The sequence below is a fragment of the Convolutriloba macropyga genome, unplaced genomic scaffold, assembly GCF_964194025.1.
Source record: "Convolutriloba macropyga unplaced genomic scaffold, txConMacr16.3 SCAFFOLD_1188, whole genome shotgun sequence".
Taxonomy (NCBI): Eukaryota; Metazoa; Xenacoelomorpha; order Acoela; family Convolutidae; genus Convolutriloba; species Convolutriloba macropyga.
The window spans coordinates 1-61717 of NW_027453303.1; the positions used below are offsets into that span (position 1 = coordinate 1).

The following is a 61717-nucleotide window of genomic DNA, read 5'->3' on the forward strand; positions in this document are numbered from 1 at the left end:
AATAACTATGAATTCAGCTCAATGTGATTGAAATGACCTTGGTGAAATTTTCCACAATTTGAACTTAAAAATCTTTTTTCAAACTTTGAAAATTGTAAAATTTTATATGATTTTGCTCAGAAATGTGATACTTCGTTACATTGTGATCATGTTATCATTTTGAGTTTCTCCATTTTAAAAATTCTCTAATGAATCTGCCAAAATAAAGGCTGGATTCTTGTCAAAGTTAAAACATGAAAGAAATATCGATTTTTGTTTTACTTTTCATGCTTTAATTTTACTAAAGGTTCAGAAGTTTGTCTGAAAAATGTTTGCCATTCAGTTTGCAATGATTTTATCTGCGGATTAATTTGTTGCCATAAGTACAATGAATTTGCGTGCTCTGGTGTAGCCAAAACTGGAATGTTTTCTAACCAAAAATGAAACTGTAGCCAAAATGGAAACTCAAACTGTAGCGACTATTTCAATCAAAATTTTGATCTATATGGCTCGGAGATAATCCGACAAAAACTTTACTTTTCGTTAAAGCCATTTATGGTTCTAATTGGAACTGATTAAAATTAGAGCGTTGATTTTGTTTTATAAACCCAGAAAAATTGGAGTTTACAGACGTTATCTGTACGCGAGTTGTCAAAGTCATTTTTAAAGGAACAAGGCGGCTCGGTAATGTGCAATGGCACATAAGGTTCCGACCCCGCCCATCCACAATTTTGTGGATGGGCGACCAAATGAGGAACAGATAGAAAAACCCAAAAATTATTTTTTGCGAATCCCAAAAAAAGCCCAAGTCTTTTTCAAAAAATTCTGTATGAACGATAAGATAACCTCCAAAACAAATAACTCAGTGGAGTAAAAATTGATGCATTAGATTGCTGTAATATGTTAATATTAAGAAAGCGAGTCAAAACGAACAGCAAAATCAAACAACAACAACAACAAACATTAATTATATCAAAAAATTTATGTCCCTCTTAAAAACTAAATTTAATAACAAAGTCAACATACCGTCAGATAAACCTGAAACTAAACAAAAATAACTTAAAAGTCACCAGAAAACATATGCGACCAGTCCATAGAAAGGTTGGGTAACAATTATACAAAAAAGAACAAAAACAGAAAAGTAAAAAAAATTAACTTATTTTTTTGAAACAATTAACTTCAAAGTAATAAATACCATTAGGAATAAATTAATATTACCACAAATTTGCGATTACCACTGCTTCTATAGAAGGGCATTAGGACCTGACCTTATTCATTTTTTAGAGCGGCTAAAAAGAACAACAAAGAACAAACAAAATTTAAATTGAAACTTGCCAGAAAACGCTGTCAAAACCGTCAAGCCAAATTTTGGCACTCAAAATATATTTGATTGCGCCTTCTTCAAACAGCTATAATGTAGTACGTGGCCATTCATTAGTAAGACTAGGTAACAGGTAGACAAAAAAGCGGAGTGCTAAAGTATGTAATACTTTTAATTTTTTTTTCGAAACAAAATTACATTCAATGTCATGAAAGGCATTAATTACAAAAAGAGCTATTTAAATATCGTCGTTTTTTCATGAAAAAGAAACCCTCGAGACCTGTAATTATCCAGAATATTTCTTGCATCTACAAAAAGAACGCCAAATATGACAAAAATCAAATTAATTTAATTTTTTTTTGTGAAAAAGTGGTGTCGAAGCCAGTAAGGCCATAACAAAATCTTTTAAAAAAAGATTTTTGGACACTAATCCCTTTTATTCCCTTGACACCCATAATGTCATATTTGACCTGTAATCAACTAACGAGATTAGGTAACAAAAAGAAACATAAAAAGAACAAAATTGCGAAGTTAAAAAAGTTATTTTTTAATTTTGAAAACGATGGGTTTGAAAGTCATAAAAGACATCAGCTATCTGCTAATATCAGAATATCGGTTTTTCTATTCTTCCATGAAAAGCCAATGAAAGCTATCACTAAACAGGAAATTTCATACGACCGAAACGACAAAGTATAAATGACAGTTAAGACAAAATTAAAAAATTCAATTGATTTCTTCAAGAAAGAGGCGTCGAGGCCATTAAAACGATGATTTATATCTTTCAAGATTTTAATATGTTCAATTGTGTTTTAATTTGAATGCTAATAAGGTGACATGAGAACTGTCAATAATGTGATAATGTGACAAAATTAGAAAACATGAAAAACTGGCAAATATCAAAACAAACAAAAATCTAAAATCTTGTAGTATCAAAGCCAGAAAACAATAATTTCAGGCTTAAAACTGCAACCGAGAATAAATGTTAACTCAGTAGAAAGAAGAAGCAGTCTTTTTTTGCTGACACTAAGCTGGAAGTTGAACAAATTAAGAAAAAAATAGAGGAAAAGTTAATTAAGCCATTATTTATTGAAAAGTCAATTATTTTTTAAAAAAAACGACAATAAACTTTCAATTAAAAAACTAAATGAATTAGCCTGGAGCTGTTTCGCAAGCGAATTGGTTGGACCTATCACTCCTGAGCTTTGATTTGATATGTTCTGTTCTTTATTATTAAAAAAAAGTCTTTTTTTTTAAAAAAAAAGACCGACTGATTACAACCCGATTTTTTTTGGATTGTAACAGTCCAAGAATGGCCCAAAACTACCCCTGTTAATACTTATTGTCCGTTAAGAACAATTGATTTTTCAAATGTTGTAGATATAGATAATTTCTGAGTTGAAACTCAAAATAAATTTTGCATTTTTGATAATCAACGAGTAAAGTTAGCAAAAAACGGCAAAGTTTTAACTACAAGGCACTCTCTGCGGACTCTGAAGTAGAAATAGCCCCCCTCTGAGTCTACAAAGATTGTATGAGTGCTGTTTGGGGGTGTACTGTAGGCAAATTTAATCAAAGTGGACTGAAGTAGCTTATTTCGTGCTGTTGTTGATGAAAAAGGCTAAATTTTGAAATGTTTATCCAGATTTTTTGACCAAAAAATTAAATCAAAACAATCAAAAATGCTTGTTCGTCTTCAAAAATGAAATCAACGACACTATTCTTAAAAATTATAACAAATTTTAGCAAAATTGACGAAAATCTAGGCAAAAATTCCGGAAAATGTGAATAAAAACAACGTGAATTCACTCTTCTTTTCTCAGAAGTTTAAGCCTCGATAACTCCCTGTAGAAAACGAAAATTAAAAAAATCTTTTTAATTCCATATTCTACGCTGGACGAGCTTTCTAATGATACCAGTCTCAACTCTCTACGATAAATATATCGAGCGGCGAAAATTCACTGAACAAAAAAAAAAAAAAAACCCAGTTGAGTATATAGTTCCTCCCCCCTCAAGAGGGTCGGAACAAAAAGATTTATCAGCCAGTTGCGGTTAAAATCTGAAATCATCAAAGACACCAGCCGTTTTTTTAAGGAATATCTAATGCAAGTTGAACCAATTAGGAAGAAAATACGGTTCATGATAAAAATGAGGTTCAAATGATTGTTGCGTTGTTGCGAGAAATGTTCATGAGTGGAATTCTAAACATCTAACAGTTCCGAGAAATCTTATTAAAACGTAATTTCTATTCAGAAGCAGATCAGAAGTCAAATAAAATGTTTGACAGAGGATTAACACAATTTTCTCTCTGAATTCACTGTACCAATGGAAGGTAGAAAGGACGGTGTATAGGATAAAAAATGTTCTTCTCAATTTTTTAAATATACTATCCCAGAATGAAGCTATTCCTCTGTTGATAATCAAGGCATATGATCACATTGCGCCGCAAAAGCAGAAATAAAACGACTTCTTTATTCTTTACGAAATTAATTCATTCTTTCTGATTCTTCATTGTAACCAAATTCCGCAAATTGTAAGTCCCATGTTTAAACACAGCAAAATGAAAAATTTAGTTCCACGATCTGTCAAATTTGACCAGGCTTCACTTCGATGTGTAATGTATTGTTTATTTTGTGAGTCATTCTATGTTCTGCGACTCATCTTTATGTCGGCAGCATCATAACAAACAATTTTAAAATCTTTAAATTAGGTTAGAAATTTGTAATAGCAAAGAGTTACCCTGATTGTCCTCCATGTTGAGTCGTTTTCTCAAAAATAATTTTCATTAGTGACTTTAATACAGTTGATCCCCTGATATATGAGAAGTATGAATACCACAGACTACGACAAACTACATTTTGACAAAGAAGAGTGAAATATTGTTAGCTGGTTCATCATATTTTGCGGAGATAGATAAAATTTTAGCTAATAAGTTTTTGAATTAAGAAGCTAGGTTTCTAAAATAAGGGAGGCTGTAGAAAAAAGGGATCTAATCTGACGATAATACAATTGAGAAAACATATTTGGAACAATAAATCGAAAGTACTTAGGTCAAATTTTGTTCAGGTAACTTATTGAACACTAAAAGATATTAAAATCAAAATATAGCTTTCTTGTAGTTACTAAGGATAAAAGGTACTAAAAAGGTGCACATTTTTAAATTCGGTATATGTAAGATAAGCGGTGAATGCGGGAAATTTTGTAAGATAAGCGGTGAATACGATAAAATTACATAAATCAGGCCCTGAATGCAGTACATTTTTTTTGCCTAGTGGCGGTGAAATTACATAATTTCACCGCTTTGAAAAAAAGTGTCCAAATTATGTAAGATAAGAGGTGAATGCGATGGAATTACATAAATCCACCGCTTAACTTAGTGGTAAAATTACATAAATTCACCTCTAAGAAAAAGTATCAAAAAGTATAAGATTATGGGGGCAATTTTTTTTTGGGGGGGGGGGGGGGGGGGGGCAGTGATATGAAACTTGATACACTTTGCCAAGACATGCAAGATCTTGACAGTCTTGACAAAACTTGGATTATCTTACCAAGATCTTGATATGACAAAAATTCTTGGTACATCTTGGTAAGATCTTGCCATGATTTTATCAAGCTGTATCAAGAAAATTTCTTGATTAAATTTGTCAAGATCACGGTTAAACATGGCAATAAAAATTTCACTGTAATTGAGAGGCGTAAAAAGTAATCAAAGTGTTGTCATTGCTCTTTTTGTGAACGTTATATTTTTAAGTAGCTCTTTTCAAGACTTTTCGCATTTAACAAACGTTTTTGTCCTCGGATTCTCCAATCCGTTTCTGTAAGTCATATATCAACAAAAATACGTTGCAAACCCACAAACGACGTTTTTTAATTCTTTTATGCCCTTTTTTAGAATTGATTTGGGCACAAACACATAAGTAATAGTCTGTAAACAAATGAGGGTATATTGGATCGAAGACGCTTTTCGACATAAAACGAACTCATAAATGTTTTCACTATGAACGAATCTAATGATTTTGCTATAATATACTCATTCATAAAAATTGATGTTTGCAGTCTCAAATACATTTAAGGAAAAGCCAATTCTAAAAGTGTTCCTAATGAGAAGAAAACACAACTATTGGGAAGAAAATATTTAGCATACCATTGGTGCATATTTCTGACTCACTCTGATACACTTAGACAGCTTTCCATAATAATAGTCGTGGGCTGCAGTTGATAAAAACTACCTAAGGGGACCCACATTTGATATCAGCCGGACCTTTTTGGTTCCGATCAGAGGCTTCAAAATTTAAATTTTTGAATGCTTTTTTGTTACTTTTTGGCCGAGCTAACATCTCTCAGTAAAAACATCGAAAGGAAAACAATGCGCTCGAAATGGTCTCTGATCAGACCCAAATTTGCTCCAAATCTTCTCTGATCAGACTAATGGGCGCTGGAATCCGCTTCTGCTCGGGCCATTACCATCCGGAAGCGACCTTTGATCAGACCATCCCCAGATCAAAGTGACTTCTGATCAATTTATTGTGCGCTCGAGCCAAATCCCAGACCCTATAATTTTGGCCTGGAAACACACCGTGTGCGTTGGTCTTGGGTCTGAGCAGAGGTCAATTCAGTGTGGCACCCCAACCTGGGTATGCCTCATTTCAAGTTCTCAGCAAATTCTTTTTGCTGAGTCAAGAGACAAAAATAATTTGAGTGGGAATTGAAAGTAAACAATTTTCACTGCTTAAACTGTCTTCCATTCTCGTTTTTAACTGGGAGTTTCTAGTTTTTCAGTCTACTTAGTAGAAGGCAGCAAATGCTTTCTTAATTCGGATTTGTGAAGCAATTCCAGTCTTTTTTTAATGCTTAAAATATTTATCGGTGCGTGAATGTGGTTTATTTGAAACGCAAAATTGAATTCAATCCCCTATTCAAAAACTATGAGTGCGGAAATGTTATTTTTTTGCAGCTTTGAATTGGAGTTTTTGTATAAAAATACTACTTTTCTCATTATTGTTTGGTTTTGTATCTATTAAAATAATTAAAAGTACCGCGGTTTTATCAAATTTAACCGAGCTCAGAATCGAACAGTAGTGCATTTTCTTAAGACTATCAAGTTCTTTTTAACAGGTTTCACTTGCAATATCTATCAATTTCTAATGAGAACAAAGCTATGCGTTTTCAGATTTCATCATCGAAATTAAGATAAAAATAATCTTCGTCGTCCTGATCTTCATCCAGGGTCTGCGTTTGCTGATTTTCTGTCTGATCCTCATCACGCCGTTGAGATCCGGAAATATCGGGGAATGTAAACTGCGAAGGTATATTATCATTTTGTTGGCGAATAAAGTCATTCTGGCTTCGATCGCAACTGTCAAGGTGTTCTTCACTTCCAACGTGGCTTAGCATTCCAGCAAGACTATAAGAACCATCATAACTACTTTGCATAGAACTTCTTGCTTCAGAACCTGCGCTGCTACCTTGATCTTTCACAGACGTTACTTGATAGGCCATTCCGGGTTGACTTGTATGAAGTCGATGATCGGCAAGACTTCGAAAATTGTCGTGATTTTGACGATCTGGCGTATTTTCGGGGGTTCCTCTAGTCTCTTGCTGATTACCTGAGTTAGGGGAGCCGAAATTTACCTGATCTTCCGACATTAACCTTTCATCGAGACCTTCAAAAGCTTCTAAATCTGGGCTATTTTCAACTGTTCGAAAGGGTTCACTGTTTTCTGAATCATCTGCAAGTTGGGCATCATTACTGTGTAGCAAATCGTCGTTTTGATCGGCATCCAGATTTGAAATATCTTCCTGGCTACGAATGGGTTCCAGACTGAACAAATCTTCCCAATTTTCAGGAACCCCTTGATCTTGGGGGTCTTCTGGAACTCGAGGAGCTGTGAAACTTTGGTAAGTATCGGATGTTCGAGTATCTTCATGACTGCGACGAAGCTCATAGTTTTGATGATAGAAGGAACCACCAGGTAGCTCATGGGTTCTACGCAATTCATGTGATCGACGACGCCCTTCTAATGGAGGCCGGTTATCGAGGCTGTAACGTTGTTCCCATCTTCTAGGAATTTCAAAACTTCGACGAAATTCCTGATTATCAGGAAGGCGGTGAAAGACATGAGAATCATCTTGGCTTCGAGAGCGTTGATCTGAACGGCGACCAGCTCCGGTTTCAGATTGTGGCTCCCAAATTGGAAAATTTTCAGGGCTGTGATGAAGATCAAAACCTTCAAGTTGCTCTGAGGTCTCAGGATTTCCTGGATCAGGATTAATTTGAGGAAGACGGTCCTCCAAATTAAAGCGTTCTTCCAAATTTTGACGGCTGTCTGAAACTTCATCTCCTCCTCTTGAACCCAAACACTCCTGGTAATCACCCGACAGATGTACTTCAGAACTGTGTGCATCTTGAGTAACTTGAATGTCATAATAGCGACTACTTTCGCCTGAGTTATGGCGACCTTTGGATAATTCAAGGTCATCATGACTGCGACGTCCCTCTGAACTCTGGCGACCTTCAGAAACTACAAGATCATCATGACTGCGACGTCTCTCTGAAATCTGGCGACCTTCAGAAACTACAAGGTCATCATGACTGCGAAGTCCCTCTGAACTCTGGCGATCTTCAGAAACTTCAGGGTGATCATGACTGCGACGTCCATCTGAACTCTGGCGACCTTCAGAGACTACAAGGTCATCATGACTGCGACGTCCCTCTAAACTCTGGCGACCTTCAGAAACTTCAAGGTCATCATGGCTGCGACGTCCCTCTGAACTCTGGCGACCTTCAGAAACTACAAGATCATCATGACTGCGACGTCTCTCTGAACTCTGGCGACCTTCAGAAGCTACAAGGTCATCATGACTGCGACGTCCCTCTAAACTCTGGCGACCTTCAGAAACTTCAAGGTGATCATGTCTGCGACGTTCTCCGGAACTTCGTCCATCTGAAGTATATGGAATGCTATCTTCAAAAAATCGAGGCTCGAGCTGGCGGGGGGTGAAAAATCTATCTCCAAGATCTCTTTGCCCGCTATGGTCTTCAAATGATTCTGATCTATCGTTATCAGGATCAACCTCAGGATCTCGATTGTAATTTGAGGAATGGGAGTTTCCTCCATCAAGAAAATCTCTTGATTCACGATCTTCTGGAGTGGGAAGGGCTTCAAAAATATAGCGCTCAGACGAGATCTCAGATTCATCGCTAAGGATGCCCGAGCCTGAGCGAGTTTCCGGGCTTCGATTATCCTCACTGCGGCTATAAACTTGTTGCACTTCTGGAAATCCAGGATACTCAGAAGTTTGTGGGTTTTGTATTCTTGAAAGATTGAGAAAAAGAGGACTATCAAAGGTTCCACCTTCTCCGCGGCTTTGAATGTCTTCATTTCCTGGACTAAATTCAAAATTATAGCTTGGTCCCCCACTTTGAGGTGACACAAAACTTTGACTAGAACTAGATGAACTGGAAGAACTCTGATAATGAGAACTTTGTGGCCCATCATATGTTCTGTGGTATCCGGCGCTGCTTTCTCCTGCTTCGCGGGATTGTTGACCTTCAAAACTTTCATGTGTGCGTTCAAAAATTGGGCGCTTTTCGTGACTCCCACGCGCAGCTTCACTTTGATCTTGGCCGAGCTCTTCAACTATGGGAATTGTTTCCTTTCTATACGAGAGAATATATCATATTTAATGATTTAGCAGCTCTTATAATTATATCAAGCACCCCGACCCCGTTTGAGTATTAATTTCTCTGAAAGTATTTTATTAGCTAATAAGAGACCGCGTCTCCCATTATACATTTTTCGTAGTAGATGTACAAGGTCATATAGGATTTGTACTATTTCCTGGTTGTCATCAAAGTTCGTAGTCTTTGTATTACTAAAAAGAATGGTTAGGCATAGAGTATAAATAAACCTTGCGTAAAATATGCTTCATTTTGTGCATATAAGCTCATTAGGATTTTTGTCCACAGGGATGTTAACTCTTAAACTCTTACATCGAATTGCCCCCGTCAACCTCCACCCATCAAATAACCCAACCAAAACTACCCCCCCCCCCCCATCTCCCACATTACCCCCCCCCCCCCAAAGGATTTACAAATTATTTTGGGGCGGACTTGTCCCTATTTTTGGAATCATATTTTTGGGAGTAAATGCTGCATCTCATTTTGGGGTTAAAAGTTCGGCATCAGGGAATTGAAGGAAACAGTTCCCTATGTCCTCCTGTTCATGCTCTTCCTCAAGTTCTTCAATCGGATGACTAATCGGATGTTCAGCGCAAATCCAAGGCTGACTTTTGCACATTATGTTGTGTTTGAACCATGAAAAAGTCAGCTCGCTTTCCAACCGCTGATGTGGAAAAATTCGAGGTGCCACCCCCTCCATTGCAGGAAATGCGAATCTGTAAAGTGGTCGGATAGCTCCAGTGATTGGAGCCAGACCACCGGAACCAAAACCGACTTCGACAATGAAATTGAGACATAAAGCCGTATCATACACTGCCTGGAACAAAATTCTGTTGACACGTTTTCTGATGGCCGTTTTGAAATAGACCTTTGCAAGCTGCACAAAAATGACTAGACCCTTGCAAGTGGATCAAAGATGTGATGCAGTTTTTGCTTTTTCAACTTTTCTTTCATGCATTTAGTTGGGTCGGATCAATAATTTCAATAGTTGAGCTCTGTGCTTAAAATCAAGTGATATTTTCATTTTTTTAATATTCAGACCGCAAGGGAGATACATAAAGATTCAGACAGAGAGATACATAAAGTTTAATGTGTTTTGATTGGAGTGAACAATTGAGCTCTTCCTCTAAAGCATATGAAATGAAATAAAACTTTATGCAGTAAAATACAGTAAGAATTTGTCATTCATTGATGAAAAAACTAAAGCCTACAAATGTTTTTTTTTCGGAAAAATTAAGTTTTTGAAAGTGCAAACTACGCAAAGAGAATCAAATTTCTTTATCAATTTTGAATATTGTTCCACGGAATTCAAAAGTGAGATATTTTCCAGAAAAAAATTTAACGTTCATTCCATTTTTTAAAATGCACGATGGAAACTAACAAAAATTTTAACTTTCGATGTGTCATACAGATTCACAATCTGTAATCTGGTTTGATTCGCGGTGCCGAATTATTCAACTTACTATTCTAAATTAATTGGTTAATTCGCGGGGCGAATTTACTATTAAAATTGGAGCTGAACGATTCAATATTCTGAATACAGAATATGCATAGATTTGGCGGAGCGGAATTTAGTTTTATTATTAGACTGGTATTTCGCTTAGCGAAATAGGACTCAATATTATCTGATACACTTTAATGCTTTGGTGGAGCAAAATCTAGTTTAAGAGAGAGACAACTAATTTGAATTAAGAAAATGAGCAGAATGAAACAAAATTAAAATAACTAAAATTGATCAACAATTTGATCACGACAATTGAATTCCAATTGCGTCAACTCAAGATCACAAGATGACATGAACAACATGAACAGACAAATTTATCAGACACAGGATGTAAACAATTTTAAAATTGTGAAAACTCGAGATTTGATCTTCAAACAAGAACTAAAATGATGATTAAATATAAATGGTAAATGAAAGTGAACTAAATTAAATTTAACTAACATAACTTGATTTGCTATACCAAATCATCAGCCCCAGAATGAAATGTACTACTGTACCACATTTCCCCCTTGACAAAATAAATGACGAAGTTATTTATCATAAAATTAACAACATATGTACTAGTTACTATAATTACTACTATAATGTTTTTAATTCAGAAAGCTTTAGTCAAAGTAGTTTAACGTTCCGCAACTTTTAATCACTGTCACTCTCATAAAATCTCTCCGCCTCGCCGACCGTCGTTGATGCCTCTGGTTTTCGTAGTTAGGCGAAATATAATACTGTGTGGGGTAAGACTGTGCAGGGGAGCATGGGCCGACTATAAAATCCGATTCGTTGTGCTGACTCTGAGCTGCGGCCGTCTTTAGAGTTGAAATGATTGACCTGTTTTGGATCTGTGTTTGCCTAATAATCTGTCTCCTTTTGTTTCGCGAGGTTGCACTGGAACTTGAAGCTATGGGTGAACAAATTTGCACAGACGCAATTGTTTCGTCTGACTCAGTTACTGAAGGCGTTGAACGTTGTCTTTTTAACGGTTTCAGTGCCGATGAAGCCTTGGTAGCAGCTTTCCGTTTCGGTCTACTAGGGGGCTCCGCGATTACAATGGATGACGCCGGCATCTCCATTGGCACCGCGAAATCACTTGTTACTTCTGCTGTTGGCTTTGGTGGCGCTGTTGTCACTGTTCGTTTTGGTTTTGTGGGCATTCGTACTCGAAGAGCTCGAGTTACATTTGAATGTATCGAGGAGACCGCACTGATATCGTCTGCTATTTTCCGGTGTTTCATTCGTTTGCCTCCTTCTAATTTCTTTCTGGACTCTTTTGCACGATTACTAATAAGATCTTCAGTTATCTTTCCCGTTGGTGTTTTTGGTCGTCGATTCGCATACAACTGTAATTCAGTTTGGCGTTCGGCCTTTATGCCAAATTTAGGCAAATCTGAAATACGAATGGTCGCATCTCTTTTTCCAGTCTCCTTTATCACTGATGTAAATTTATCTGTCTTCACCATCGAAGAACCGGGCGCTAACACGTCATATAGCCCGTCCAGGTTTTTCTTGGAGCGTATCGTTCGTGGTCTTTTTTTGGCGAGCTTAATTTCCGGGGAGGCTTCAGTTCGTGGCACCGACAGTCCAACTTCTGGATGAGGGATCACTCTGGATTCTTTGTTTGGGTCCTCATTTTTCCGTTTTCCTGCGTCCTTGCTTAATCTATCTCTGTTCAATTCAAGTTCTGTGTTACTCCTTTCCTCGTTGTCCCAGTTTTCTTCGGAAATTAGATACTCCCATCTGACTGTCTTCAAATCTAAATATTTATTTAAAATATTTTTATATGTCAGGTTTTTCTACTTATTTTTACTGCTTGGGTCAGGTTTCGTCGATATATTACTTAATGGAGTATTAGCCTTTCCACCGAAATAAGCTTCAAATGGTGATACATTAATAGTCTTCTGACGGCATTATCGTAGCTGGTGAATAAATGAATTTATCGATGCTTTCACATTAAATTGATTTCGCGCCGCCGTTTTAATACAACATAGGCGATTCTTGATTGTTTGTATTAGCCTCTCAACTCAGCCAATTGCTCTGTGATCGTGTATTGGCGCTTCAATTAACTGTATATTATTTTGACTACAAAATGCTTTAGTTTGTTGTCCCGTTGGGCATCGAGCTTGATCTAATCTAATTGAACGGGGTATTTCGTGTAGCAAAACATACTCTTGAAGGAATTTCAAAATATTATCGGCATTAGCTCTATCAAATACTTCTGCTGTTGGAAAATTTTAAAATCGATCAACACACGCTGGAAAGTAAATCTCTTGATTTTTTTCATTATAAATGGGTCCTCCAAAATCAATTTGAATTTTTTCATTTGGAACTTTGCATAACTTTAATGGTGCCCATTTATTAGCAGGAATAATAGACTTTAAATTTTTACAAATTTTTACACAGAGATTGCACTTTGCCCTCTTTGTGACTATGTCCCTGTGCATATACGGCCACCATGCGTGGGTTGCCATATCTGTCATCCCCCATGTTCCAAGGTGAGTGGCATGTATGGCTTCGACGTAGGCATCTTTGATTGCATGAAGGAGAGCTGTCCCGTCGTCGATGCAGACAGGAATGAGTGTATGTACGGCGATAATTGTTTGCAGCGATCTTCATTTTCAGTTAAGATGCAGTCTCGTATCTCCTTTAATATTGCATCTTTGATGGTGAGGCTGGCCATTAGCGTGCTAGAAAAGAAAGGGCGAAGTCAAACGTATCCAAGTAGAGGTCGCCTACCGTAAATTTATTGGATATTCGTTGAAAATTGTTCAATTTGGATAGCAACTGATCAGTAGGGCGATTTAAGGCAAAAAGCGAGTGACGAAGGTTAGCTGTCTCGATTGGGATATTAGAATTTGAGTTATTTGGTGTTGACTTGTTAATCGAGTTATCACTGTTCGTAATTGAAGAATATTCTGGATTTCGCGGTGCGAATTCACTGCATAAATTGTTAGTGGAATTTGGAGTATTTGAGGCTTGTTTTGTAAGCGGATTTCGCGCTGCGAAATCGACGTAATTTATCGCATTAAATAAGAATTGTTTCGCGCTGCGTTTAATCACATCCAATTTTGCTACTATAAAGTGCTCGTCATATGCAGATATATTAACAGCTTATTGTTGCGGGTTGCGAGAGATATAATTTACTAATCACATTTTTGAGCCAGGGAGATGATCAATTGTAAAATCAAATGGCAGTAGTCGATCTACCCAACGTGTCAATCGACTATTGTAGGATTTGTTAGCTCTATTTTCTCTCATGATTGAAAGAAGAGCCCTATGGTCAGTTATTACGGCAAAAGGTTTGCCGTATAAATAATATTTAAAATGTTCAACGGACCAGACAACACCCAACAGTTCGAGCTCATTAATGCTATATCTGTCCTCCACAGAATTCAAAAATCGCGATGTGAATGCCAGAGTATGCCAACAATTTGGGGTTCGTTGTTCTAATGCACACCCCAAACTTTTCCGTGAAGCGTCGCATTTTATACGTGTTTCTAAGTCCGGGTTAAGATGCTTATTTTCGGTTGTCTCTGCAATCTTCTTTTTAATTAATGTAAACTGTTTTTCATGTTCATCCGTCCAAATAAATTTTGTATTTTCTTAAGCAGAGGTCGAAGTGGGTAACATAATTGCGACAAGTTTGGAATGAATTTTCCTAAGTGATGAACTGAACCCACAAAGGATCTGAGTTTTTTGAGATTGGAAGATGCTGATAATTTTCCGATTGCATCTGTTTTATTTGACAAGGGTGTTATACCTGTTTGTGTAATATTATGTCCGAGCCATTCGATTTTCTCTTTTGCGAAATGACATTTAGCAAGATTTATTCGGAGATTTTCTTGATCTAACTTTATCAGACATTTTTGTACTAAATCGAGATGTTTTTCTATGCCACCTCTGCTCACTATCAATATATCGTCCAAAAAACAGAAAGTATTATCTAGACCTGCAAGAGTGCAATCAATCGCTTTTTGAAATTCAGCTGGCATATCCGTAAGGCCGTAAAATCCAGTTTTAAAACGATATGTGCCGGTCATATCTCCGCTTACGAGGTTGAAGTTACAATGGCGGTCCGTATCACTGTGTAAATTGAGTTGGCTGTATATGTACTGCAAATCAAGAGTCGTAAAATAAGCAGTCTTTTGTGGCGCGGTTGACAGTGCTTGAGAAATCGTTTGAATTAGCGGGTCTATATTCGGCATTTGATACTTGTTTTTGTTAATAGCTTTATTCAGGATTTTGGAATCTAATGCTGTTTTGATTGATTGATCTTTTTTGACCGTAATCGTAAGGACTATTGGAGAGATATAAAACTGATCAGAGCAATTAATTAGTTTTTCAATATGTCCTTCGTTTAGCAATTTTTCAAGTTCGATTTTCACTTTTTTTGGTTGGAGATGAATTGGCACTTTTCTGCCTTTTTGATGTGCAACTCGATAATTTTTGTGGAATTTTGAGTTGACCGTGTCATGTTTAGATTTTCCTGTTCGGGAGATTAATTCTGGAAGTTCCTTTGCGAACGAATTTTTTAACTGCACAAGGTGGTTCTATATTATTGACTTTCGTATTCGGGCAAGGTTTTTATGTTATTGTTATGCCTAATTTATCGAAGAGCTCTCGTCCGAGAATTGGTCGAAAACCATCAGCTACGACCGTGATTTTTGTTTTCTGAAATTTCCAATCATTACACCGAACTGGCGTTTTTAAAAAGCATAGAGTTTCGGCCATATCAATAGAAAAAGACTTTAGTTCTAGTAGTTTTTTCTCTGACCATTGTGATTGTGCACAGTTATACATTATTTCTCTTGCGAGCGACATATTGATGATCGTACAACCGCTACCGGAATCGAAGATCAAGTGACAATCTGTGTTGCCGATCGTTATCGTCATATTTTGCAAGGCTATAGGCGGCGATCTAACGTTTTCTACTGTCGCAACGTAATTGTCGTCCGGGGAATCATAGTCAGAAAAAAATTGTTCATTATAATTAATATAATTGACGTTTTGATTTTCCTAACTTGTATTTTGATCTGTAGTTTTGACAGTTTCTACATTATTTATACGATTATTTTGACGTGAATTTCGTGCATTATTAAGTTTTTTTCCGACATACCTTGGCGAAATGGTTAAGCAAACAACAATGATTGCATTTCTTACCCATAGCAGGGCAAACATGGTGGAGCGTTGTTGTCCGAGCTTGACCACAACCTCTACCTTGACCAACTGATGCACGGTTAACTGCTACTCTGCCTGACTGATTTCCACGTGCACCCGCGCCGCCAAATCGATTGAATGATTGTATTACATTCACCGTATTGTCAGTTGCGCCGTTATTTGATGATATTCTTTGCTGATTCTGATGGCCATTTCCATATTGACTGCAATATTAAGTGCTTTTTCGGGGTCAAATGTGTCGCGGAGAAGTTCGCGTTGAAAATCATAATCCATCATATTTGTGATGAAAATGTCCCTGATGATCACCTCCTCACGATTTTCAAAATCGCAATTTTCCGCCAATTCTTTCAAAATGCTGTAGAATTGTTCTACCCTTTCACCCTTTTTCTGCTTCCGTGAGAAGAATACACACCGATCGAATGTGATATTTCTTGGGCGGTTGAAAGCTATCTCCATCATCTCCCAAAGTTTGAGGGTAGTCAGGTCATAAATATTGTCATGAGGAAATTTTTGTGTTAGTAAGCGTGTTCCCTCCGTACCAATGCTTAGGTACAAAAGGGAGACACACATTTTTGATCGCAAAGATGCCATGGTCGTTCCCCGCATAGTACTCCCGCTTCTGTTATCTTTTGACATTTTAAGTCCCATTGCAACTTCAATTGGCTGTTTCGTATGTGACGGTCTTTCTCCGTTTCATTTGTTGCATCTTCAATTGGCATCTCGTAATTTGGTTCAGCTGGCAACCGTAGCATCGTTGGTTTCGGTTGCAGTAGCGTGTCCATTGTGATATTCTCGCACGCGAGAATCGCAAGCTTCACTTGATTCCGCCATTTCTCGCATCTGATTGTTGGGTCCGACGTTGGGCGTTCCCAAAATGGCTCTATCAACAATTGTGTCTTTCTAGATTCACGAGCTGGCTCCGCCATGTCATACAGATTCACAATCTGTAATCTGGGTTGATTCGCGGTGCCGAATTATTCAATTTACTATTCCAAATTAATTGGTTAATTCGCGTGGCGAACTTGCTATTAATTATTTTTAGCTGAACGATTCAATATTCTGAATACAGAATATGCATAGATTTGGCGGAGCGGAGATTAGTTTTATTATTAGACTGGTATTTCGCCTAGCGAAATAGGACTCAAAGTTATGTGATACACTTTAATGCTTTGGCTGAGCAAAATCTAGTTTAAGAGAGAGACAACTAATTTGAATTAAGAAAATGAGCAGAATGAAATAAAATTAAAATAACTAAAATTGATCAACAACTTGATCACGACAATTGAATTCCAATTGCGGCAACTCAAGATCACAAGACGACAAGAACAATATGAACAGATAAAGTTATCAGGTACAGGATATAAACAAATTGTTAAAACGTGAAAACTCAAGATTTGATCTTCAAACAAGAACTAAAAATATGAATAAATTAAATGGCGAAGGAAAGTGAACTAAATTAAATTTAACTAATATAACTTGATTTGCTATGCCAAATCATTAGCCCCAGAATGAAATGTACTACATTACCACAAGATGAACATCAAAGACTCCAGCAATAATTATTTAAAAATCTGATTAGCTGTGTGGTACAGTAGTACATCTCGTTCATTCTGGGGCTATTGATTTGGTACAACAAATCAGGTTATTTTAGTTAAATTAAATTTAGTTTACTTTCATTTACCATTTAATTTTAATCATCATTTTAGTTCTTGTTTGAAGATCAAATCTTGAGTTTTCACAATTTTAAATTTGTTTACAACCTTTGTCTGATAACTTTGTCTGTTCATGATGTTCATGTCGTCTTGTGATCTTAAGTTGCCGCAATTAGAATTGTAGTGTCGTGATCAAATTGTTGATCAGTTTTAGTTATTTTAATTTGTTTCATTCTGCTCATTTTCTTAATTCAATTTAGTTGCCTCTCTCTTAAACTAAATTTCGCTCCGCCAAAGTCTTAATTTAGACAAGATAAAATTTAAGGTTATTTTGCTAAGTGAAATACCAATCCATTAAAAGAACGAACTTTCGCTCTGCCAATTCTACACTTATTCTGCATTCAGAATATTATATCAACAAGCAGCAAAAACAAGTGTCGATTCACTCCGCGAATAAACCAACAAATTGGAATAGTAAAATTGAATAAATTGGAACCGCGAATCAACTCAAACTACAAGTTGCTTATCTGTACGACATGGCGCAGTCAGCTCGAGAATCTAGAAAAACACCATTGTCGATAGAGCCATTTTGGGAACGCCCAACGTCGGACCCACCAATCAGATGGGAGAAATGGCGGATCCAAGTACAGCTTGCGATCCTCGCACGTGAGAATATCACAATGTACACGCTACTGCAACGGAAACCAACGATGCTACGATTGCCAGCTGAACCAAAGTACGAGATGCCAATTAAAGATGCAACAAATGAAACGGAGAGAGACCGTCAGATACGAAACAGTCATTGAAGTTGCAATGGGACTTAAATTGTCAAAAGATAACAGAAGCGGGAATACTATGCGGGGAACGACCATGGAATCTTTGCGATCAAAAATTTGTGTTTCTTCTGTACCTAAGCATTGGTACGGAGGGAAGACGCCTACTAACACAAAAATTTTCTCATGACAATATTTATGACCTGGCTACCCTCAAACTTTGGGATATGATGGAGATAGCTTTTATCCGCCCAAGAAATATCACATTCGATCGGTGTGTATTCTTCTTACGGAAGCAGAAAAAGGGTGAAAGGGTAGAACAATTCTACAGCATTTTGAAAAAATTGGCGGAAAATTGCGATTTTGAAAATCGTGAGGAGGTGATCATCAGGGACATTTTCATCACAAAAATGTTGGATTATGATTTTCAACGCGAACTTCTCCGCGACACAGTTGACCCCGAAAGAGCACTTAGTTTTGCAGTCAATATGAAAATGGCCGTCAGAATCAGCAAAGAATATCATCAAATAACGGCTCAACTGACAATACGGTGAATGTAATACAATCATTCAATCGATTTGGCGGCGCGGGTGCACGTGGAAATCAGTCAGGCAGAGTAGCAGTTAACCGTGCATAAGTTGGACAATGTAGAGGTTGTGGTCAAGCTCGGACAACAACGCACCACCATGTGTGCCCTGCTATGGGTAAGAAATGCAATCACTGTGGTTTGCTCAACCAGTTCGCTAAGGTATGTCGGAGAAAAAATAATAATGCACGAAATACACAACAAAACAATCGTATTAACAATGTAGAAACTTCTGAAACTACAAATCAAAATTCAGGTCAGGAAAGTCAAAACGACAATAACATAAGTTATAACGAACAAATTAATTCTGATTATGATTCCTCAGACGACAATTACGTTGCGACAGTAGAAAATGTTAGTTCACTGAAAAATATAACGATAACGATCGGGAATACCGATTGTGATTTGCTTCTCGATTCCGGCTGTGGTTGCACTATTATCAATATGTCGCTTGCTAGAGAAATAATAAAAAACTGTACGCAATCACAATGGTCGGAGAAAAAACCATTAGAATTAAAGTTTTTTCTAATGATATTGTCAAAACTCTAAGCATTTTAAAAACGCCAGTTCGATGCAATGATTGGAAAATTCAGAAAGCAAAAATGACGGTCGTAGATGTTGGTTTCCGACCAATTCTCGGACGAGACCTTTTTGATCAATTAGGCATAATAATATCGAAGAAACCTTGCCCGAACACAGAAGTCAATTACATAGATCAACCTTGTGCAATAAAAAGATCGTTGGCAAAGGAATTCCCAGATTTGATCTCCTGAGTTGGAAAATCTAAAAATCACACGGTTAATTCAAAATTTCACAAAAATTATCGAGTTACACATCAAAAAGGAAGAAAAATGCCAATACATCTTCAACCGAAAGTGAAAATTGAACTTGAAAAATTACTAAACGAAGGACATATAGAAAAACTAACCAATTGTTTTGATCAATTTTTTATCTCTCCAATAGTCATTCCAGTAAAAAAGGATCACTCAATCAAAATAGCACTAGATTCCAAAATCCTAAATAAAGCCATTCACAAAAACAAGTACCAAATGCCGAATATAGACCCGTTTTTTCAAACGATTTCTCAAACATTGTCAGCGGCGCCACAAAAGACTGCTGATTTTACGACTCTTGATTTGCAGTATGCATACAGCCAACCAAAATTACATAGTGATACGGCGCGCCATTGTAACTTTAAAGATGTAAGCGGAGATATGACCGTCACATACCGCTTTAAAACTGGATTCTACGGTCTTACGGATATGCCAGCTGAATTTCAAAAAGCAATTGATTGCACTCTTGCAGGTCTAGATAATACTTTCTGTTTTTTGGACGATATATTGATAGTGAGCAGAGGTGGAATAGAAAAACATCTCGATTTAGTACGGAAATGTCTGATAAAATTAGATCAAGAAAATCTCTGAATAAATCTTGTAAAATGTCACTTTGCAAAAAAAATTGAATGGCTCGGACATAATATTACACAATCAGGTATAACACCATTGTCAAATAAAACGGATGCAATCGGAAAATTATCAGCACCTACCGATCTTAAAAAACTCCGATCCCTCATGGGTTCAGTACATCACTTAGGAAAATTCATTCCAAATTTGTCACAACTATGCTACCCACTTTGACCTTTCTTTAAGAAAAATACAAAATTAATCTGGATTGAAGAACATGAAAAACAGTTCTCATTGATTAAAGAAAAGATTGCAGAGCAACCGAAAAAAAAACCTTTTAACCCGGAATTAGAAACACGAATAAAATGCGACGCTTCACGTAAGGGTTTGGTATGTGCATTAGAACAACGAACACCTAATAGCTGGCGTACAGTGGCATTCGCGTCACGATTCCTGAATTCTGTTGAGGACAGATACAGTATAAATGAGCTCGAACTTTTGGGAGTTGTCTGGTCCGTGGAACATTTTAAATATTATTTATGCGGCAAACCATTTACCGTAATAACTGATCATAGGGCTCTTCTACCAATCATGAGAGAGAACGGAGCTAACAAGTCTTACAATAGTAGATTGACACGTTGGGTAGATCGGTTACTACCATTTGATTTTTTAATTGATCATCTCCCTGGCTCAAAAATGGGATTAGTAGATTATATCTCTTGCAACCCGCAACAAAAAGCCGTTAATATATCTGCATATGACAAGCAATTCATAGTAGCAAAATTGGATGTAATTAAACGCAGCGCGAAACGCTTCTTATTAAATGCAGAAATTTACGTCGATTTCGCAGCGCGAAATCCGCTAACAAAACGAGCTTCAAATAATCCAAATTCCTCTAAAAATTCCTCTAACGAATATTGATAACTCAATTAACGAATTAACACCAAATAACTCAAATTCCAATATCAAAATCGAGACAGCTAACATTCCTCACTCGCTTTTTGCCTTAAATCGTTCCACCGATCAGTTGCTACCTAAATTAAACAATTTTCAACGAGTTGCAAACAAAATCAAAACAATCCACATGATGTCACACTCGAATTCAGATGAAGAAACTTTGATGCAAGTAAAACAATCGACGCCCTCTAGAGTAAGATTCGCAGACGAAGCAGGATCGTTAACAGCTCAAGTAGTACCCGCAACGCCAATCACCCCTAATACTGATACAACAACAATAACATCACCTTCAGTAGATGACCCCTATTTGGACTCATTCAACTTCGCTCTCTCAAAGATCTTTTCCAGCACATTAATGGCTAGTCTTACAACAAAAGATGCGATTCTAAGAGAGATACGGGATTGCATCTTAACCAAAAATGAGGACCGATGCAAGCAGATATCACCATACTTACAGTCATTCTGGAAAGATCTACATGTCAGGTATGGATGTGTCTGCATCGACGACAGGATAGCCCTTCCCCATGCAATCAAAGATGCAAACGTCGAAGCCATTCATGAAACTCATCCTGGAACATAGGGGATGACAGATATGGCCACGCATGCGTGGTGGCCATATACGCACAAAGACATAATTACAATGACTTCAAAATGCAACTCCTGTGTCAAGATTGGTAAAAAATTAAAATCTATTATACCTGCCAATAAATGGGCACCATTAAAGTTATGCAAAGTTCCAAATGAAGAAATTCAAATTGATTTTGGAGGACCAATTTATAATGAAAAAATCAAGAGATTTAATTTCTTGCATCTATAGATCGATTTTCAAAATTTCCAACAGCAGAAGTATTTGATAGAGCTAATGCAGATAATATTTTGAAATTTCTACAAGAGTATGTTTTGCTACACGGTATACCCCGTACAATTAGGTTGGATCAAGCTCGATGCCAAACGGGACAACAAATTAAAACATTTTGTAGTCAAAATAATATACAGTTAATTGAAGCTCCAATACACGATCACAGAGCGATTGGCTTAGTTGAGAGGCTAATACAAACAATCAAGAATCGACTAGTTTGCACTAGAACGGCGGCGCGAAATCAATTCAATATGAAAGCATCAATAAATTCAATAATTTACCAGCTACGAAAATGCCGTCAAAAGACTTTTAACATATCACCATTTGAAGCACATTTTGGTAGAAAGGCGAATACTCCATTAAGTAAAATAACGACTAAACCGGACCCAAAAATCTGACATACAAAAATATTTTAAATAAATATTTAGATTTGGAGACTGTCAGATGGGAGGAACTCATTTCTGACGAAAACTGGGACAACGAGGGAAGGAGTGACACAGAACTTGAGTTGAACAGAGACAGCTAAGCAAGGATGCAACAAAACGAAAAAATGGTGACCCGAACAGAGAATCCAGAGTGATCCCCCACCCAGACGTCGGACAATCAGTGCCACGAACAGAAGCTTCATTAGAAGTAAAACTCGCCAAAAAGAGACCACGCATGAAACATTCTAAGAGAAGCCTAGACGGGGTAGACGAAGTGTTGGCGCCCGGTTCTTCGGTGGTAAAAACAGATACATTCACATCAGTATTAAAGGAACCAGGAAAAAGAGATGAAACCATCCAAAACTCAGACTTAGCCAAATTTGGCACAAAAGCCGAACGCCAGACCGAACTACAAGTGTACGCAAATTGCCGACCAAAGACACCAACGGGGAAAATTTCTGAATATCTGATCAGTCATCACGCAAAAGAGTCAAGGAAGAAACTAGAAGGAGGCAAACGCATGAAGCACAGGAAATTAGCAGACGATGTCAGTACGGTCTCCTCAATACATTCCAATATAACACGCGCTCTACGGGTACGAATGCCCACTAAACCAAAGAGAACAATAACAACAGCACCGCAAAAGCAACCCACAGAAATAACAAGCGATTTCGCGGTGCCAATGGAGATGCCATCGACTTCTATTGTAATAGCGGGGCCACCTAGCAGACCAAAACGTAAAGCTGCTACCAAAGCCTCAGCTGCACTAATTCCATTGAAACGAAAACGATCAACGCCTTCGGTTACTGAATCAGATGAATCAGTCACATCTGTACAAACTTGTCCCCCTACAGCGTCCAGTCCTGGTGTATACGCGAGAAACAAAAGGAGACAGATCATCAAACAAAAACAGATACAGAATAAATCGATAATTTCAGCCATAAAGACGGCCGCTGCCCAAAGTCAACAAAGCGAAACTGATTTTACAGTCGGCCCATGCTCACCTACACAGTCGTACCCCACACAATACTACGTTTCGCCTAATTATGAGGGACCAGAGACATCGATGACGGTCGGTGAGGCTGAAAGATACTATGAGAGTGATAGTAATTAAAACATGTTTAATCAAACTAATGACATTTTAACACAAGTAAAACATTTCTGAATCAATCATTATAGTATTAATTATTTAACCAGTACATATGTTATTAATTTTATGATAAATAACTTTGTCATTTATTTTCGTCAAGGGGGAAATGTGGTACAGTAGTACATTTCATTCATTCTGGGGATATTGATTTGGTAGAGCAAATCAAGTTATTTTAGTTAAATTAAATTTAGTTCACTTTCATTTACCATTTATATTTAATCATCATTTTAGTTCTTGTTTGAAGATCAAATCTTGAGTTTTCACAATTTTAAATTTGTTTACATCCTGTGTCTGATAACTTTGTCTGTTCATGTTGTTCATATCGTCTTGTGATCTTAAGTTGCCGCAATTGGAATTGTAGTGTCGTGATCAAATTGTTGATCAGTTTTAGTTATTTTAATTTTTTTCATTCTGCTCAATTTCTTAATTCAGTTTAGTTGCCTCTCTCTTAAACCTAAGCGAAATACCAATCCAATAGAAGAACGAACTTTCGCTCCGCCAAATCTACGCTTATTCTGCATTCAGAATATTAAATCAACAAGCAGCAAAAATAAGTGTCGATTCGCTCCGCGAATAAACCAATAAATTGGAATAGTAAAATTGAAAAAATCGGCACCGCGAATCAACTCAAACTACAGATTGCTTATCTGTACGACAAGCTGAAAGACATTTGAGTTCACGGACCACTTTACGATCAAAAGCACTGCAAATTTATCTGCCCAAATCATGCAATTTCTTACAATCTAACCAATCTACCTATATTGTACGATAAAACAATAAAACGTCGCAGCATGTGAATGTACACATATTCATGGCATGGACAGAATAAAAGTATCAACATCAAGAAGTTGATCGTGTAAGCTTATTTATTTTTTGCAAGTGACATAGGTGTAGGTCATGTAATAAAATTAAAGGAACTCAAGAGATCTAGCAAATTTTAACTGAATTGCCAAATCCCTTTGAATTAACATTTCTAAAAAAATAAACGTTTTTATCAACTTAGGTCGCATTGTGTTATTATGTTATGTTAAACAAGCTGAGTAACTATTTCCCACGCTCCTTCTACGGTAAATGATAGAGTATTAAACTGAAAGAAAAATTTAAATTTTGGCTCGACTGGAACGAGCTTACAAGAAGCTTTCTTGATTTTATTCCACTTTCAAGTTCTTACAAGTTAACTATCTCCTGCAACAAAGTTGCAAGTACTGACAAGTTAACAATCAGGTCTCGCCCCTGAATAGTAGCCGCCTTTAGTGCATTAAAGCAAAATTAAGACACGTACCCTTATGTAGTTGAGTGGTTTGTTGTCTTCGTTCGGGTAATCAGTCAGTTTTCTCCAATAATCTTCAGGTGACATTTTCAGGATGTCGTGGCCAAGGTGAACATAAGTTTGTATTTGAGATGTGCAACAATGCTCTAAAACCAGGAAGTGCAGTTATTATTTTGAATAATGGCATAAAATAATCTTTTTCGATTGAAATCACTATGGTAAATTTTGGTATTTCAATCAAACATCGACAATTATCTTGAGGAAAACTACTAAAGATCTGCAGAATAAAATTGCATATATTTGAAAACGTTTTTGCTGAATTTTCAACATATTCCATTTTTTTCCTGAAACACTTTGGAAAATTCCACCATTCTTCCAAGTAATAAACTTTAAGGGAAAATTAGCTTCAAGGGAAAATAAGCTTGTTAAATTGGAAGAGATAACTGTATAATACTTGCTTTGAGAAAACCGCCATAAATAGTTGTCTTGTGTGTTTTTTGTGCCTCATCAGTTTCTGTGATGACCAGTGATGGTCTATTATAAAACTTCTAAAAGAATTTACATCAACACCCGAACCGCCTTAATCCGCGGAAAACGAAATCAGCAAGACGAACATAGAGACAAACCAAAATTAACCTCTTTTCTGTTTGAGGGAAAAAATGGTTACCTTGAAAAGTACTGCGTTGTCAAAATAAGATGCGTGTCTTGCAAGAGTCTTATCGTTATATCTGCAATAGCGCCTTATATATTGTAAGATCGCTTCGCAATTTTGCAAGATAACTTTCAAAGTTCCACTGCAGGTTGTCGCATGCTCCTTGCAAGGGACGCGAGATTATAGACACATATGAAACGGGAGCAGATCTTTGAATCCCTGTTGCAGAAGTTAAGAGGCGAGTCGGCATTGAATAGTGTGTCATCCATGAGCGGGGACAATTTATAGTGATAAGTTTCTGACTCACCCAATGAGCGGGAAGCCCAAATTTAATGAATTATCATACTAGTTGTACCTCAGTGGCGGGTGAAATGTGATTGCCCAGAACAGGAAGTTTTACCTCAAACAATTTTTCCAAAAAGGAAACTATTTTGTGTGCATGGGTAATTGCATGGGTTGAACTGATAACAATGATCGTTGATCGTTTATGAACCAAGATTTTCTAATTTCGTGAATTAACTAATTTACTAAAGCAATAAAAATATTAAATTTAATTAATTTTGAAAGTTTAAAATTCTCAGTCTCAATGGCTTGCAGTTGTGTAAAAGAAAAATTGTTGTGCGAAATTTTTTATTTGTTTTGTCCTTTTTGTTCAGTTTAAAACGTCGATTTTCATAAATAACCTCGATTTTAAGCGTAAAAATTTGTTCATTTGTGAAAAAACAACTGTTGACAGTTTATAAATTATAAAAAAGTTAGCTCATGTCAAAAAGGGGATGATATTGAAGTAAATGAATATGAAATAAATTTTGATGAATTTAAGCTTTTATTGATATAGCAGCAGATTAGATTTTTTTTCAGCTGAATAAAGAGACTAACAGTGTTTATTGTTATGCTGAAGCTATTCAACTATTAGTTTCAGTTTCGAAAATTAATTAAAACTAATTTAAGTCTGATTTAGGAATCTGACGAGAAACGTGTCTGATTTAACTGGCCACAGTTTACTCACATTGTAAAGTTTGATTCACATTGCGGCCATATTCTTGCTCTAATTTCTTTTTGCTTGAAGAATTGTTTTCCTGATCAGGAAAATTTTTGCTCAAAAAGACATAAGTGAGATTTCGGAATTAATGAAACATTTTGCCAATTAATGACGGAATTTTCTAAATTATATGAACGGTGTTACCTTCCTTCAACTATGAGAGTTAATGAAGAAATGAACCTTTTTATTGTTCTATTGTTGGAGTCTTGATGCCTTTCAGACTTGAATTTTATAGATAGTTTTTTAATAAAAAAAATTGAGATTGGCCGAACGGCAAACTTTCGAAATGCAAATATCTAAAAATTTTTTAAAAGTTTTGCCAAAGTTAACTATTCATGCCAGCTCAAACAAAACTATTTATCTAAAGCGGAGAGAACTACAGATATGTCCCAAATGAAGATAATTTTTTAGGAAAACAATCAACAATGGCACGCTTCTTTGCCACGTTAAATAAAACTTTTTAACATAGGCTCTCAAACAATAAATTTGTCTTTGGTATTCTTAAAAAAACTTAAAGACATTGGGATAATTTAGACAGATGTTTTAACCTCCGTATTTTACCCTAATCCAAATAAAAATACAAACAAACATACGCATACCTATCAAAACAACACGAATTTCAGAACATTATTAGCTTGACTGTGTAATAGGGAAACAAATATTAAGAAATTCGCCTTTTTCGAAACAAAGTTTTGATATCAATTTCACGTATTAGAGATAAAAATGGATACGGAGTTTGACAAGGAATTTTATGGCTACATAAAAGGTGCGAATATTCTTCCACAGACTCTATTTATGACTTTTTGAGGAAAAATGCCATCTTCCTTCTTCTTTTTTAGTTATTTGTTGGGCGTGAAGCCAGTTCCATTTGAAAAACTTGTATTTGGAACAGAAGATAACTTATCAAAACGTTAAAAAGACTTATAAAAAACAAACATTTTTAAGCATTTTTTTCGTTTTATCATTGAACGGTGCAGTAATCAGTAGAAAAAGGCTGAATTTGAAAAATTGTATTGTGCATCGTTAGCCGGCAAATGTAAGAGAAGATAAAGGTACCTGACCCATTCGAGGTCCTCGTTGGAAAGTTTTTATCATTGGACCATCAAAAAGCGTTTTGATCTTGCCAAAGCGTTCAACTAATTGTCCATCAGAAAATATTTAGAGAATTAACTGCTTACGAATTTTCAGATAACGTTGTAAAAATGTTTGAGTCATTTCTTGCTGCCAGATGCAATGTGTAAAACTACGGCATTTTCTTCAGAACGGACAAAGATCTACCAAGGTTTTCCTAAAGGTACACTATTGGGAACTCTCAGTTTCCTAATCTACATCAACCGCTTCAGGTGAACCGTTCTCTAAAGAAACCTCAGGAAATTTTAAAATCTTTCAGTTTGCGGATGGTATTTGTTTTTATATCAAAAACGCAATTAATGTCAAGTTAAAGAAACCAGATTTTGGTGTTTCTCAAACAAAACAAACTAACATTGAATGCTGACAATGAATGCTGCTGATTTGGACGGCAAAATTTCAACAGAAAATAGATAAAAACAGACGAACACTGCAAATTTTTAGGCTTTTATGTTGATTCAGAATTGAGTTTTCAAATTTAAACTCAATAAGTTTCTCTCAAATGTGACGATCAATATATATTGTTTGTCGTCAAACACCACTTGGAGCACGAATATTGTTGTTCATTTTCCTAGTACTTTCATATTAAAATGAGTTATTTTTTTAAATTCATAGATTTTCATCCTTACAACGGTTAAACCCATGGATGAAATGGGGGAACTCAAGTATGCTGCATGAGAAAAAAACTTGAAAGGTCAAGTGGTCTTTTAAAGAAATCAGAAATTTTACCAGTAAAATGGCTCATCACTCAATTGACTGTCTCGATATTAAAAGGCGATACTGTTTCCAGAGAAGCATTTCGTACAGATAAGTTTGGCCGGGGGGGGGGAGGGGGGAGGGGAGGGGTAATGTTTTGTTGAAGAAAAAATTGCAGCACAGAACAATTGATCATATTTAAAGCAAGTAACCGTTCTTTTCAACAAAATTATATTCTAAAATCGAATGAAAATTCCGCTTGAATACCCAATAGTAAAATCTCTAAAATAAATTTAAAAAATTGTCAAAATAGCACCTGCTTCAGCAATTTAAAATGTTACTATTCGGAAGAATAATTGTTTACTTCAGAATTTAATTTTATGCTTTACAGCAAACGGAACCCTTAATTTTGATAAAAAATAGTTGTGCTGGAGAATCAATTTATATATTATTCCCGACTGGTTGAAAAAGTAATTTACTTGTTAATTCAAAAAAATGCATCGAGTGGTGCGGTGAGTTCAAAATTACGCGGTTTAGGAACGTTCCGAGTCTGCCTAATGTCTGCTCATGGACAAATCTGAACGAGGTAAAGTCTGATCTTAGAACGAGCCAAAGACTTAAAAGAGCCTAAAATTCTAACAGGGATGCTTGTTAATGTGCGTTCGCACATGATGTTCCCACTCAAGCGCATCTACACTTTTGACTTAATTGTCAACCAAATAGATATAGTAAAAATAGATGTTTGAGTTTAAAAAAACGTTTTGAATGCACCTAGTAATAACGCCAAAATGCAATCGTATAAAACCTTAACTGCACAATTTTACTTTGTTCATACTATACAGCGGATGACAAAAGGATATGATAAGGCGAAATTGAAATTATTACAACCTTTTTTAAACCAAATAATTTCTAAAGTCTCAAAAATCAATAGCTTCTAACGAAATAATTCTTAGTAAATTTACTAAACATTCATTATGAAACCAATAGTAGCTGTTGTTGGTTACATTAAGCCATAGGAATGGAACACAGAAGCAGAAAAACTCAAAAAATTAAACAATTTGGGAAAACACAAACTTTTGAAGCCATTAAAATCATTAGCTATTATCTGAATACTATGTATTCTTCCTTCCATTTTCATTCATACTAATGCAACTAAAATTATACTGAAAGATTAAAAAAGTGCATTTTGGCCACAATTGAAAATCATTGGGATCTGTTATTACGCGAATGTGCTAATTGAAGAGAAAAAGAAACACAATCACACCACTAAAACTTTTTTTTAAACGCATATTGTCCGCAAACAAAACATCAGTTACAACATGATATCATTGGATATTTAAATTGTTCTAATACAAGAAATTAAATGAGACTTCCCAATGATGAGAATAAGCTACAGGTTGACAAAAAAACAACAAGAAATGAAAAGTTTAAAAAATCATTGAAAATGTATAATATCATTGAGACTGTTCTCTATAAAATGACTGCCTCGGGTAACATCAAGCCTCGGGTAACATCAAAAAGACATAAGTGAGATTTCGGAATTAATGAAACATTTTGGCAATTAATGACGGAATTTTCTAAATTATATGAACGGTGTTACCTTCCTTCAACTATGAGAGTTAATGAAGAAATGAACCTTTTTATTGTTCTATTGTTGGAGTCTTGATGCCTTTCAGACTTGAATTTTATAGATGGTTTTTTAATAAAAAAAATTGAGATTGGCCGAACGGCAAACTTTCGAAATGCAATTATCTAAAAATTTTTTAAAAGTTTTGCCAAAGTTAATTATTCATTCCAGCTCAAACAAAGTTATTTATCTAACGCGGAGAGAACTACAGATATGTCCCAAATGAAGATAATTTTTTGGGAAAACAATCAACAATGGCACGCTTCTTTGCCACGTTAAATAAAACTTTTTAACATAGGCTCTCAAACATTAGATTTGTCTTTGGTATTCTTAAAAAACTTAAAGACATTGGGATAATTTAGACAGATGTTTTAACCTCCGTATTTTACCCTAATCCAAATAAAAATACAAACAAACATACGCATACCTATCAAAACAACACGAATTTCAGAACATTATTAGCTTGACTGTGTAATAGGGAAACAAATATTAAGAAATTCGCCTTTTTCGAAACAACGTTTTGATATCAATTTCACGTATTAGAGATAAAAATGGATAAGGAGTTTGACAAGGAATTTTATGGCTACATAAAAGGTGCGAATATTCTTCCACAGACTCTATTTATGACTTTTTGAGAAAAAATGCCATCTTCCTTCTTCTTTTTTAGTTATTTGTTGGGCGTGAAGACAGTTCCATTTGAAAAACTTGTATTTGGAACAGAAGATAACTTATCAAAACGTTGAAAAGACTTATAAAAAAACAAACATTTTTAAGCATTTTTTTCGTTTTATCATTGAACGGTGCAGTAATCAGTAGAAAAAGGCTGAATTTGAAAAATTGTATTGTGCATCGTTAGCCGGCAAATGTAAGAGAAGATAAAGGTACCTGACCCATTCGAGGTCCTCGTTGGAAAGTTTTTATCATCGGACCATCAAAAAGCGTTTTGATCTTGCCAAAGCGTTCAACTAATTGTCCATCAGAAAATATTTAGAGAATTAACTGCTTACGAATTTTCAGATAACGTTGTAAAAATGTTTGAGTCATTTCTTGCTGCCAGATGCAATGTGTAAAACTACGGCATTTTCTTCAGAACGGACAAAGATCTACCAAGGTTTTCCTAAAGGTACACTACTGGGAACTCTCAGTTTCCTAATCTACATCAACCGCTTCAGGTGAACCGTTCTCTAAAGAAACCTCAGGAAATTTTAAAATCTTTCAGTTTGCGGATGGTATTTGTATTTGGTTATTTATATCAAAAACGCAATTAATGTCAAGTTAAAGAAACTAGATCTTGGTGTTTCCCAAACAAAACAAACTAACATTGAATGCTGACAATGAATGCTGCTGATTTGGACGGCAAAATTTCAACAGAAAATAGATAAAAACAGAAGAACACTGCAAATTTTTAGGCTTTTATGTTGATTCAGAATTGAGTTTTCAAATTTAAACTCAATAAGTTTCTCTCAAATGTGACGATCAATATACATTGTTTGTCGTCAAACACCACTTGGAGCACGAATATTGTTGTTCATTTTCCAAGTACTTTCATATTAAAATGAGTTATTTTTTTAAATTCATAGATTTTCATCCTTACAACGGTTAAACCCATGGATGAAATGGGGGAACTCAAGTATGCTGCATGAGAAAAAAACTTGAAAGGTCAAGTGGTCTTCTAAAGAAATCAGAAATTTTACCAGTAAAATGGCTCATCACTCAATTGACTGTCTCGATATTAAAAGGCGATACTGTTTCCAGAGAAGCATTTTGTACAGATAAGTTTGGCCGGGGGGAGGAGGGGAGGGGTAATGTTTTGTTGAAGAAAAAATTGCAGCACAGAACAATTGATCACATTTAAAGCAAGTAACCGTTCTTTTCAACAAAATTATATTCTAAAATCGAATGAAAATTCCGCTTGAATACCCAATAGTAAAATCTCTAAAATAAATTTAAAAAATTGTCAAAATAGCACCTGCTTCAGCAATTTAAAATGTTACTATTCGGAAGAATAATTGTTTACTTCAGAATTTAATTTTATGCTTTACAGCAAACGGAACCCTTAACTTTGATAAAAAATAGTTGTGCTGGAGAATCAATTTATATATTGTTCCCGACTGGTTGAAAATGTAATTTACTTGTTAATTCAAAAAAATGCATCGAGTGGTGCGGTGAGTTCAAAATTACACGGTTTAGGAATGTTCCGAGTCTGCCTAATGTCTGCTCATGGACAAATCTGAACGAGGTAAAGTCTGATCTTAGAACGAGCCAAAGACTTAAAAGAGCCTAAAATTCTAACAGGGATGCTTGTTAATGTGCGTTCGCACATGATGTTCCCACTCGAGCGCATCTACACTTTTGACTTAATTGTCAACCAAATGAAGATATAGTAAAAATAGATGTTTGAGTTTGAAAAAACGTTTTGAATGCACCTAGTAATAACGCCAAAATGCAATCGTATAAAACCTTAACTGCACAATTTTACTTTGTTTATACTATACAGCGGATGGCAAAAGGATATGATAAGGCGAAATTGAATTTATTACAACCTTTTTTAAACCAAATAATTTCTAAAGTCTCAAAAATCAATAGCTTCTAACGAAATATTTCTTAGTAAATTTACTAAACATTCATTATGAAACCAATAGTACCTGTTGTTGGTTACATTAAGCCATAGGAATGGAACACAGAAGCAGAAAAACTCAAAAAATTAAACAATTTGGGAAAACACAAAACTTTGAAGCCATTAAAATCATTAGCTATTATCTGAATACTATGTATTCTTCCTTCCATTTTCATTCATACTAATGCAACTAAAATTATACTGAAAGATTAAAAAAGTGCATTTGGGGCACAATTGAAAATCATTGGGATCTGTTATTACGCGAATGTGCTAATTGAAGAGAAAAAGAAACACAATCACACCACTAAAACTTTTTTCTAAACGCATATTGTCCGCAAACAAAACATCAGTTACAACATGATATCATTGGATATTTAATTTTTTCTAATACAAGAAATTAAATTAGACTTCCCAATGATGAGAATAAGCTACAGGTTGACAAGAAAACAACAAGAAATGAAAAGTTTAAAAAATCATTGAAAATGTATAATATCATTGAGACTGTTCGCTATAAAATGACTGCCTCGGGTAACATCAATCCTTGAATATTCAATTCCAAGCTTTTGAGACCGGTTAGCGTTTTACGCCTACCTAAAGAATAAAAAAATATGCAAAAACCGCTAATTCAAAAGAAAAATTGATCGAGAAAAGTGTCGAAGCCATTAAAAAATAACTTTTCGTTGCTAAATTTTTTATCATCCATTAATTTTTTAACAGCGAATGGCAATAAAAGCGCTCGATGGGAGCATAAGAGTTTCAATGCTTCAATGAAAAAACAAGAATGTTTGTCATTGACAACTCATCGATACGACCAGATATCACAATGAGTCCTTGCCTAAGAAAACAACAACAAATACAGGCAAAAACCAAAAATTCAGCAGAAAAGTGCAAGAACAAAGTGTCGAAGCCACTTAAATCAAAAGCTTTTGTTCGAAAACTTTATCTATGATCCTTTGAACTTCCATTCTAAGCCAATTGGAAATAGCACTAATAGGATAATGTGATGAGATTTCAGAGGAACCAAAAACAAATCCAAATACATTCCAAATGTCCAAAAAGTTTATGAAAACTCTTGCATCGAACTTATCAAACCAATAGTTAGAAGATAAAGCCACAAATAATTTATTTTTCTGAATAGGAAAGAAGGAGTTCCGGTAATTAATGCGACATTCGTAGAGTTCATGAAGATAAGTTTACGATTTGTTAATGTTCAAAAAATTTTTTCGAAAAATTATTCTTGAAATATTAACAGCCATTAAATTCAACAGCTTTCAACAGAAGTCAACAAACACGCTAAGTCATGACTCGATAGAAAGACAATAAAGTTTGTCATGAATGGGTAACCAATGGGATATCACTATAGGTCTTATGACTATGAAAACAACAACAAATAAAGGCAAAAACCAAAAAACCAGTAGAAAAGTGCGAGAAAAAAATGTCGAATTCATTTAAACCATATCCTTTCATCTGAAAAATTTACCTGCAATCCGCTGAAAGTCTTCTCAAAACCAACGGGAGATATCAATATTAGGATAATGTGATAAGATTTCATCAGGATCCAAAAATACAAAAATATCAAAAAACTAAAAATTTTTTTTTGAAATCTTGTTGCATCGAAGCCAAAAAACTAGGAGTTACAAGAAAACAGTAACCAAAATAATTTAGATAGATTGCTGTATAAAGAGAGAAAGATGTCCTGGTCATTACTGACAACTTCTTACAAATCATGAAAATAGTTTTAAAATTGGTTAATGTTCAAAAATTTTTCTGAAAAATAATTTTTAAAGACTTAACAGACAATAAGTTCACTAGCTTTCAACAGAAGTCAAAGAAAAACATTCAACCAATGACTCGAGAGAAGGAAAAGGATGTTTGTCATGCATGGATAATCAATAAGATATCACACTAGGTCTTATGACTTTGAGAACAAAAACAAATTCAGAAACCAAAAATTCATAAGAAAAGTGCGAGAAGAAAGTGTGGCAGCCATTTAAACCATATCCTTTTATCTGAAAAATTTACCTGCAATCCACTGAAAGTTTTCTCAAAACCAACGGGAGCTATCAATATTAGGATAATGTGATAAGATTTCATCAGGATCCAAAAATACAAAAATATACAAAAATTAAATTTTTTTTTTGAAATCTTGTGGCATCGAAGCCCTGAAACCAGGAGTTAGAAGAAAACAGTAACCAAAATAATTTAGATTGCGATAGAAAGAGAGAAACACGTTCTGGTCAGTACTGGAAACTTCTTACAAATCATGAAAAAGGTTTACAAAAACAAGTTTATGATCGGTTAACCTTTAAAAAAAAGTTTCGAAATTTTATATATAAAGTCTTAACAGCCTTTAGCTGTCTAATCAAAGCACTGAATAGCTTCACTAATGCTCTGTACGAAACTCACAACCCTTTCAGTAAATGATTTTATGTCCTAGGGCTCCAAAATTTCAGTAAAATCTCAAAAGAAAAACGATATTTCATTAAAAATTACAAATGCTCAGAGTAGAAGCCATATAAAACTTGTGCGATTCATTGAAAACGTGTTTTTTGTTCATTCGGCGTCGTTTTACTGTAAATCAGGATTATCATTAATCAAACATTGATATGAAAAGTTACCAGTCTCTAGGTGACCTAAACAATTATGAAGTTTTCTAAAAAAAAACTGCTCTCAAATAGAATTCGATTTCTTTTATGGTAAACTTCCGAATGAGACCAGAACTAGTCTGTTTATCACCTTTAGTGTATTAGGAATACAAAATTGATTCATTTTAGGACGTGAAATAAAATTTTGAATAAAAATTTTTCAAAGAAAGATCATAATTTAAAGAAAAATTACTCGTGAACGAAAAAAAAACGAACGAAATCATACCAAATATCACGTGTTTCAATCCTCGATTACTTTTCAATTTCAAATTCTAGACTGGAGGAGCTGTTTAATGATACCACACACATTTCTCTACGATGAATATATCGATCGGCCAAAATTGACTGAACAAAAAAAACCCATTTGAGTATGAAGTTCCTCCCCCCTCAATTGGGGTCGGAACAATGAAGGCAGAGAACTGCAACAGAATACAGTTCATTTAACTTTGAAGAACTTTTTTGGTTTTTCATTGAAAACTAGCCAAAATTGGCTCAAGGAAAAAGTCACTTCGGTAGTAGGTTCCAAGCCCACAATTAAACTTGGAATATGGAGCAAAAGTTTGAAGTCAATCTCTTGTTAGATTGAGTCAAAAGCTATTAATACTGTGTGACCGTGAAACATCAGGTAAAAATGAACTGTTAATGAGATAACTTTCATGCTAACCATATCGTCAGACTCGGGGAAGAAATTGACTCTCTGCCAGTTGGGTCTGACCAAAATGTCAAATCTCCTCTCATTATCATCGTAGTAAGCTTTTTTGTCATCCCAGCTCATTGAGTGCAGATCTGGCATGGATGATTCCATAAATGCTTGGTTCAAAAAACCATCCATGTGCTCAGTTTTCTGACGACATTCGTAAGAATGTAGACAGTAGTATTTGCTAAAAAATTTTTTAACATGGATAAGAAACCCTATTTAGCTTGCAGATTTTCAATTTTAAGATATCCTCGGATAAAAAGCTCTGCCAATTATGTCCTCAAAAAGACTTGAAACTAGAGGTTCTAAATTATTTATTTGTAACACCAGATGAGTTATTTTGGTTTGACAACTCGTTCATGTGTTTTCTTTTTGCTTCTTGCGTGACTGACAGATAACATAGGGATATAATTGTTCAAAGGAGTCTCGAATTCAAAAATTTGAAGTTTTTGAGTTTTGAAACGAAAGAAAGATAGTCAAATCACTTGTTTCTTCCAGGGAATGCTATTTAGCAAGAAAACGGTAGCAGTGACCTCAGATTGGACAAAAATCTACCAAAGTTTTCCTCAAAGTACTTTTTTGGAAACTCTCAGTTTCCTAATCTACATCAACTGCTTCATTGAAATCGTTCTCTAAAGAAATCTCAGAAAAACTTAAAATCATTCAGTTCAAAGATGGTATTTTTTTAAATATGAAAAACGCAATTAATGTCAAGCCAAAGAAATGAGGGCCTGTTGTTTTGAAAACGGAAAAGTATTTCAAATAAAACAAACTAACAATGAATGCTGACAATGAATGCTGCTGATTTTGGCGGAGCATAGGTAAAAACAAAAGAACACTGCAGATATTTACGCATTTATGTTGATTTTGAATTGAGTTTTCAAAATCAACTCAATAAGTTTTTCACAAAAGTGGCGATAGCCATACGATCAATATATATTGTTTGTTGTCAAATACCACTTGGAGCACGATTATTGTTGTTCATTTTCCTTCTACTTGCATATTTAAATGAGCTATTTTTTTTATTTCTCAGATATACATCCTTGCAACGGTTAAACACACGGATAAAATGGGAAATTCAAGCATGGTACATGAGAATAAAAACTCGAAAAGTCAAGTGATCTTTTATTGAAATCTGAAATTTTACCAGCAGAATGGCTCATCACTCAAATGACTGTCTCGATATTAAGAGGCCATACTATTTTCAGAAAAGCATTTTTACAGATAAGTTTTGACCGGGGGGGGGGCGGAGGGGTAATGTTTCGTTGAAAAAAAAGTTGCAGCACAGATATGGAATGAAAATTGTGCTTGAAAACCGGCAAGTAAAATCTGCAAAACAAATTTTAAAAAATTTTCAATACAACATATGCTTCAGCAATTTAAAATGTTACCATTCGAAAGAAACATTATTCTACTTTTATTTTTATTTATTTAATTATAAATAATTTATTTTTATGCTTAGCAGCAAACGGAACCCTTAGTTTTGATGTAAATAGTTGTACTGTAGAATAAAATTTATATATTATACCCGACTGGTTATGAAAGTAATTTACTTGTCAATTAAAAAATGCATCGAGGGGTGCGCGGCGTTCAAAATTACACGGTTTAGGATATCCGAGTCTGCCCTAAAGTCTGCTCATGGCCAAATCTGAACGACGTAAGTCTGATCATAAACCGAGACAAAGACTTTAAAGAGCCTAATTTTCTAATAATGGCAGAGAACTGCAACAGAATACACTTCATTTGACTTTGAAGAACTATTTTGGCTTTCCATTGAAAACTAGCCAAAATTGGCTCAACGAAAAAGTCACGCCGGTTTTAGGTTCCAAACCCACAATTAAACTTGGAAGATGGAGCAAAAGTTTGAAGTCAATCTTTAGTTAGATTGAGTCAAAAGCTGTTGCTACTGTGTGACCGTGAAACATCAGGTAATAATAAACTGTTAATGTGATAATTTTTATGCTAACCCATATCGTCAGGCTCGGGGAAGAAATTGACTCTCTGCCAGTTGGGTCTGACCAAAATGTCAAATCTCCTCTCAATATCATCGTAGTAAGCTTTTTTGTCATCCCAGCTCATTGAGTGCAGATCTGGCATGGATGATTCCATAAATGCTTGGTTCAAAAAACCATCCATGTGCTCAGTTTTCCGACGACCTTCGTAAGAATGTAGACAGTAGTATTTGCTAAAAAGTGAATCCGATTTCTGACATGGATGAGAAACCCTATTTAGCTTGCAGATTTTCAATTTTCAGATTTGCTCGGACATAATAGCTCTGCTAATTAAGTTCACGAAAAGACTTGAAACTAAGAGATCCTGAATTATTTATTTGTAACACCAGATGAGTTATTTTGGTTTGACATCTCGTTCATGTGTTTTCTTTTTGCTTCCTGCGTGACTGACAGATAACATAGGGATATAATTGCTTCAAAGAAGTCTCGAATTCAAAAATTTGAAGTTTTTGAGTTTTAAAACGAAAGAAAGATAGTCAAATCACTTGTTTCTTCCAGCGAATGCTATTTAGCAAGAAAACTGTAGCACTGACCTCAGATTTTTTCATATAAGACCTTCACATGAGATTTTTTCACGCATTTTTTTTCACATTTTCCATATCTTATGTAGTTGGCCTTAACAAAAGGTAATAAAAAATTAGCACATCTCAGAAAATCAACCACTAGATGGACATAAGATGTTGTGAAAAGCTTATTTTGTTGAGACATGTGATGTCAGTTTTGATGTATGGCTCAACTGTCTCGTATGCCAGAAGAATTATTTTATATCAAATGAAAAGATTCTAATCCAAAAGTATTAAATGATTTTGCTCAATGAGTTATCCCGATGATCAAGTCCACGATGGCTGCTTGCGATCCCTAAGCTAACTGCCATTTTGATACCAACTCATGTACGTAGACACCCCAGACCAAACTCCAAGTCTATATCAGTACTGTTCAAGTCTAAATCCTAGTCCAAGCTCTAATTTCCGTTTCCCAGTACTGGGAAAGTCTAAATACAAGTCTGCCAAGTCTTAGACAAGACTTGGATAACTCTTGGAAGTTGATTCCCAAGTGAAAATTCCGAATTTTGAAGATTGTCGTACCACAAGTTCGAGGCTAGAGATTAACGTTTATCCAGTTTTCCGGGGTCTTGCAAATTGCTACCGAACTGATACCCCGGGAGGTCACAATGGGTCATTTTAGGTACTTATGGGCCTCTTAGCCGTTTTTCAGTTGTTTCAGCTCGAATTTCAAAAAATGGACTTAATAAATTTTGGGTTTTTCCCATTATAGCCCCCCCCCCCATGAACTTATAGCCCCCATCAAGGTATAATTACCTTAATGGGGGAGGGGGCTATAGATTTTCTGACCACTAATCTGGGGGCTATAATGGGAAAGACTCTAATTTTCATTGTACGAAAATGGACCATGTTTCAGATCTTGTGATCATATGATTGGACTTTCTACTAGAAAAAAATTGTAATGAAGACCACTGTGAAGTTACGCATGCTGTTGCAGGACGGAATCATCCAAACTAGGCTAATTTAGGCGTTTCCGGGCCTATTTTCGACTAACTTATTGGCTAATTTTGGCGTTCTCCGTACCTATTTTTGACTATATTTCGGGATAATTTTGGCATTTTTTGGACCTATTTTGGACTTGCCGAGTATTAAATTGGACTTGGATTTAATGTTGGCAAGTTTTAAATCAGACTTCAATTTAGATTTGCAAAGTCTTAGATCAGACTTGGAGTAAGACTTGCCAAGTCGGATCTTTTCCGTTTCTGCCCCCCCCCCCCCCCACCCCCCAGTACGTTATGCTCCCCCAGTTACAGAGCACGTGCCATTACATAGTAAATCATTTTGTAAAAATGGCACTTGTGTCTGGGGTATGGAAACAATATGCACTCACTAAACGTGGGGAGAGGAGAGGAGGGGCACAAACGGAAAAAATCCGCCAAGTTTTAGATCAGACTTGGATTTTGACTTGCCAAGTCTCAGCCCAGATTTGAATGACTGCCACGTGTAAAAAGTGACATGATCATAGCTCTGAATCAGTAACGAAATAAGACTTGTAATTAGACTTGCCCAGTACTGAAATTGAATTGACGTTAGTGCCGGGAGTGTACATTTCGACAAAAATTTCAGAGAAAAGCTCACACTGAAATTGTCTAAATATGAAATTTTTATGCACGCAACAGATTTCAGTCACCAACGCTGGCGACACAGTCTATTTTTACAAAGTCTTGCTTTAAAAATTGGGTAAGGGTTGCTAGGTTACAAAAATATTTTTTTCACAATTTCTTTGGCAATTGGTATGGAAATACCTATTTCGGTTAAATTTTTTTGAGATAAAATATTACTGCAAAAAGACAACTGTTTTGAGTTGGGGTTTAACAAAATTCTTTCCACTTTGGCAAAAGCTAATCAAGATAGTTTTCGCTGGCTTCTAAAAATCTAAAACAAATGTCTAAGAACCTAAAAGAAAAACTATAAATGTCTTCAACTCAAATACAACAAACATTAAACAAACTATTCGATTACTTAGAACGAAGCAATCGAGGTTGTATCATAAAGTTGTCAATGTTTCGAAATCGTAAATAAACTTTTATTACAAGAATGATTTCCTGATATCCTGAGCAGTGCTAATTTCCAAAATCTCGCATCCTTAACCTAGTAGATGCTTACATGTTTTGAAAACCTACTATAAAATTTTTCCGTCTAGACTGAAAATACTAGCCCCAAATGTTATTTACCACAGATCTAAATATGTGGAACTTTTCGGGTTGCAAAAGTGCGTCTAGTTCACGCTCAGTAATAATAATTGTCTTCCCTGGTTGAACTATCGTTGAGCTTAAACAAGCATCAGATATGATTTCATATTGCCCAAAAGTGACTTTTTATTATTCCCACCATAATCGATCTGATCTCACTAAGAAACAAATCAATCATGTATGATCTTTGTCTGAGTACCAGGAAATCATGTATGCTCATTGTTTGGTTAACAAAAGAACACTTATGATCCTAGTTTGATTATTTGACTTTTTTACCATAGCAACTTAAGTTTATCATATATATTCATAAGGCATCGCTGTTGTGATTCCCTGTCATCACCATGTGATCCCCCAAAAGATCCCGTGGTGAAAAGATGCGTGCTAAATATCAGAAGAAATTTATGTATATGACCAAATTTATCTTAATTTATGCAGCATTGTTGTACCTATAAACGTTAAATTAAAAAAACATGTTTCCGCACTTAACCATTTCTAATTAGGTATAAAACTAAATTTATCTTCATGGTGCACGTTAAGAGCCATCATTTAGACTGCATATGCAATCTCTTCAATTTAGTCGATATCTAATACAAAATACTGGAAATTGTGGCACCAGTCAATATTTCATGTGCCACAGAGGAAGGACTTTGTATAAATTCCCATAACTTCAGTCGGTTAACGTATTTTAGTATTAAATTAACCAAATGAATTTATGAGAATTTATATCAAGTCCTTCTTCTATGACACATGAAATATTGACTGGTGCCACAATTTTCAGATAAGGTTAGACGCCAACTAAACTGAAAAGATCGCATGTGCAGTCTGAATGAGGACTCTTAACGTGCAACATGAAAATAAATTTGGTTTCACTGTTTTTCCTCAAAATGTTCCATGATCTCGTGATGGCAACCACGAAACCGTGAAAGTCATAAATGAGTTTCAGCAAACTTGGTTTCATCAAGCTTAGTAATTCCTTAACGGGGCTTGGATATTGGTTATCCATATGGGTATGATTTGTAATTAAAATTCTTCTCAGCTAAATCAAATAGTTGTTCTTTGACATCTCTAATAAAATTGGGAGGACTTGAATATGGATCATAATTGGGAAAATCCCAGCACCAGTGACATCGAATCGTTGTAGTTTGTAACTCGGTAGAAAAAATTACGTCGGCAACGCTGGCGATTACAATTGTTTGAGTACAAAGAATCTTTTTTTGTTAGATCGTGTTTTGGATGTTCATTTTTCATTTGCCAAAATTGCTATGCCTTAAGGGGAAGTTTACTGGTCAAGTTTTTTTTGTTTAAAACCACGATATTCAAGATGAATGTGATATGTGATTGGAAATAAATTTACTGATCGATGAAAGTCATTGTGTTCTTATTTTTGTAAAATGACTGCTTGATTGTTTTCATTTTAAAATTCGTCTTTTGAGACTTTCCATTTGCCTGATGATAATTTTACTGGCATGCCAAATATTTGATCCATAAAAAACCGATAACCTAAGTTTTATTAATTTGCATTTTACTGACAATTTTGTTTTGCTTTGAATTGATCTCTTTAAATACGCAATTTTCTGATTACCTTGCAGTAGAACAAAACTAAAGAGATAACACCACTATAAATTTTCTGAAAATTATATAACTAGGTCTTTGAAGTTTCTTTCTTGTCAGATGGCTCCAATGGTGAGAAGACGCAAAATTTGCTTGTTTTGATTCTTTTTGAACTTCTCGATATTGATAATTGGCCAAACCTCCTTGCTCTAAACAAAAACAATTTTACATATCTTTTTCTAGCTGAATTTACTGTTCACAGTGCTAATGATTGTTGTGTCATCTGCGTATAAGTAGCACTCATTGACAATTATTTCGGGTAAGTCATTTACATAAATGGAATACGAATAATGTAAAAACTGACCTTTGAGGCTCACCGCTGGTGATTGGTCAAAAATCCAATTTTCCCCAAGATATTAAAACTCATTGCTTTCAGTCAAATGGAAAAACGAACAATGTAAAAATTGACCTTTGAGGCCCACCGCTGGTGATTGGTCGAAAATCCAATTTTCCCCAAGATATTAAAATTCATTGGTTCAATCAGTGAAATCTAATGCAAACAACTTGAATAAAGCACTATCAAATCCCATTCGGCTTAACTTTAAAAGTACGGTATTAAAATTGATGGTATCAAAGGCTTCTGCTATATCGAGATACACTGTTATCGGAATTTTGCTCGCCTCGCGTAACCCATACAACCTGTTGCAATAGCGAAGCATTTGAGTGATGGTTGAACAATTTTTCTTAAAACGATGCTGCTCCACTCAAACTTCTGTTGCTCCAACAACAAGATCTGTTTAGACATCATAAAGGGCTCGTACAAGAACAAGACCTGTTTGGTCACCATTAGAGGCTCGTATTTTTTTCCACAAACTAGAAAATTCACCTTTGCCCAGACAGCAAGTGAAAACAAATAAAATTTGATTCGAAATATACGGTAAAGCAGACTTCAGAAACTGGGGGCTGATTCCATCAAATAGCACTACTAAGAATGTTTTTGATTTCCACCATCAGTGCTTCTTCATTAAACCTATTATCATCAAGAAAAATGTCTGGACTTTTAGTTCAATGAAATAACAATTTCAGAACCGTCTTGGACAAAATGAATTAAAATAATTGCTGAAACTTTCTGCAATGCCCCTTTTTTCCAAAAATTTCTTCTCCTATGAACACCATTTCGTATAAATTCCCATGAATTCAGTCGGTCAACGTAATTTAATATTAAATTAACCGACTGAACTTATAAGAATTTATATGAATTCCTTACTCTATGGCGCATGAGATTTTGAATGGTGCCAAAATTTTCAGTTAAAATATTAAAAGTCAACTAAATTGAATAGATCGCATGTGTAATCTAAAGAGGAACTTTTGTATATTTTTTCAGCTGCAATTTATTGTCCAGAAGTGCTGATGATTATTTTATCATCCAGCTGAATTTATTTTTCACAGTGCTAATGATTGTTGTGTCATCTGCGTATAAATAGCACTCATTGACAATTGTTTCGGGTAGGTCATTTATAAAAATGGAAAAAAGAAACACTGCAAAAATTGACCCTTGAGGCCTACCGCTGGTGATTGGAAGAAAATCCAATTTTCCCCAAGATAGCAAAACCCTTTGCTTTCGATCACTCAAATCTCAGGCAAAAAGCCTGAAGAAAGCACTATCAAATCCCATTCGGCATAATTTTAAATGTAGGATATTAAAATTGGTGGTATTAAAGGCTTCTGCTATAACAACATACACTGTTATAAAAGTTCTGCTCGCCTCACGTAACTCATATAACCTGTTGCAGTAGAGAAGCAATTGAGTGATGGTTGTAGAATTTTTCTTAAAACCATGTTGCTCTACTCAAAATTTTGTTGCTGCAAGATCGAGATCTTTTTATAACAAATAATGGGGTCGTACATCCTCTTTTTCCCACAAACTGAGAAACTTGCATTTGATTAGACACAACTGAAAGCAAATGAAAATTGATTAGGAAAAATACAGAAAAGAAGATTTCAGATTTTTTTGGCTGATTCCATCAAATAGCACCACTACGTATGTTTTTGATTTCCACAATCACAGCCTCTTCGCTAAACTTAATACATCAACCAAGAAATGTTTCTGGACTTTGATTTAATAAAATGGCATTCTCAGAATCATCTTGAACAAGAACAGAAGCAAAGTTTTTACTTAAAGATTCTGCAACGCTCTTATATTCAAAAACTTCATTTTCTATGAACACCATATCGTATAAAAACACCGTTTTGTTTGGCACAACCTGCTTTTTTTGTTGTTTTTCTCATAATTTATATCCGTCGTATGTTGCTTGCTTTTTTCCAAAAACTTCTTCTCCTATGAACACCATTTCGTATAAATTCCCATGAATTCAGTCGGTCAACGTAATTTAATATTAAATTAACCGACTGAACTTATAAGAATTTATATGAAGTCCTTACTCTATGGCGCATGAAATTTTGAATGGTGCCAAAATTTTCAGTTAAAATATTAAAAGTCAACTGAATTGAATAGATCGCATGTGTAATCTAAAAGAGGAACTTTTGTATCTTTTTTCAGCTGCAATTTATTGTCCAGAAGTGCTGATGATTATTTTATCATCCAGCTGAATTTATTGTTCACAGTGCTAATGATTGTTGTGTCATCTGCGTATAAATAGCACTCATTGACAATTGTTTCGGGTAGGTCATTTATAAAAATGGAAAAAAGAAACACTGTAGAAATTGACCCTTGAGGCCTACCGCTGGTGATTGGAAGAAAATCCAATTTTCCCCAAGATATCAAAACCCTTTGCTTTCGATCACTCAAATCTCAGGCAAAAAGCCTGAAGAAAGCACTATCAAATCCCATTCGGCATAATTTTAAATGTAGGATATTAAAATTGGTGGTATTAAAGGCTTCTGCTATAACAACATACACTGTTATAAAAATTCTGCTCGCCTCACGTAACTCATATAACCTGTTGCAGCAGAGAAGCTATTGAGTGATGGTTGTAGAATTTTTCTTAAAACCATGTTGCTCTACTCAAAATTTTGTTGCTGCAAGATCAAGATCTTTTTATAACAAATAATGGGGTCGTACATCCTCTTTTTCCCACAAACTGAGAAACTTACATTTGATTAGACACAACTGAAAGCAAATGAAAATTGATTACGAAAAATACAGAAAAGAAGATTTCAGATTTTTTTGGCTGATTCCAACAAATAGCACCACTACGTATGTTTTTGATTTCCACAATCACAGCCTCTTCGCTAAACTTAATATCATCAACCAAGAAATGTTTCTGGACTTTGTTTTAATAAAATGGCATTCTCAGAATCATCTTGAACAAAAACAGAAGCAAAGTTTTTACTTAAAGATTCTGCAACGCTCTTATTTCCAAAAACTTCATTTTCTATGAACACCATATCGTATAGAAACACCGTTTCGTTTGGCACAACCTGCTTTTTTTGTTGTTTGTCTCATAATTTGTATCCGTCGTATGTTGCTTGCTTTTTTCAAAGAAATTTTTCCTGTCTTTATTTAGAGAAATGGATAATTGTTCTCTGAGTCGTGAAATTTTCTCCTCGTTTTGGTATATTTTTCAAAGTTGTTCTGATTTGATTTTCAAAATGGATACTGTTAGAGGACATGTAAAAAGACGCATTGATTCTTCTAGACGTTTTTGTTGGATTTTTAATCGAAGACGCCAGTTCTAATTTACGATAAAAGGAATTGATAATATTGTCAATTGAGTCAATTGAAGACATCGGAAAATTAAAATTTATCGTAAATTCGTCCCAATTAGCTTTGCCAATATTTTAACGTTTCTTTTTGGCACAACTTTTGCTCAGCATATTTAACCGAAAGTCCAGCAAACAAACATTTGTGATTTGAGAACGAGGTCTTAGATCACGATGTTCATTCTTTCAATTCCTTCAAATCTGATTTTTCGAAAGAGGAATTTTCACTTAAAGTATGCCAATTTGTGTAAGTGAAGTGAATGTCAATATTCCGAAAGAAAGTGAAGGATTCAATGGTTTCAATCTTCTTGGACATCTAGTGCAATATTCTGAATTGCTTTGCGTAACAAGATTGCACTGAGTCCACATTTAAATTGGGTGGGAAATTATAAAGGTGAGAATAACGATTGTAAACTCCTTGTATACATATAAACAATTACAAAAAAATCTGAATTTGTTCTCAAAGCTTCCGTTTTGAAATATATTGTGTTTCTATTTGCTATTAGGGCGCCTCCATGTGTTCCAACTTTTCTATCTGGTCGCGACTGACTTCTTGGTTCCCAATGTAGGGATTAATAGTTTCCAGGAGGGTATCCAACTCAACTCGTCTATCCAATTTTAATCATGAACAACAATTCAATCATAGTGCACGCCAAATCCTACTTAAATGTAGTCAACTGGAATCAGGAGAGTTTGCTACTAGGCGACTATTTTCTTCTATAGATATTATTATCAATCATTTTGTTTTTGAAAAATGGCTGATCCAATTTTAATGTCTGTCTGGTTGATGCTTATGGATTGGGCAAGTTTAACGCGAATCTCTAGACTTTGTTTTCGTCTCACTCAAATTTTTGATAAAAACCGTTTTTTTTAAAAATTGTCGGCCCTCAATTCTGAATTTGACATTAAAATGATATTGCAATCCTTGTTTCACAAACAGCGGTCGCGGGCGGTGTGGGTTGGGGCAAATTAAAAGACGAAAAAAGTCTTCAAAATTTAATGCCTGGACTCCAAACTTTTGGGCATTTTCTTCAACGGATTTTCTGTCATGATTTATTTTGTCCAATACGTTTCAATTGCATAGCTTATTTTCTCTGGTACTCAAAAAAATGGCTTGATTAGTTAGATCAACATTGACTACTAAATTCTCAGTTATCTGTTGAGGTTCAGTCTCGTATCGTGAATTTTAGCCGTCAATATATTTTCTTCTATGTTGTTTAGCATTTCGTTTTTAAACTCAGGAATCTTTGTTGAAAATCACTTTGCAAATTTTCGATTTCGTTGTTTTGATTATCTATGACGTTTTCTCTACAGGCAACGCAGGCCCAAAAAGCACCATTTATCTTTTTCAACGCCATGAACCTCTCAGGTGACACATCTGTTAAAGCAGTAGTTTTTGCAGTTTAAATTGCAGGAGCCGCAAAGAAAACTATCAGAGGCGTGGTTACTTGTTTCGGTACCTTTCTTTTCCCACTTCTGACTTGTGCATAAAAATGGGCGTTGGGGATTGGTTTCGATTGTTTTTACAGGCAAACCGCCCCAGAAAACTGAAGGGGCAGACTGAGCTACTCTCACAGTTAGTCCACCCCTGAAAACATAGGAACGATCTAACTGGAGAACTGATATTAAATACTTCGGCTTACCCCAGTAGAGCCAGAAAAACTGCACTCCAAATGCAATCCTCAAAAAAACAGGTTGCAGCAAAGGTGTGTAAGCTTTCTTCAATAAAAAAGTTTAATTTTCAAGTTGAAGATTCCATCAACTCAGCAACTCAATTTGAATTTAAATGATTAAAATCAAAATTAAAATTGAAACGAAAATTAAAATTAACAAAAATTTAATACTGGCTATGTATGATAACAAGAAACGCTGTTTGATTGCTGACCCGGTTTGTGGAAGCCAAAGTTTTCACCTTAGTCTGAACATTTGTTCTTACAGTATTTTTCTTTACGTTTATCTGTCTACAGTATATGAAAGGTATAAACTTCATTATATGACCGTGGGTTTATATGCGCGACTGTTTTTTATTCATTAGAAGTTGCCCGATCGATATATTTGACGTAGAATGACATGAGTGGTATCATTAGAGAGCCCGTCAAGAGAGAAACTTTACATAAAAGAAATTTTTCATTTCGTTCTTTTATAGGAGTTATTTGTATTTTAAAATTTACTATAATATGAAAATTGATCTCCATTGTTTGACAATTAATACCGGTACGAATTAGCCAACTGTTTTTTTGATTATGGCCTGCTGTCCTGTTAATAGATATTGTTCGTTGTGCTCTCGAATTGTCAGCAAGTTTGTGGCATTTACTTTTTTGCCTTTGTTTTCATTTTATCACTCAAAAAGTTTATGTTTTATCGGTGTGTGTTTAAATTAGTTTCCAATATTGTATTAGTTTTTTAAAAAGGAACTATGATCCAAAATGAGTACTATGTATTGTTAAACACTTCTTCAATAAAACACAGGCGGATTTCTCAATATTTTTGCTATTTGATTTAAAAAAACGATAACAAAATCGATATGCGAGCTATTTTTGCCTCCATTTCCTGCACACAGAGGACTAGTATGAAATGCAGCTGATTTTTTGCTGACGATGAAAGTTGTCTACAATATTTTTCTCTCATTGCGAAATTCACAACGTTTTCAGAAAACTCAATAAAATGTGAGGAATTTGACAGAAAATTTTCTTTTTATCTGTTGCAATTTTGTAATTTTATTTTCCGGCAACGAGCAGTGAAAACCAGTCAAAAATTTTGCAATTGACGGGTTTGCCGACGAGAAACAGATGACACTTAATCTATCAAAAACTATAAAAATTTAAACATGAACAAGTGTATTAATTATCTTGAGAAATAGACTTAAAAATTAGCTAAGATTTTGTTTTCAATTAAAATTTCTGCAAAAAATTAGATATAAACTGTCAACGCTCTTAATACTCCAGCAACACGGAGGTCACTAGTAAAAACTCCACCATTAATATCAAAGCCGAGACTTTTTAAAATGTCAAAAGTCTTTTGTTACTTTGTTGCGAGATATCACTCATGTTGTTATCATTTGCTTTTATACATGTTCATGCGTACAATTTAATTGCAAAACCCAGTTATACCTTCTTTGTTCAGCCTCTGCGAGCTGTTCTGTCAATTTTTATTCCCCTGAAGATTAGCGAGATTTTTTTAAGCCAATTTGAAATGACATTTTTCAGTTCTTTTAGCTACTGCTTTCTTTTTTGACATTAACTTCTCCAGAAATAGTCTTTTCAAAAACAAATGACGAAAAATTTTACCAAACATTTTGTTTTAAGTTTTCAGAGGAACTGATTTCTTAGGGTTCTTTTCAGTCATTTTGCTTATTGCATGGTAGAAATGAATCTGTTTAAAAGTTGTACAGATGTTCGATGACTGCGCATTGCCTTTTTTTACACAACTGTCATCAGAAAATCTGTTAGTGTCAAATGGCCAGAGCAAAAATAGAAAATGTTGAGAGGAAGGATTCAAGTTAAAATTCTGAAATTTTAATTGTCACTATTAGCCGTTTGGGTTCATCAATAATAATTTTTTTTTGTGAAAAACCTTTGTTTTCTTCATTTTTTTTTTGCATTTTACGTTGACTATTGTATTTATCTAAACTGGAATTGATGGCGACATTTAGCTTTGGTAAATTTTGCTGCAAAAAAATTAATTCAATGAGTTTTGATGCTATGCTTATTTTGAATTGCGTCTAGGTGAAACAAAATAATGAAATGATGTTCAACATTTTTTTTGCTCATTGCGAACTTCTGTTTTTAACTTCATAGAGTGACTGTAAATTTTGTCACTGACCTAAAATAAATGGCCCGCAAAAGAGTTTTTTCTTGTAGTTTTCGAAATTTCTTCACATTCATTTTTTGGTTATCTTAATGATATGATGTAAGTGTGACTAATTTTGAGCTACCAATTGCTATTTTACTGGTTTATATTTTCTGTATAGCCGTTCAACCACTGCTTTTGAAGTTGATTTTTTTGGAAACGTTTAAATACAGTTCATTTTTTTCACCTTTTAGGTTTTATGGTTTTTGTTTTTATTATGGTAAAATATAGGTTTTTTTTTAAAAAATAAAACTAGCTGCGTGCTCGTGAACGGCTTTTATTCCACAGTCCATTTTAAAGTTTTATTTCTTTGAGGTCTGACTTTTTGCAGTTTTTTGTTATCTTTAAAATTTATGTGTTAGTTTTCAAGAGTTTTCCTGTATCGATTAATTTTTTCACATCTACAAAACGTTTTTTTTCGTTTTAAGAAATTGACCGAATAGTAAAAAGATGTCATCAATTTTCGTCATCTTTGATACAAACTGATTAACTTTGTATAACGTTTTCACTATCTTGGACAATTTTGCACTAAGTTTCATAATTAAAAATAATCAGTTACACTCTATTCAAGGTGAAATCATTTGAAGGAAGCAACATATTGGAATAATTTGAAAATTATTTTGTTTTGTTATTTTTTTTGAACATTTGTAATATAGAGATAAGAAAAACCCATTCGAATGCTTGAAACATTTTAATATGCCGAATGTCTCAAGCCGTTCCTCTGAAGTGTCATATTGTCTTTGATTAGAATTTGGGCATAATGAGTGACATTTGTAAAAAATATTTTATCCGAAGAATTTCCGTGAGTTTTTTTTACATCAGCATTTTTTAGTCTAAGATTGCAGAATTGTTGAATATTCAATTCACTGGTTAACATTAACATTGCTTTGATATGATCACGAGAAACCAAATACAAATTGTTTTCTGATGTTTTGCTGTGGTTTGAAACCAAGCATACCGGCGGTTTTCTACGATTAAACCAAACATACATACAATTTCCTACGCTTGAAACCGGACACACAAACAATTTCCTAAACTTTGAAGGCAGGAACTATTGGATTAGGTCTAACATCTTTCACATTTTTTGCACAACTGAGTGATTCAAAGTCTACCTTGTTTTTGTTTAAAGACGGTAATTTTTCATAAATTTATTAACTCATTTAAAAAGTTCATGAACTTATTTAAAGTACTGGAAATCGACTGTAAAAATTAATTGGCTCTAACGAGGAAAGAAGCGCCCTTAAACTGCGTTAAAATTTGTGGTAGAATTGCGTTGAAAATGCGCTTAATTTGTGAACGAATTTTTATCTCTTCAATCAAGAACCAGGTTATTGAAGTGAAAACTAGGAACCAGATAGGATACTCAAAGGTAGTCTGCTCGTGAATTTACCTGAAAATTATGCAATCCCTGCCATAGAAAGTCCAGTGGTTTGGAATGATGAAGATGAGAGATGTCCACGCAGGTCTATCCACCTCACCATAATCAAAAAGCGATGAAACTGAAAAGATGGAAAACGCAGAGTTAGAAACAAGTGCTCTATGCTTCTAAAAAACTTCTACTTCAATTCAACCTAAGAACTTATAAAGTTTTAAATAAAGATGTTAATAATTCTAAAAATGAAAGGAGTTTTTTTTGAAAAAGAAGCTGTTTCTGGGTCAAAATTCTTGGTATTTAAATCAACATTAGAACTGGTATCACAAACAATTTCTTAAAGAGAGCTCATAGGATAAGAGACCAAAGATATCATGATATAACCTACAATTTTAAAGTTTTAGTAGCATAATTTTTCAGATTCGATTGTTTAATTTTTTCTATAATCTAGAGATCAAATGACATAAATTTAATTCTTTAGTTGTTTTTTTTTACAATATGAGAAGAGGGTCAGGCAATGTGAGTTCACACTTAATATTGCGACCCTTACCCAGGTCAAAACCAACGCTTACCTTGCAATATGTAGCCATATTCCTGTGAAAAACTTGCAAGATTATACATAATCATACTAGAGCCTCATCGCCAGATTTTTGCAAGATCTTGCAACATAGCAAACAGTCCTTTGACAAGAATCTTGCAATAATACTATCTTCTTCACAAGATAACAGTCTTTCTTGTAAGATTTTGTCTAAAAAGGAAGAGATGTAACATTGATAGCTACTTTTTATCAGCTAGAATTTAAGTTAGCAAGTACACAAATAAGCGAAAAAAATGGCAGTGCTTTCATTTCTTTTTCAGTAGGCATTTATCATTACCTTTTTTTACAAGAGAACATAAAATGATTTTAAGGGTTAGAAAAACAATCTGCAAGTTTTTTGAAGCAAGTAAAAATGGTAATTTTGTTCCGGCTACATCAAACTTAAAGTGCTACAAATCGATCAGTTGATATTTTGGAATTATTTAGAAAGATCATGATGTTTCTCCTGGGATTCTTTTTATAGTCATGTGTATGCTACAGAAAATTTGGTGCCCCTAGAGATTAAAAAATATTTGATTCGGTTAAGCCACAGTAACACTTACAATTAACCACAGTTACAATTAATTGTTCCGACTCCTCTTGAGGGGGAGGAACTATATACAAAAATGGATTTTTCAGTCAAATTTGACGATCGATATATTCATCGTAAAGAGGTGTGAGCGGTACCATTAAAAAGCCCATCCAGCGTAGAATATGGAATTAAAAAGATTTTTTGAAATGTGTTTTCTAAAGCGAGTTATCGATGTTTAAATTTTTGTGAATATTAGACCGATTTGCGTTATTTTTATTCACATTTTCCGGAAGTGTTACTTAAATTTTCGTCAATTTTGCTGAAATTTATTTTAGTTGTTAGAAATAGTTTTTGACTTTATTTTTAAAGCCCAAAAAACATTATTGACTGTTTGATTTAATTTTTTGTTGCAAAAATTTTGGCTAAATATTTCAAAAATGAGCCTTTTTCAAAAAAAAAGCACGAAATAAGCTTCTTTAGTCCAAGTTGATTTAATTTGTCTGAAATACACACCAAAAAACCACTAACACAACTTTTTTAAACTACAATCAGAGCTAATTCTATTTTCACTTCCATTAAGAGTGCTCTGTAACCGAAAATTCGCCTTTTCTTGCCAACGTTACTCGATGATTATCAAAAACGTCGCATTTATTTTTGGTTTTTTAACTAACAAATTATCTATATCTATAACGTTTGAAAAAAAAGTAGTTCTAAAAGAAGAACAGCATTAGCTGGTCTAGTTTTGGACTAATCCTGGACTGTTATTATCCAAAAGGTTCAGATTTCAACCAGTCGGTCTTTTTTTTTAATAAAAAAATGGATATTTCTTATTTTAATTAGAGAACAGAACCACTCAAATCAAAGCTAACTTGTGATAGGTACATATATATAATGATATATAATTGTTTACTTGAAAACTTCTGGTCGTTTTGATTTTTTTTAAAGTTTGACTTTTTATTAAACAAGGTCTCTTTGAACGTTTCCTCTATTTTTTTTTGTAATTTGTTCAACTTGTAGCTTAGTGTCAGCAAAATAAGATTGCTTCTTTCTTCTGATAAATGAATTTTAATGTTTAATGCCTTTTTCCTCGTTAATTTATGTTTGTCTTGCATTGATACTACTAGATTTCATAATCTTTTTTTGATTATAAAGCATTTCCCCATTTTTCACGTTTTTTCTCGTTTTGTCACATTGTCATATTATTGGAAGTTCACATATCACAATGTTGTGTTCAAAATAAGGAACAATTGTACATATCAAAATCTTTTAAGGTATAATTTTTTGTTTTAACGGCTTCGACAACACTTTCTCGAAGAATTTAGTTGAATGTTTTACTTCTGTCTTTAACTCTCGCTTTTACTTTTTTTACTGGTTTGATTTTTTCTGGATAATGACAGATTTTATTGGCTTTTTGTAGAAATATAGATGAGTCGATATTCTGATTTTAGTAGCTGATTGCTTTCATGGCTCTGAAGACAATTGTTTTCAAGAACAAAAAACACCTTTTAATTTCGCAATTTTGTTCTTTTTTTGTCTATTTGTTACCTAGTCTTGTTAGTTACAAGTCATATATGCAATTTTTGTTTGAAGTCAGGTCACGTGAAGGTGTCAAGAGGGATCGGTGTCACAAAATCTAATGTTCTTAGGATTTCGTTATGACTTTACTGGTTTCGAAACGGGATTTTCGCACAAAAAAGTAAATTATTTTTTGACTTTTGTCTTATTTAACGTTCTTTTTGTAGAAGTAAGACATCTTCTGAATAATTACAGGTCTCAACGGCATCCTTAGGACGGAAAAAGGAACCTATTTAATTTCTTCATTTTGTAGCTAATGGCTCTCTTGTCTTTGGAAATTATTTTTTTTTTTAAAATAAAAAAGTATTACTTGATTCTGCCCCCTTTTTTCTTTTTTATCTACTTGTTACCTAGACGCTATCTTTTTGTTCACACCCCTTTTTTATAAATACTTGAATATTTGGGTGTTTTCTATCTGTTCCTCATTTGGTTGACAATTATGTCAAAACTGTGGATGAGTGGGTTCGGAACCTTATGTGCGATCTAAGATTACAGAGCCTCCTTGCTGTTCTAGATAGTTATTGTTCAGTTTTGGACCCAAAGACTGATAAGCAGAGTTATAGCAACTTAGCGTAACTTTTTAAATTGTATACAATGAGAAATAGGCTCGAATAATTGAATTATATCATCATCTAGAAATGAAAAGACATGTGATTTTTAAAAGGATCATGGCAATGAGTCAACTTCTTCAACAGGCTGTTAAGAATGATCTTATACAATAGCAACAGAGACAAGATATCGAGGAACCAAACATAGCTTGCAAATAATGCAGGTAAAAAAGTAGCAAATAAGTATTTTTATCCTATTAAAACTGACTTGAAGTTTAGTACGGCAAGCCATTCAGTAAAACGTTTCTATATCAGTAAAGTAAATAATGCTGACCGTTTTTCCTGCGTACTTTGAATTTTACCAAAGAGGTTTGGCCGCATTGAACACTGAAGTAAACAACAGCACAAACAAGCAGAAAAATAACCAAAAAAAGCTGTTATGGGATATTGGCACTGGTTCCATATCTTCTCCTAGGAGCTCATCTATATATAGTAACGTACCACAGAAAACTGAGACAAGGCGTTTGAGGACAAAAAAAAATTTGTGCAGATTTCTTGAATTATACAATATTAGTAAACATAACTTTATCCCATTAAAATGCTAAAAATAAAAATCAATCGGTTGAGATTCTTTGTATCATTTAGTTAAATTGCAATGGTTCTTCTTGAACCTTGTTCATGCCGAACTTTTATTGTCTGATGAAACAATTCAGAAAATACGTTTGCTCCTATTAAACAGCAGTGACAGCTTTTGAAGTCTTTCATTATGAATTTTTGTAATTAGTAATATTTGGGCAAAACATAGCAATGTCGAATAAAGTGCTAACTGAGTGTTGGCTTTTAAGATGACCTACAGAAGTAAGATTGGAATCGTTGAAAAAATGAAAAGAAATGCAGTAAAGAAGAATGATTTTTTTTGGAAATAATGACATTGGTTCGATAACTTCTTCAATGCACTATTCTGTGTATTATACTACGAAAACCCATTAAGAAATATTCTGAGGCAGAAAACTTCTTGGAAGCAACTAAGTGTTATATTAGTAGTTTTATGAAATTGTTGAAATTACTAAAATTGACTTTGTAAAGTTATGCAAATCAATCAGTTAACATTTTTGTTTTCTTTAGTTAGATTGCAATGTTTCATCTGAGACCTATTTCATAGTCAAGTTTTTGGTACTGATGACTTGGGGCCAAAAAAACTATATTTATATTTAGGAACCTCTTTATGCCCACTGACATATTTTCAAGAAAAATTTTTTTTCTATTTTGATATCAATGTTTTGTGGGCCAAGAAGTCGCTAGTATTATCTAGAAAAACTCACTTTCGCTGTAACTGCTTTTTGCTCGGACCATAAAACTAGAGAAAGAAAGCTTAAAATAGAATTGATTTTTTTTGGTATAATAGCACTGGTTTCTCATATTCTTCAATGGTTTATTCTAATATTTTTCATACAAAAAAACAAGAACAAGACATTTGCTAACAAAAAGTTGTTTACAAGCAAATTGAATGAAAAACCACTATATAGCACTTTCGTTAGTATATTTGAATGGAATTCCTGCAAAGTTTTCTGGGTAGTTATATAAAAACTGACACATCCTGTAGTATGTTCTCAGAAAATATGTGCTGATATATGTTCTCCTGAAGATTTGTACAAGATATCCTTGCCTAAGCAAAATCTTACCAGTTAACCGTAATGGGCGACATTTAGGTCTTGGCAACAGTTTTATTTTTGACGGTATCAAATAAATAACAAAACAAAAAACTCTAATTTAGAAATTACACAAACTGTAATAAGTGTAGAAAGATAAATGAATTTTGTTCCTCTGATTTTGCTCTATGGTAATTGCTTTGATCGTCGATCGAATTCGGAATCTTTTTATGAAAAAAGTAGCAAAAAATTGAGATGAAATCTAAGTTCATTAAACTGTTGGTAAACTGAGTAATAACGCTAAGCTCGGTGTTGATACAAAATCCTAGCAATAAAAAATCAGCAGAATTTTCCTAGCTCTTTTCTTATATTTTCTTATCTTTCGAAAAAATTGAGATCTTGCTCTTTACAAACTTTTATGCCTGCTCTTTTTGAAACGCAAAATGCAATTTAGCTACACCTAAAGTGTAGAGGCGATCATGTTGGGAGAAAATCGGACATGACAGTTATTAAAAAAAATTGACTTTGGAAGAAAGATTAAGTTTGGAAAAAGATTTGTTTAAGAATAAAAGCTTCTATAACAAAAAAAGACTTCTCTATTTTAATAATCATATGATTTTGTGTTTTGTTAGACTAATTGATTGATGTATCATTATCAACACGCTTGCCAAAAATCTTAAGGTGAAATCTGCTTATATAAAAGTCAGGAAAACTAATGAAAGCAAAACCGATAAAGGAGAAGATAAAATTAATTATTCACATACGGAGGGGCAAGGTTGAGAAAAACCCAGTCAATTTAAAGATTGTTTTATCTTTATATCAGCAACAGGTAATTTATTTGGTGCGTGTATTAGTTTGCAAAAGTTGAGACCTTCTACTTTGAAAAGAAAACAGCCAAGCTATAATCGAAGTCGCTTTTTGTTTCGGTGTTGGCACGGTTTTGTTCTAGCGACCTAAGAACGCCTGCCCTTGTCCTATGAAAAGACCATGCTTGACAAGAAAAGTTTAGGAATAGACCATACTGGACCCAGAGAGCCATGACAAAATTTTGCTAGACTTTATTAATTAACTGGATTTTTGCTCGACTCACATTTTGTCACTCTGGACACTTGCTCGACCCAAAATTTAGGCTGGAGTTTTTTTCGACTAAATTTGGGCTCTGGATTTTTTCTTGGACCAAAAATATTGAGACAAGAAATTGCGTCAACAAGAAATCAACATAATCTCTTCCCATTGGTCTATTTTTACCAGGTCAATTTTTTTGTAAAAACATTGGTCAAGCAAAAGTGTTTGAGTGAATTTGCATTTTTCCTTTATAAATTTTACGCGTATTAAAATTGCTCACTGTTGCTTGTAAGGTAATCAGCATGTATGCTTTTTCATCTTTTCCGATTCTGACAAAATTTTAATCCGTTGAAAATCTTGCTTCTTTTAAGAATCGATAATTCTTTGGAAGGGAGAAATACTGAATAATGCCGCACTTTCATAACGGTTTTTGGGAAGAAGTTCATTACAATTAAACTGCCTAGTTTCATTCAGTTAAGTAATGCAGCAATTTATTCCAGCCTCAGTACTTTATTTTAAGAATTTAAAAAATTTTGAAGTATTTTGGTAGTTTTCCAGCTTTATTTCTAGTTGGCACTGTGCTGATTAGTCTTGCTCCGGCTCCCTTGATGTTTCAGTATGTGTAGCAGCAAAAAACTGAAAAGATTGTTTTGTTTCCCAAATTTGCAAAACGCAGACTTATGAAAGGACTTCTGCTTATCCCAAGAAGCCTATGAAAAGACCATGCTTGTCCTAAAATCTCATACGACAAACTTTTGCTCAACCCAAGAAATTACCTTTGCTGGAATTTAACTAGGAAGCTGTACTGTGTAATTTTGGTCAATACTGACCCCCTTCTACTCTATTTTGTGTCTTTTCATAAGTCTGGTTCTTGACTAGGGAATTTTTTAAACTTAAAAAGGACAGCAACTGATAAATAGTGTGTAAAACTTATAAGGGTAAATCAAACAAATGTTGCAAGCAGAATTAATGTTGACTACGGAAGGGCGAGAAAAATGTCGGAAAACCATGTATGCGTGAACAAATTGAGCAAAGAGCGTTCTTCAATTATTTTTGTTGCGAAAATAAAATCATATTTTATCTCGAAATTGACTCGACCCTCTATTAAAGCAATAGAAAAGATATGGCCATCGGTGCTTCTCGCAGCAATTAAGTTCAATTTTTGTCTTATAAATTGCAAGAAAAAATTTTTTGGTAGACTCGTGTGTATTATTCTGCGTGACTCGATTTTTTGGCCTTCAAGTGAGGAATTAGAAGAGGCTAAGTTTTAACTGATGATATATTAAGCTGACGGATCCTACATTTGAGGCTGTTGAGTGTCTGCGGTTTCAATTTGAAAATTATATACACCATTGATCAGTTTTTAGATTGAAAGACAAAGATGAAGTCATTTTTGTTTTCTTTTTAAACTGGTTTAAAAATCGAATTGTGAATCAATCGGCCGAAAAATAAAAATTGCAAAATAAAATGAAAATTAAGTGAAAATAATGGAAAAATAGCAAAATAAATAAAATAAATAAATAATGGATACTTACAAGCAATATCTAAGAAAGTTGAAATGAAAAATATAAAAAGTATGTGTCGAACAGTCATATCTCGATGGATGTAGACCGTATAGAGGTTAAACGATTCTTCCACCAACTATAATAAATGGATACAATGTTCAAACAGTCTTCGAGTGCTCATTAATTTATTAGCTTTGTAAAACTCATATTTGCCAGAATTGTTGGTTAACTATAAAGTGCATCCTCAAATGTTGCTGACATAAACTTTACTCAACCTTGAAAGCTCTCGTCAGTGATCAAAGAACTCAAAATTTTGCAAAATATGTTGAAGAGGTGAACAAGGGAAGAATTCAAATGCTTCAAAAAGTTACCGGAATATTTGATTCGGTCATCAAATAAAGAAACTCTTAAAACCAGTCATCTTTCTTGAGACTGAGGGACAAAACTATGATCAGATAATTGTTCCGGCCCCACTTGTGGGGGGGGGGGGGTAACTATATACTCAAATGGGTTTTTTGTTCAGTCAATTTTGGCCGATCGATATATTCATTGTAGAGAAATGTTAGTGGTATCATTAAAATCTCGTCCAGACTACAATTTGAAATTAAAAAGATTTTTTTTTGAAATTTGTTTTTTTTTTTCGAGGAGTTATCGAGGATTGAAGTTATGTGTGAACACGTGATATTTGGTATGATTTCGTTCACTTTTTTTCGTTCACGTGTAATTATTCTTCAAAATAAGATGCTTTCTTTAAAAATTTTTCATTCAAAAATACTTCACGCCACAAAATGAATCAATATCGTATTCCAAATTTCAAGAAAGGTGATAAAAAGACTAGTTCTGGTTTCACAAGAAGTTTTACTATAGAAAAAATTCGAATTTTATTTGAGAGCTGTTTGTTTTAGAAAACTTCATATTTTTGAAGTCACCTAGAGACTGGTAACATTTCATATCGAAGTTCGGTTAATGATAAACTTGATTTACAGTAAAAAGGCGCCTAATGAACAAAAAAACACGTTTTCAAAAAATCGCACATGTTTTTTTTGGCTTCGCCAGAGAAATTTAAAAACAAAATTGATTTTTTTAGAGGTGTTAGTGAATTTTTGGAGCCCTATGGCATAGAATCATTGACTAAAAGTAGAATGGGTTTTTTAATGAACATTAGTGAACCTTTTCAGTGCTTTGATCGGACAGCTAATGGCAGTTAAGACTTTATATGTAATTTTTCGAAAACTTTTTTAAACATTAACCGATCATAAACTTATTTTTGTAAACTGTTAGTCAGCCTCAGTACTGACAAGATCCCATTCTTTTCTACTGCAGCCAAAATAATCTGTTTAGCGGTTTTATCTTCTAACTATTGGTTTTATTACTTCAATGCCACAAGATTCCAAAAACAATTTTAATAAAACTTTTGGAAATGTTCGTATTTTTGAATCCTTTTGAAATTTTGTCACTTAATTCTAATTTGGATAGCTCCCGTTGATTTAGGGAAGGATCTTTGAACGTTCAATGGATCACAGAAAAAGTTTTCAGAGAAAAGCTTAGGGTTTAAATGGCTTCGACACTTTCTTCTCGCAGTTTTCTACTGAAGTTTTGGTCTTCGCGTGTATTTGTTGTTGTTTTCTTTTTCAATAACTTATTGTATTGTCTTATCGTATGGATGGCTTGTCCATGACAAAAATAATTATCGTCCCATCGAAGCATAACTCTTTTGCTCCAATCGGGCGCATTTATTGACTTGCGCTGAAACCAATTGAGTTTAACAGTGTTGATACTTACGGTTTTCTGAGAAATTTCGTGGTTTTAATGTATTTGCTCATTATTCTTGACATTTTGAAGTCATATTGAAAAAAGGAATCTTATGCTCTTAAGAAATTAATGGATGATAGAAAAATCATTACGAAAAGTTGTTTTTTAATGGCTTCGGTATTTTTTTAGGTAGGCGTAGAATTCTGACCGGTCTCAAAAGCTTGTAATTGAGTATTCAAGGATTGATGTTAACCGTGGCAGTCTTTTAACAGCGAATAATCTCAAAGTTTATGATATTATACATTTGCTATGATTTGTTAAACTTTTTAGTTTTTGTTGTTTTTTTCGACAACTTGTAGCTTATTCTCATCATTGAGAGGGGTAATTCATTTTTGTAGTCAAAAAATTTAAATCTCCAGTGATATCATGTCGTAACTGATGTTTTGTTTGTGGATAATATGCGTTTAATTGAAAGTTTTAGTGGTGTACTTGTGTTTCTTTTTCTCTTCTTTTAGCACATTCGAATATTAACAGATCGCGTAATGGTTTCATAAAAAATGTTTAGTAAATTTATTAAGAATTATTTAATTAAAAGCTTATGATTTTTAAGACTGTAGAAATTATTTGGTCTAAAAAATTTTGATTGATTTTTCAACTTTGCCTTATTATTTCCTTTTGTCGACTTTTTACGCTGCTGTTTAGTATGAACAAGTAAATTTGTGCAGTTAAGGTTTTATACGATTGCATTTTGGCCTTGTTACTAGGTGCGTTCAAATTTAGACATTTAGTTTTTGCCGAGAAATTTTTGTTTTTGCTTCTTTTGTTGTGTGTTTTTTTTCTCATAGTTTTTTCAATGAAAGATCTCAGCGCTGTAATGAGGCATGGCATTATGTAATTCAATAAGTAGTTAGGTTTTTAAACGTTTTTCAACTCAAAATCTATTTTTTTATCTCTTCATTTGGTTGACAATTAAGTCAAAAGTGTAGATGAACTCGGGTCGGAACATCATGTGCGAACGCACATTAAGGAGCATCCTTGTCTTAGTTTAAAATCAATCGCCTCTTGATCAACCTCTAAATTTTTTTCACATAACTTTATTGCATTCTCAGTTCTGCATTTCCTGGCTACACAAGTCCGTCTAGCCCATACCCGTTTTGGGTTGAGAACCTTATCATGGGTGTCCAGACGAATTGTTGAACAGTGCATTGTAACAGTAGAGTCGTTACATTGGATACCAGAAGTAAAAAGTCAGAAAGAGGGTAAAACTGCAGTGGAAATTCAAAGCCCGCTCCAGCTGTAGCCTCCGCAATACTTCCAGTAACCGATTTCTCACAAGACATTATGCTTTGCCGTCGAATTTCAGCTTAATGCAATCGATACTCAAAAACATATACAAAGAGTGTCAATCCATGGACGGGCGGT

The 61717-nt window shown here is 34.5% G+C and overlaps 1 protein-coding gene across 1 annotated transcript; it reads right to left on the reverse strand.

Moving 5' to 3' along the window:
- Positions 1 to 9456: 9456 nt before the first annotated feature.
- On the reverse strand, positions 9457 to 58733 carry LOC142358195 (uncharacterized). The gene is made up of 5 exons (XM_075409650.1): positions 58574 to 58733; positions 51111 to 51219; positions 37798 to 38015; positions 24739 to 24872; positions 9457 to 9795 (listed from the first exon to the last, which is right to left on the reverse strand). The coding sequence occupies exons 1-5, from the start codon at positions 58629 to 58631 to the stop codon at positions 9457 to 9459; spliced, it is 858 nt and encodes a 285-aa protein (XP_075265765.1). The 5' UTR covers positions 58632 to 58733.
- Between the last annotated feature and the right edge of the window lie 2984 nt (positions 58734 to 61717).

What these genes read in the sequence shown, in the direction of transcription:
- LOC142358195 (XM_075409650.1), bottom strand. Translation starts at nt 58,631, where the DNA reads ATGACTGTTCGACACATACTTTTTATATTTTTCATTTCAACTTTCTTA. An exon ending in AACTTTCTTAGATATTGCTT is followed by an intron (nt 51,220 to 58,573) that starts GTAAGTATCCAT and finishes CCATCTTTTCAG; the next exon opens with TTTCATCGCTTTTTGATTAT. An exon ending in AACCACTCAACTACATAAGG is followed by an intron (nt 9,796 to 24,738) that starts GTACGTGTCTTA and finishes ATTTTGTTCCAG; the next exon opens with GCAGTGTATGATACGGCTTT.